The 72089-nt window shown below is 37.5% G+C and overlaps 1 protein-coding gene across 1 annotated transcript; it reads right to left on the bottom strand.

The window, feature by feature from the left end:
* Positions 1-12953: 12953 nt before the first annotated feature.
* On the bottom strand, positions 12954-56951 carry LOC149822406 (thylakoid lumen 15.0 kDa protein). Its single transcript, XM_089980826.1, has 6 exons — positions 56363-56951; positions 54505-54608; positions 30478-30568; positions 30321-30389; positions 13298-13407; positions 12954-13175 (listed from the first exon to the last, which is right to left on the bottom strand). Exons 1-6 carry the CDS (start codon positions 56562-56564, stop codon positions 13086-13088), a joined length of 666 nt encoding a protein of 221 aa, XP_089836952.1. The 5' UTR covers positions 56565-56951; the 3' UTR covers positions 12954-13085.
* Between the last annotated feature and the right edge of the window lie 15138 nt (positions 56952-72089).

Below are 72089 nucleotides of genomic sequence, written 5' to 3'. Positions count from 1 at the left end.
CTTGATTGTTAATTAGTTTTGCTATTTTGTCATTTAGTACTTTAGTTTTTCACATGTTAGTTATTAGTTTGTTAAAGTTTGTTAGAGTTAATTTCTTGATTTTGCTTAATTAAATTATTAGATTTTAGTAGTGTATCTTTTTGTGGTTTTGCTTGTTTTGTGTTTTGTGTTTTGCAGGGAAGCGTTGGAATGTGCGGTAGAGCCCTTTTTGTGCCCTCAAAGTAAAGGATACAAGCACTGAAGCTTTTCTTTTCTTTTTAGATTAGGGCTTTATTTTTTATATTTATTCATTTAATTGGGACTGTAATAAAATCATTTATTTATTTATTTTAAGCCCTCTACGTAGGGTTGTACTCCCTTAGTTATCTTATTTAATTCATTTTTTATTCTTCAAGGCAATAAAGAGTAGTGTAGATTATGTGTTTGAATACGAAGTTGTAACGCCCCGGATTTCCAAAACAAAGCTAAGTTAAAATTTTCATGAATTTCTTTTTTTTTTCATTGCAGCGGAACTTAGAAAAGCTTTTAGCAGCGGAATAAGACGATAATGAGTCGTCAGTTTTAGAAAACCCCGAGCACGTTGCAGGTATGTGGCCAAGCAACTCATTGACCACCAAAGTGTTCCATTTTATCGAAAACCACTTGTTTATTACAACATCACTGCTTGGAAAAGCAGTATAGGTTCAATAAAAGGAAGTAGTACAACTCTGTCTAGAGAAACCCTGGAACTCGATGCCGCCTTGCTCCGCATATCGCCACGCAGGTACAACACCTGAAATCCCCATGAAACGGGGTCAGAACCACTGATGGTCTGGTAAGCATGCAATCATGTAACCATTCAACTCAAGCACGATAATGACCACTCAGGGTCGCAATGCGCAATAACGACGCTCAAGCCTCCAAGACTTAGCGTATATCGCAAGAGCCTCCTCAGGGCTATGAGTTGAACATCCGCTCGAGTCTTCATGACTTAGAGCAAGCCTTTTCAGGGCTGTGATTTGAATAGCCGCTTAAGTCTCCATGACTTAGCCATGACCTCTTCCGGGTCTCAAAGTGATGTCTAGCTCAAGTCTTCATACTTGGCACATCTGTATCACACGCATCTAAGGACAACTCCTCGAGCTTCGCTTAGTCGTGCGGATACAACACGGGTCTTTGCCCAGTCGGTCCAGTAGTATACCGAACATGACACCTTCACAAAGGTTATGCAGGACTGACTCAACACGTCATCCACTCATACATTCAAAGCATCGCTGTACCTAGAACTAATGCATTGTTTGATAATTAACCGCTCCCGCCTTTGGTACGCAGGTAGAGCTATTGTCCGGGCATCAACGCGACGTTCTGGGGGTTGATTATTCTATGTATTTTAGATACCCCAGAGGCCTGTTGACCATATCCATAGTAGGGCAGTGTGTTTCAACTGGGAGAACCCTACTAGGCCCATATTCGGATGCATCCTCTACTCGCAGTAGTTGGGTTCAATCCTTAGATCTTAAGGATAACCACGACCCCAAAACCCATGAGTGACTGAGGCCATCGTGGACTCTATCAGGTCCAAAGTAAAATACATGTCACTCAAGGCTGTACCATCACTGTCATTCCACAGTGAGCATAATTCCTGAAGGGGTCTGCCAGTCTTACAATTACTTGGACAGAATCTGCATGCCATTTAGGCAGCCCGTGCTTTCAGCACTACGGGAGTATGTACCCGACCCCATTCAGTCTTCCCCAACACAGTCATTACTGAGGGGATACCCCTAACATGATCTTCAACCGCGGGGTATGTGCGACCTTAAGTCTTATTCATATGCATGCAGAACACCGCTCTTTGGCACTTCGGCCACCACGAGCATCACACCTCTTTGGGTGGAAACAACACACTCTGGCTCTTCGGCCCTTACGAGTCTGGTTGTGTAACCGTTCTCAATGAGCATGCATATGACTCGATCTAAATAGATCGGCTACTCGGCGTATTTTTACGCAACGAGTCCAAACCTAGCCAAGGCGCAACCTCTACTCCGGCTCAGCGGCCCTTACGAGCAAGGTGCCCTTGCAGGCACAAGGATACGAGCCGATCTGGCATCGTTCCATCAACGGACATCATTATGCCGTTCCATTGGTTCCGGCAGCTCTTCTGCCGACCATTTCGTCAGCACCTCCCCTGCTCTACCGGCAGTGGTGCGACGAACCCTTCTACGTTGTAGAGGGCAAACCATGAACTGGGTAGCACTCTGCTATATGTCAGAGTATCCTGCTACGTTCTTTCTGAGCTATTCTTAGCTTCTTCAGAAATTTCAGCAGCACCTCCTCTCTTTTACGGAGAAAGCGTGCGTTTCTTTTATCCATTTCAGCGGCATCTCCCCTCTTTGGTAGGAAATCGCCACGCTTAATTCGGGAAATGGATGCGCACCGTTGTGCGTACTTTGCATCCATCAAGGTTGCAGGAACCCTGGGCCATAGCCAGGCCATACGTAATTAACTTAGTCTTTACGTAAAGAGCATTTTGCCAAAAAGTGAAGCCTTTCCAATAGGGGCTTCATTCGTCAAGCAGAGTTTTGAACGAGGAGCGGTCAAGGAATCGCATGGGCGATTTGGAGTTGATCTCCATTTGAACGCTCATTTATGCGCTATATATGTAGTATAAGCAGAAGCCTGTGCTTTATACAGCGGCGGCGTAAAGAAATGCATATACTATTGTTCAGGGTGTGTAACTGAACGAAATATTCTACATATATAACAAAGCAGAAGCCTTGGCATCGTTCGACGCGATGACGTAAGTAAAGACATTGCAGAAAGCAGGAGCCTTGGCATCGTTCGACGCGACGGCGTAAGTAAATACATAATCGGAAGTGCAGAAAACAGGGAGCCTTGGCATCATACGACGCGACGGCAAAGGTAAATTACATAGCCTGTGCGATATAAGACGCGTCGGCAGGATCCGCAGATATACACCTAGATCTGTATCCAACGATAGTTACGAGGCGAGCGAGTGAACACCGAAGTGTCCTAGAGTGCTCAACCAAGAACTAGGGTGAGATACTATTTTTGAAGAACGCATATACTGTGCATTCGAACATATATATCCGACGATAGTTACGAGGCGAGCGCGTGAACACCGAAGCGTCCTAGAGGGCTCAACCAAGAACTAAAGCAAGATACTACTTCAGAAAGTATATTCTATATACAAACAACCAAATACTTGAGAGAGATGGATCAACGAAGCGAACTTACTTCAAATCGTGGAAGAAACGGCTCCGGGTTGCTTCTTTGGCTTCGAGCCTTCCTTCGAGAGGTTAGACTAAGTCAGATGAAGCTGACTTAGTTGAGAAAGAGGTAGAGCAGGTCAAGCTACTCAACCTAAGTGGTTTGAACCTAACAGGGTTCAATCCAAGTCAACTGGGTTCAGCAGGTTCGAACTCAGCTCAAGTAGGCTAAGTCTGGGTTCAGAAATCCAAACCGGAATCTGGACCAAAAAGGACTTTGACTTTGACTTTAAACCCAACTAGGTTCAAGTCAAGTCAACTGGGTTTGGACCAGGTCAAGTGGGTTCAGACCCAGGTCAGGTGGGTTAGGACCAGGTCAGGCAGGCTCAGGCTAAGTCAGGCAGGCTCAGACCAGGTCAGGTGGGCTCAGGTGGGCTAGGCTAGGTAGGGGAGGTTTAGGAGAGAGAGAGAAGGCAAGAGAGAGAGGGGGGGTCGATTTTTATGAGAAGAGAGAGAGTGGGGAGGGCTATTTATAGCCCAAGCCCACCTCCTCTTGGTTTTTTTCATCCCCCTTCTACCCCCTTGGCTTCTTTTTAATTCCAAGAGGTTCCTTGGTGTGGGGCCCACTTGGATATTCCATGGGATATTTTTGTGGGTCCCACCAGATATTTTCTGAGGAATATTTCTGTGGGTCCCACCAATATTTCCGTGGGTCCCGCAAGAATTTCGGGTTTCCGGCGATTTTTTCTGAAAAATTCTGAGTACGTCATTCCCTTCGTATTGACGTAACTAAGAAAGTTGGCTCGCAGGAATCCTTTGATTTCATTCAGGTAGAAAGTTATGGCTTCCAGAGTGTTTGAGGATATATTCATGATTCGACGAATATCCTAAGTATAATTGGCTCGCAGGAATTGATTCGTTTCGCATTCTGAGAAGAAATGCTATTTTTACCGGTAAATGCCTCATGAATTTTATTCAGATATTTTCTGAAAAATTGCGGGTCTTACAGAAGTATTTTCCGTTCCCTGAGATCGACACAGACTCCACCACTAGTGCGAGCCGGTTTTTATATTTTTGGTGACTGACTTTCACTTAGATTTTATCAAAAATATTGTTTTAAAAAGGGTTTTCATAAAACTCACGCCAGCATCCATATAGACTTCTTCATTAAGATCTTCATTTAAAAAGGCATTTTTGACGTCCAATTAAAAAATATTTATTTTCTAATTGAAGCAATGGTGATGAGACATCTGACAGTAACCATACATGTTATTGGAGCAAATGTCTCTTCATTGTCAATCTCATATTCTTGACTATACCTTTTAGCTACTAAGCGGGCTTTATACCTCTTCAAGAGATCTATAACTCCTGGTTTCAACTTTAAACACCCGTCGGCATCCTATAGTTTTCTTCTCATTGGGAAGCGTTTGAAATGTCCAAGTGTTAGCTTTTCTAAGCGCTTTGAGTTCACTCTCCATGGCTTCTCTCCACTCGACACATCTTTTGGCCTCTTCAAATTTTTTTGGTTTAAAATATGAGTGAATGGCACTTAAACAAGCTCGATATTTAGGAGAGAAAGAATCAAAATATACGAATCTAGAGAGAGTTTTTCTAGTTCTTTCGATTCTTCTTGGGTTTGTATCGTGTGTAGAGATAGATTCACTAGGTTCACTGTATTGTTCAATAGCACTTCTAAAGGTACTTCTATCTCTATGAGTATAGGTGATAGGATCTCTAGTTGTATTTTTTTCTTGAGAGGTAGGAGTATTTGAGTCATTGTTTTTCTCAATCAATCTATTGTCACTATCATATGTTAATTCATCATCACTAGAGATATCATCATCTTTAGATAATAAATCAAATAGAAATGAATAGTCGGCATTTTCTAAGTGTGATTCATTATTTTCAAAACCACTATCGTTTTCCAAAAATGTCACATTCCTTGAGGCATATAACTTATCATTCTTAATATCATAACATCGAAATCCTTTTTGGGTTTCAGAATAGACAAAAAAAGCACAAGGAATGGCTTTTGGTGAGAGTTTATCATTTTTATCTGTAAGGACAAAACACTTACAACCAAAAACTCTCAATCTATTATAGTCGCGTTCTTTTTCATATAGTCTTAAAAAAAATTATCTAAATTTTTGGATGAAAAATGATTAATAAGATAAACGAATGCAAGAGCCACCTCGGCCCAAAAAAAATTGAAATGCATTGGGATATAAGTAGAGTTCTAGTGGTTTCAATGATATGACTATGTTTCCTTTTGGCCAACTTATTTTATTGTGGGGTCTTAGGACACGATCTTTGATGGACAATATCATAGTCTTCAAGATATTTCTTAAATTCATTGGAGAGATATTCACCTCCGGAATCGATTCTAAATCTTTTTAAATTACTATTAAATTGATTCTTGATTATCATATGATATGATTTAAAACATGAAAAAACTTCATGCTTATGTTTAAGAAAATATATCCAACAATATCGAGAAAAATCATCCACAAAAAACACATAATAGGCAAAACCTTCCTTGGATATGACGTGTGTCGGTCCTTAAACATTTGAATGAATAATTTCAAAACGTTTTGTGGTAAACATAAATCTTTGTTCAAAAGGCATACTTCTCATTTTTCTAAGAATGCAATCATTACAAGAGAAAGTATTTTTACAGAGATTTTTAACCAAATACAAATAGGATACCTTGGTGATATTAGGATGACCAAGTCTTTTGTGCCAAATATTTATGTCTTTATGTTGGGCCACATTACAAAAAGAAGTTTTAGGAATTTGAAAAGAGTCCACATAGTACAAGTCTCAATTTCTAGAGCCTTCCTCAATCAACCTCCTGGACCAGTGATCCTGTATTAAACATTTATTAGATGAGAATTGAATGTTACATCCAAGGTCGGAGAGTTGAGAGATGAAAAGTAAGTTCAAATTTAATTTTGGTATAAATCTAATTTAGGGAATAAAGAAATTTTGGGTTTCAAAGTTTTCAATATCCTTAATTTCAAGAGAAGTACCATCCGCAGTTGAAACAAAAGATGGTGACAAATTTTTAGAATATTCAGGAAGAGAAGAAATGTTTGGAAACATATGAAATGAAGCATCTGAGTCTAAAAGCCAAGAGGTTTTTCCTAGAGGAAAAGAATTAGATACGGCAACACCGAAAATGACTCCCTTAAGAAAAGGTTGAAGAGCTTATATAAGTTGATTTAGAGAGAGAGCTTCATTTGAGAAAGTAGATATGCTTTCTTCTTTTTGTGATTGGGATGTGGTTGCCATAGCCAATAATTTCTTTCATTTGGGACAAACCAGTTTAATGTGTCCCGATTCCTTGCAAAAGTAGCACACAATTTTGCTATAGTCCCTTCTTCCGCCTTGACCACCATTGGATCCTTGATTTTGATTTTTAAAATGAGGAGGTTTATATATCCTCAAGTTGTTCTTGGGCCTAGAAATGGTATTCGCTCCATCACACTCTTCTTGATTTGTAGACATTGCAAGAACACTTGGATTTTGCTTGCTAATGCCCATACGAGTTTTCTCTTTACTTAATTTTGTAATCACATGTTCAAGAGAGTGAGAGGTGAAAGAAGATAGAAGAGAAGATCTAATTTGCTCCAACTCGGGCCTTGGCCCATTCAAAAAAATAAAAAAATGATCTTCTTCTAATTGTTTATGACGAAGCTCTATATCTTCTTCACTCCACTTTGGTTCAAGCTTAGCAAGCTCATCCCAAATGGACGAGAGTTAGGCAAAATATTCTCTTATAGTCATATCCCCTTGAAGAAAGGTTAATGCCCTCTTTTGAAGGTAATACTTATGGGATAAGTCCCTAAAAGTGTACATATTCTCAAGGTACTCCCATGCTTGAGATGCCTTTTTGAACTTTATAATATTGGTGTTGATTCTTGGCTCAACGGAGAAGAAGATCCATGACAAGATCTTGAAGTTCTTCATTTCTCACTCCTCATATTTTTTGCTATATTCCTCAAGAGCTTTAGTTCTTTTATCTCCCTCAAGAATTTTGATTTTCCCTCTTTCAACCAAAGTAATTTTATGCTCTGGTTCCGAAATCGAGCCTTGAATGTAACCCCAAAGCCCTTTTCTTTTAATATGAGCTTCCATATTTCTGACTCATACATGATAATTGGAGCCATTAAGCTTAAAGCCAAAAGAGAAATGGGAGTCTTTTCACCCATTAGAGAGGTAAGATGAGAAAAAATGATAGTACCACAATAAGATATTAAATCTTACTTGTTATAGTAATCTTCTAAAATATTGGATGGAAAGAAGTCTTCACGCCAATCACCAAAAAGTTGAAGGCATGCTTTTTGAGGTACTCAATATTGTAAAGAACCGCACAATTTTCTTTCTCCAAGCAACCTTGCTCTGATACCATGTAAAAATCTCTATACAAAGAGTATTTGTGTATGAACACAATGCTAGAAACACGAAGTGTGCACAAAGGCATAAGGAGAACTCTTACAAGTGCACAAAAGCACAAATACACATGCACAAAGGCATAAAAAATATAAACTTCAATATATTGAGTCTCAAATGGGCTTTACAAAAACTTAAGGAAGCTTGAGGGGAATCACCCCTATAAATACAAGTTGGAGAAGTGGGGTGGGGGGGGGGGGGGGGGGTCCAACGTTGGAGCCCCTCCAACGGTTATAAATATAACTGTTGGAGGGGGGCTCCAATGTATATGTTGAGGGGCCCCCCATGTTACAATAAAAAAAAAGACTAAAAGAAAAGAAAAAAAAAGAATTACAATCATATTCTCAAACGAGAATATGCGTAAAATATGGAAATGACCTAAATACCCTTATCAGGTTTTGAATATATATATATAAAGAACATTGCATTTTAACAAATAAGGTGCAGCGGCATGAGAGAGAGAGAGAGAGAGTCATATTGATCTTTTCCCACAATAATGACAGAATAGAATTGGAAATTCGAACTCTTGAATTTCATTCAACCAGTCAAAAGACCATGTTTGCAGGGACCTATGAAGATAGATTTTCTCAAGATCCTGTGTATACGAATTACAATTATAGCACTTTCTCAAGTTTGTACAAACATGAGAAAGTACAATTCGTGGTTGTGATTCTCACTTAAAAAAGTTCCTCCCTTGGAACTTGAGAAAGTTGGTTTGAAGACTTACTAGTGACCTTCTCAAAGTGTGATGGCTTATCCCACCTATAGCCATGGCAAACGTGCCCTGGTTTTTGGATTTTTTTAGCAAGGGAAAATGTCATAAAAGATTGAAGTTTTTTTTTGTTCTTCATGTGAAAACTCTAGTAAATTGTGAGGAAAATATAAAAAAAAATATTTGAAAATAATCAAAACTATAAAAATCAAGGTAATATCATGATATATTATGATGATATCACCAAAAAAGAAATCTCTATTATCACTTCTCTACTATGCTGCAAGGACTGTGACTTGGTTCGAGTTTGACATGCGAATCCATAGGTTGTTTTCAAAAAATAAGACACAATGATAGTTTTTCACTATTTAATTGATTAAAACTTTTTTGACATTTTAATATATAAAATATGTTTATTATAGAAATTATTACTAAAACCAACACATGAAGTTGGGATTTATTGCATTGCCAACTAGACAGGATGTTTGGGACCTCGTCATGAATTTCAAGTGGTTTTGACATTTCCATGAATTAGTGTTGGTTCTCAAACAGGTGTGCATTTTTTGAATTAAATATAGTCAACAATTTAACATATTTGTGGGTTATAAGAGTCAAAAACAGAATATAATTTGGACAAATTTAGTTATTTTTCTTGATGAGGTAGATGATTGGAACAAAAAATAGTCAAATTTTTCTTTGGGTTTTTGGTCTTTAAAAGCAAAAACAAGGTAAAGACTGAACGAAAAATGATCATATTGTACGAAAAAATGATGTGTTTTTTAAAAAACCATGTAATTGTAGAAAATATGCCCGATGTCCAAAATCGTAAATGTTTGGCATCAAAAAGACCAATTTAACATTCAGATAGCATACTTAAAGTTTATGTGATATATCAGCTTGCTCTTCAGGTATTGCACCCTCTCACTAAAAGGTAGATTCACACAATTTTTTTTGGAGACCTCAATAAGTTCACATAACCATATTGTAAACCTCCTATTAAACTAAAACTTGGGGAAGTTTAATCTTCTACCAAATTCGCATATATTGTACGAAGTTCACATAACCAAATATGTGTACTTTTAGTAATTGAAACCATAGAAACCTTGCAAACTAATATATATATATATATATATATATATATATATATATATATATATATATATATATATAGTATGAAGTTCGTATAGGAACGTGCAGATCTCAATTAAGCAACTCAAGGAGATCTGCAAATAAGGGGCAATCTGCGCAAATTTTTGTCTTGTGAATTTTCTTACATTCATATGATTATTGAATCATACATAAAGTTATTTTTTTATATTTTTTTTCTTGTTTGTTTTCAGAAGAACCCTAATACTTTTTCCTCTAGAACCCTCAACATTTTTTTTCTTTCCTTGAGGTGCGATTCTAGTAAAAAAATTTGTTGCATTCCGACTTGACTTCTCAGATTAGGTTGAAAGGTGAGCATTTAATAACTTCATATTTATTTGTGTTTGGTTGTTGTTGTAGATATTTTTAGTATATTTTCTTGAATTTTAATTAATATTTGCCACCAAATTTACCAATTAGGTTTTACTATTGCACAAGCATTGAATAAGGATTTTAGAGTGATTGTTGTAGGTAGTTATATTAATTAAATGTATAAAGTGTATATGGATGCTCTTTTCTCACATGCTATTTTTATTAGATAAAAGATATGTTGTGGTTGGTGTCGGCAATTATAGATAGCCTCTGAAATAGTTAGAGTGCACTACTATAGAACTTATCACCTAGTTGGAGATCTATAATTGTCTTCAAAAATAGTAGCTATAAAGAAATTATGTTTTTAATGTCTTGTAAAACTAGATATGTGAAAGAGTCGATAATCATCCGATACAGTTTTTTTCTGAACCTAAATAGCTAACATATGTGGATGGATGTGTTGAACGATAATGATGTAAAATCAATGTTATTTAATGGTAAAAAAAAAATTGCTTGTGAATGGAATGATAGAAATCATCTAAAGAATGTCAATCTATCACAAGCACCATCCATCAAGCTCAATCTTTTGGTGAACATCCAATTATCTTAAATAATGAACGATGCCAATGTCCCAAACATTGAGCTCAAACATGAAGAGGGCATGCAATTGGTCGAACTATATAATCAGAGGATCATTGTAAAAGATGTTGAACCACGTGGGCAAATCAGTGACAATAATCTTGGTCGCAGTAATATGGGTGACATCCAGCCTTTTAGGGCAGGTGACAAAGCTAGGTACAAGTTAGAGTTTATAATTTATGCTTGAGATATATGTATGATGATGGATGTTATATTTTTACGGTTAATCATGAAAGTTAGAAATATAAGAATATTGCATGTATGAAAGCAAAGAAAGTAATATATATGATAAATTTTGATTTAATTTGTGCAACAGAACAATCAATTAGTGGTGGCAATGATAACGTATAGAGTGAAGAATTAGATGATATCGATTATGATGATTGTACCATGTCTATTGAGACGTACTTATAAACGATAGGAGAGGACCAAGACATTGATGACATTGGACAAATAATGGCGAGTGAAAATATTGTGCAAATGATAATTGGGAAGCCTATTCCTTGGTGTGTTGTATAAGCTATATGAGTATCTGTATCTGTTGGGCAGTAAAACTGCTTTTTGTTTTTACACTAATAAAACATGGTTGAAGAGGTTCTAATTCAATGGATTCTCATCCAATGAAGATAACTTGAAAATCATTGAAGCAAAGGAATGTCAGTTGTATAATGATTTGCTTAACAAAAAACTTAATGATTGTAAATATTTTTAGTGGCTAACAACACGCTTAAATGATCTAAAAATTATTTTTGGTAAAAGATTTAATGATCTTCAATACTATCACGAGTTTCTGAATGATCGTGAGATCATAAATAATTATAAAGCAAAATTCGTGAAAAACTGAAATAGCAAGGTAACGATCGTATGCACGAGAAAGAACCAACAAAGTATGGTTGATTACCCCTGAAAGATCTATTACACAAAGGTGCACAAAGCAACGTTCTTTCAAGTAAAGAAGTATGAAAGCGAGCATACATGTGGTGTATTATTGGGCAACATTATAGTGAAAAGAATATCTTTTAAGTGGATTTTAGGTGTTATTCATTCGCAAATATGTGTATGATAACCTGAAGATTACTCCAAGAGAAATCATGAATGACATCAGTCGAGAGAAATGTGTGGATGGATGAGAGCAAACGAGAGAGACACTATATAGTTAATTTGAAGAGTCCTTTAAGATGCTTCCTACCTATTTGGTTTATTTGATAAAAATTATCTGATGATCGCTACGGTACATTTATACTGATCAAAAAGATTAACTTAAGTACATGTTCCTATTCTTCTATCTATGCATCAATAGATTTTAGAAATGATGCCCTCTAGTTCTTATAGTAGATGACACATTTTTAAAAGAAAGATATATGAGTATATTATTGTTAGTTCATAGTATTGATCTTTATAGTGAGATGTTTCTAGTAGTTTTTACAGTTGTGGATAAGAAGTCAAAGGATTCATGAACGTAGTTTTTTAAGCATGTGAAAGAAGAGTTTATCGTCTTTAATAATTATAAAGAAAAATTATAATTATAGTTATAGTTATTTCATATAGGCAGGAAAGTCTAAAGTATGTTGTCCTTCACATGTAGCCTACATATTGGATAATGCATAAAGCACTTTTTTTAAGAAATTTGGTTCACCACTAAGTATATTTTGGTGAAGTGCCGCCACTAGATAACAATGCAACTATTTTTTTCAAAAAATCTTGTATATCATTATATTACTACTAATGTGAATCACCTTCCATTGTCCCATTTGAAGAAAAAAAATAGAAAAAGAGAAAGAAAAGAGAATTATATCACCATTCTTATTCTCTAATCACCTATTACTAGCCAGTGCACACATAGTGATAATATCAGCAGAGGGTGAGAGAAAGAAGTTAAGCAATCAACCCCACCTTCGCCCTAAACCATAGCCAACAAAACCCTAGAATTTTAGAGAAAGAGGAAGAAGCCATATCGCTGAAGGTTGCTAGAATCACCAAGTGCATCAAAATGTTGTGATGACAACAATATCCTATTTAAAATGGCATCGAAATGTAGTGTTGAGGATGGAGTTGAATCAACATCCTCCTCAATGTAGTGTTTTGGCAACATCGCAGCTCTCAAATAACGGAGGGCATCAAAGAAACAGTGACACAACTCCGGCACTCTCCTACACCAGGCTCCCAAATAGAGACCAAAAAGCAAAAGAGCTTTTATGCCCACGAGGGCTCTACCTATTTAGTTAGGGTCATCCATGGTTTGTCACCTGATATGAAATAACCACTGTTCATAGCTCACACGGAGTGCCTCTTGCTGCGAGGTTCTCAATAAAGAGCGATCCTTACATCAAATTAATTAGATATAAAAACATGTTTTTACTAAATAAATAAGCCACGACGCATATATATATATATATATATATATATATATATATATATATATATATATATATATATATATATATATATAATGATAGAGAAACCGCAAGAGCTCATATGAAACTGAATTCAAACTTGAATCGTCTTTTCCTTCATCCCAGTGGTCAAAATGGTACAGCTTTTTCCCCTTTCCCACAAAAGCAAAACTTTAGGCAAATCCCCAGATGTACACAAAAAATGAACATACAACAGAGAACCTATTAGTTTATCTCAGAGCAGTTTGTTGCATTAGGATCCCTCAAACAGTTAGCTATTGCCGTCACAGCAGCTTCAACTGAGGCATCCTCCCCCTGCTCCGTTGATAGAGATAGCCAAATATAAGTTGAAAACTCTCCCATAAAAGGATGGAAGGTGAAATCCCATAGAGAAAAAGAGCCAAACAAAAGAACAAGTATTCACAAAATATACATACCTTTTCTTTCCAATAAAACATATTCCCATATTTTCCAGCTACTCGGCTCCAAAAATTACGAGGCACATTTGCATCAACAAGCTCTCCAACGTTGAAATGAAGGATATTTCCTGTAAATGAATTCAGAGGATAATAAAAATTGTCATTAATAATTGCTCCAAAAAAAATCTGCCCATGTGTCTCAAGTAAATGTAGCGCTAATACCCCATGTTCAAAAAAAGAAAGCACCCTCTGTTATGTAACCATCAACTTGCAGAAGTTCTGATCGCATTCTTGGTGCCAATTACAGAAACCTACTTCAGTAGATACTTTGTTTATCAGATACATCAGGGGAAAAAAAATGGAATGAAGTTGGTCTCCGAAGAGTAAATAACAAATGTACCAGCATGCTCATGCAAATAAGAAATTTACTAACTGGTAAATCTACTCATCCCCGTATTCTGAACCCCGGTGTCCTAAGAGTCATTGTTTCACATCACTAAACCTAAGATATCGGGTAATTAAAACAAGCTGATGCAAACTCGGAAAACACAAAAGAAACTTGGAGAACACAAGCTTTTATGTCTTCAATGTATTTCTAGGGAAAAAAAGAAAGTAGAAAGGTTCTTATTCCATTAAAAATGAAGAAATACAAAACAAGAATAATGGTTTTGTCTTGTCATGGTCTCATCATATTAGATTTTTAGGTCGGAGAGAGAGATGCTTCGAGGATTGCTGCGACATTGAATTTTCACCAAAATCTGTGGATGTGCCAACTTGGTATTCATGCGTGTAGAGGTGGAAAGTCGATGATGTAGACTGAGGGATGTAGGAGGTGGGGGTTGGGTGATGATGGGGGCTGGTTGCTGAAGGCCCGCAAGCTACCTCTGATCAACAGCAGCGTGTGGGGAATTAGTTGGCACCACAGCTGGGAGGCAAACTAATTCTCTGCCTGATGCTGCAGGACTAGGGAAGAGATGAAAACTCGAAAAACTATTGAAACATCAACAATTTTAAGTTAACACTAAGTGTATTTGTGTGCATTTATGTATTTATATATATAATATAGATAAAAATGGACTTGATTAGGGTTAACTGAATCTACTTTTGGATAGAAATGGACCTCGGTGTGGTTGACTTCACCTAACACAAAGGAAGTTGTATCCAAATCCACTAAGCTGGGTGCGGGTGCAGTGCCCTATTAGAAGAGTCTGTGTGACAAATGTAAAGCATTCCTTTTTTCACTTTTCAATAATACATATTTTTGTTAGCCTTTTGGCATTGTCCCTTAGTGGATTTGTGTGTGCACTTGAGTGCTTGTCCATTATTGGGCTTATAAGTGTTTATTTGTAATTTCGCTTAGTTCATTACATGCTATGTCACAGGGACTCGGCAAACCGGGTGCCACATCCGCATCGACGCGATGCGGGTGCGGGTGCGGCATTCGGTGCGGTCAACACGACCCTGGGTGCATTGACCGCACTCAGGGTCATTTGTGTCCAATTTTTTTATTAAAAAAAAAATCTTCTGGGGGGCACTGCCCCCCAAAGACCCCCGCCCGCTGACCGTGCAATGGGACCCGCGCCGGGGGGATCCCCCAGACCCCCCCCCCCCCCCCCCAACTCATCAACTTGACCCCTCCCCTGCACAAAGAGGGCGCAGGGAGGGGCTCGACCCCTCCCCTGCACAAATTATATATATATATATATATATATATATATATATATATATATATATATATATATAATTTTTTTTTTTTGCCGCACCCAAGTTTTTTGAAAGTGCCGCACTCCCACACCTGCACTCGCACCCACACCCGCACCCATACCCATGTGATATAGATTACATGGTATCAGATCCATTTGGGTTCTCTTGATCTTGGAAGCATTTCTTGTGGTATTTGAAGATCTAGACAAAGGTGCTATCACTTTCTTTGTCTCAATTTTTTTCTTGTCATCATGGATCATGAATCAAGGGTGGAGCTCTCTTTCAAACTTAATGGATTCAACTACTTGATGTGGGCATCGGCTATGGAAAATCATCTTAGAGGGAAGAAACTTTAGGGTTTTGTGATGAAAAACTCTCTTGAACCATCGTTAAAGCTCACCAAAGTTGAACGAGGTGTCGAAAAAGCTTTCATTGAGGATGATTGTCTTAACGCCATCAATGATCATCAAATAAAGGTAGAGGATTAGGAAAGTACCCATGCCAAAATTTTGGCATGGTTTATGAACAATGTTGACATAAAAATATGTGTCAACATTGTTAAATTTAGAAGAGTCAATGAAGCTTGATTCTTTCTTAAGGATATGTATACCCAAAAGGATCTTGCTAGACAATATTTTTATCAAGATAATATTAGATTCACTAAGCAAGGGGACGTGTGTGCAGGATTATTTTAGCATTTTGTCCCCTCTTTGGGATAAATTAGCTCTTCTTGAGCCTAAATGGGTGGCTCCCGAAGATATTGAAATGAGAAGAGAGCAAATTAAGAATGACCATTTTTTTCAATTCCTTCATGGCCTAAGACCAAAATTTGAACAAGTGAGGGCTTCTCTCCTTCATAAGACCAAAGCTATGCATATTGAAGATGCTCTTGCCGAGGTATGTCAAGGAGAAACCCGTCTTGGCATGACCCATAAGAATGATGATGTTTTGGCTGTTACTAGGTCGGGTTCCAATGTAAAAACCTATAATCCACCCCACTTTGTAAAACCAAATAACTATGCTAATGAGCCCCACTATAATAGCGGATATAGGAAGGGAGTCACTTTCCATCATTGTAATGAACCGAGACACATTAGACCGGTATGTCCTAAGCTTAAAAGCAAGATTACTTCCGTTGGAGAAATCACACCTAAGAAAAAGCAAGCAAAAATGGAGGAGATATTAAATACACGCTTAATCAAATATCGGAGGCACTTTAACAACTTCTCAAATCATCCTCCACTTCGGGTGGCACCATTGAATCTCCTCCAGGTATGTGGATTCTTGATTCGGGTGCTTTCTTTCATATGACACCTCATAAGAATGTTCTTTCCAAAGTTTACACTAATCCTACTTCATCTTATGTTTCAACTGCAGATGAAACTTCTTTAAAAATAAAAAGTATTGGAACACTTTATTCAAAACATTCTAAAAAAAAAATTGTTCCAAAAATAAGCTTGGTTCCAAAATTAAATTTAAATATTTTTTTCGGCATTCAAATTTTCGATCATGGTTGCAAAGTTTCTTTTTCATCTAAAGATTGCACCGCACAGAATCTTCAGTCAAGGAAGTTGATTGGGCAAAGTCATAGGAGAGGCGATCTTTATTTTATGAATTTTTTGTCTCTTCCACTCAAGTCATTTTGTAATTTTGTACATGTCAAAAGTATTGATATTTGGTATAAAAGACTTGGCCACCCTAGCTTTTCAAAGATGTCTCTCTTTTCTTTTTTGGGAAATACATGTAATGAAAAATATATATCTTGTAAACAATGCATTTTTTGAAAATTGAAAGCAATTCCTTTCCTCAAAGAACTTTTGTTTCTACACGGCCTTTTGAATTAGTACATTCAGACGTACGGGGTCTCTCACCTATCATATAAAAAGGAGGTTACTCATATTATGTTATTTTTGTTGATGATTTTACTAGATATACATGGATTTATTTTCTAAATCATAAATCTGATGTGTTCTCTTTTTTAAAAGAATTTTATATAATGATTAAAAATCAATTCCTAAGCAACCTTTCTATTCTTAGATCGGATTCGAGAGGAGAATACATGTCTAATGATTTTCAAAATTACTTAAAACAAAATAGAATTTGTCATCAAAGGTCTTGTCCTAGAACTCCGCAACAAAATGAGCTAGCGAAAAGAAAGCATAGACATGTAATAAAAACCACTCGGACTCTTTTAATTTCCAAGGATATTCCAAAAAAGTTTTGGGCCGAAGTTGTTCTAACCTCAACTTAATTAATAGAACTCCTTCGTCCTCATTAAACAATGTTTCTCCATTTAAAAAGCTTTTTAAAATGACTCCCGATTTTAAAAGACCAAGAATCTTTGGTTGTAGGTATTATGTTCTTACTCATGAAAATGATAAACTATCTCCAAAAGCCATTGAGTGTGTTTTCTTAGGTCATGGAGAAAATAAAAAATGATATCAATGTTTTGATCCAATAAATAACAAACTTTATGTTTCAAAAGATGTTACTTTTTTTTTTAAAATGAAAATGGATTTGATAGCAAAGAACTAAGAGAAAACATTGATTATTCATTTCTATTTGATTTATTACCAAGAAATTATGAGCCTAACTCTATTGAGGTATTTGAATCTTTTGACAATGGCTCTAGTAGTAAGCATCCACTTGATGATAAGGATAGTGATCAACATGAGAACTTGAATAAACATCTATCAAATGATACACGTGTATACTAGACGAGATGAAGGTAATCATCGATGTGCCCTTGACAAGTTCTCTCAAAATATATCTTTAGAAGAATCCCAACCTAGAAAATCAAATTGTATCTCTAGTGCTCCAAGTAAATTTGTATCATGACTCTTTCTCTCCAAACTTTGGAGCATGTTTAATTATGAATCATCTCATTATAATGATGTCACACAATACCCTCATTGGAATGAAGCAATGGAATTTGAACTTAATGATCTTAAGAAAGCCTATTTGATCCACCCTTGGGAAAGAAACCTATAGGATCTATATGGGTGTTTAAAGTTAAAACCAAAAACTGATGGATCATTAAAAAGATATAAAGTAAGGTTAGTTGCCAAAGGGTATGCTTAAGAATATGGAATAGATTATGATGAAACATTTGCCCAGTAGCACGAATGACAAGTGTTTGAGCTCTCATTGTCATTGCATCAGTTAAAAAATAGCCTATTTTTCAATTAGATGTTAAAAATACTTTTTTGAATGAAGAACTTGGTGAGGAAGTCTACATGGAACCTCCTCAAGAAGTGAATTTAAATAGAAAAGTTTTAAAACTTAAAAAGGCCTTGTATGATCTTAAACAAGCTCCTAAGGCTTGGTATGACAAATTTAGTAATGTTTTGATTAATTTAGGATTTATCTCTTGTTATGCTGACACTACCCTCTTTATCAAGAAAAAAGGTACTACAATTGTGATTCTTCTTCTATATGTTGGTGATATGATCATCACAGGAAACGACAAAAGAGATTGAAATTAAATCAATCTTTAAGAAAACTTTTGATATTTATGACTTGGGTTTCTTGAGATATTTTTTAGAAATTGAAGTTGCCTACTCCCTTAGAAGATATATTATCTCTCAAATGAAATTAGCTGATGACATATGTGCTAAGTCAGGAGTTTCAGATGAAAAGAAGGTGGACAACCCAGAAGTCATAAATGTTAAATTAAGACTCGAAGATGGTGTATTGCTTGAAGATCCTACTCCATATCATCAATTAATTGAATCTCTCACTTACCTCTCCATCACCCGACCTGATATTGCTCATGTTGTTCATGCGGCCAATCAGTTTCATCATGCCCCTACCAGTGTGCACATGGCATCAGTAATAAGGATTGTGTGATACATTAAAAACACCATTTCGAAAGGGCTTTTCTTATCCTCTTCCTCATCTTTTGATTTAACTGTTTATACTGATGCTGACTGGGGTGGGGTGGGGTGGGGTGGTAATCCAAATGATAGAATCTCAACTACTGGTTTTTATATTTTTTTAGAGGATTCGTTAATTTCTTGGAGGTGTAAGAAACAACAAAAGGTATCTTTATCTTCAACCGAAGTCGAATATCGTGTTATGGCTATAACGACAATGGAATTAGTGTGGCTTAAAAGTCTTCAAAATGATATGGGCATCATCATCTCATCACCATCGAAGATGTGCTGTGACAATAAGAGTGTAATTTATATTGCAAGCAATCACACTTTCCATGAGCGCACCAAGCATATTGAGATGGATTGTCATTATGTTTGTGATGAATATTTGAAGGGAACTCTCACATTGCCATATGTCACCTTGGAATATCAGTTGGCTGATTTCTTCACCAAAGCTCTTCCTACTCGTTTTTTCTTTCTCCTTAGCAAACTTTTAGTTTTTTCCCGTAAAGATTGAGGGAGAGTGTTTATATATATATATATATATATATATATATATATAATCTGTTTTATTATGTATTGCCCGATAGGGGCAGTTTTGTCTTTTTATATGTATTAAATAGTTGTTTCTTAAAAACAACTATTTTTTCTTTTTATTTTTTCCTTTTTGCACATTGGGGCCTCCCCTTTTGATAGAGTCGTTGGGGCCCCAACGGTCATAATTATGACCATTGGGAGCTCCCCAACGTCTCTATGAAAGAGGGAGCTCCCAATGACTCCTCTCTTTTTGTGTATATAAATAGGGGTGCATCTAGGGGTGGCAATTTCTGACACGACCCGCCAACCCGCTTCTTAGCCGGGTTCGGGTTTGGCTTAAACGGGTTTGTGTCGTAAACGGGTCGACCCGCCTAACCTGTTTATTAAACAGGTCGGGTTCGTGTTAGGGGTATGCCAACCCGCCAACCCGTTTAATAAGCGCGTTAGGCGAGCGGGTTAACCCTTTTACCCGAACCCGACCCGCCAACCCGCCAACCCATAAACTTTTCAATGTAAAACCCTGAACCCGACCCGCCAACCCGTTTACCCGACCCGACCCGTTTATTAAACGGGTTAACCGTGTCGTGTTGGGTTACCCGTTTAATAAATGGGTCGGGTTCGTGTTTGCCACAGCCGACCCGTTTAATAAACGGGTCGGGTTCGTGTTGAGGTATGTTGACCCGCTGACACAACCCGCCAACCCGACCCGATTGCCACCCCTAGGTGCATCCCCTACATCTAAAGCATTCCTTTTCCCTCACTTTTCAAGAATACATTTTTGTTAGCCTTTTGGCATTGTCCCTTAGTGGATTTGTGTGTGCACTTGAGTGTTTGTCTATTCTCTTTGTAATTGTCCATTATTGGACTTGTAAGTTGTAATGAAGTATGCGAAAAAACAAAGAATGCTAACAAGCATTCACAATGACCAACAATGGTCCAATACACAAGAGAGATAATAACCAAGTCCACCATGGGACAACATAAACAAGCCTTGAGAAAGGCACAAACTAAAATAAGCACTCTTTATTGAAAGAGAGAGAGCTCTCAAGAATCAATAATACAAAGGGGTTCACCCCTATTTATACACCACAAAAGGGGTCTCAAAAGGAGAGCCAAAGGGGGCTCCCATAGAGTCGTTGGGAGCTCCCAACGGTCACAAATGTGACCGTTGGGGGGCCCAACGACTCTATGTGGGGCCCCTTTTGGGTTGGAATTTGAGACAAGAAATAAAAAGAAAAAAAGAAAAGGAAAAAGAAAAAGAAAAAGAAAAGAAATAGTTGTTTGCTAAAACAACTATGTAAAAAGACGATAATACCCCTATCAGGTATTATATACATATTTATGGACAAATATATATATATATATATATATATAGAGAGAGAGAGAGAGAGAGATACATATATTTTAACACCCCCCTCAAACTTTACAAAGAGATGACTGAAAGTTTGCCAAGTAGAAACGTGAAGCGGGGAGCAGGAAGAGCTTTAGTGAAAAAATCCGCTAAATGATACTCTAATGTGACATATGGCATAATAATTGTTCCTCGTAGGTACTCATCATGAACATAGTGGCAGTCCATCTCTATATGTTTGGTGCGCTCATGGAAGGTGTGATTAGTGGCAATGTAAATGGAACTTTTGTTGTCACAACATAGCTTTGAAGCCCCTGTAATGTCAACTCCCATATCTTTGAGAAGACTTCGAAGCCAAACAAGTTCCATCATGATAGTTGTCATAGCCCGGTATTTAGCTTCAGTAGAGGATAGCGAGACTTTTATTGCTTCTTGCATCTCCAAGCAATTAAGGAATCTCCTAAAAAAACACAGAAGTCGGTCGTTGAGATTCTATCATTAGGGTTGCCTCCCCAATCTGTATCAGTATAAGCAAGTAAATCCAAAGAAGAAGATGAGGATAGAAATAGCCCTTTAGTTATGGTGTTTTTGATGTATCGAACGACCCGGAGCACAGCACTCATGTGCACAGTTGTAGGAGCATACTGAAATTGGCTAGCAGAGTGAACAGCATGAGCGATGTCTGGTCTGGTGATACTCAGATATTTGAGAGATCCAATGAGTTGTCTGTAGGGTGTAGGATCTTCTAGAAGAACTCCATCCTCCAACCTTAATTTTGCGTTAATTACTTCTGGAGTCTCCACCTTTTTATCATCTGAAATTCCAGATTTATTACATATATTTGTAGCAAACTTCATCTGTGATAGTATATATCCCCGAGAAGAATATGCAACTTCAATGCTGAGAAAATATCTAAGGAAACCTAAATCAGACATGTCAAAACTATCTTTTAACATACTTTTAACATTAATAATACTAATTTGATCATTTCCTGTGATAATCATGTCATCAACATAAAGTAATAAGATAACAATACTATCACCTACATTTTTGACAAACAAAGCAGTGTCTGTATAACATGAACGAAATCCTAATTTAATCATGATTTCACTAAAACGATCATACCAAGCCTTGAGAGCTTGTATAAGACCATATAAGGCTTTTAAGAGTTTGACCTTGTCCAATATTAACTCCAGGTGGTGGGTCCATGTATACTTCTTCATTTAGATTTCCATTTAGGAATGGATTTTTTACATCGAGTTGATATATTGGCCATTTTTTGGTTAATGCGACAACTATTAAGGTTCTAACACTTGTCATTCTAGCTATAGGGGCAAATGTTTCCTCGTAGTCAATACCATATTCTTGCGAATATCCCTTAGCTACTAATCTGGCTTTATATCTCTCTAAGGATCTATCGCTTTTGGTTTTAACCTTAAAGACCCAGCGATATCCAATAGGTTTTTATGTGAAGGAAGCTTGACTATTTTCCAAGTATTAGCCTTTTTTAGAGCATCTAATTCTACCTTCATTGCTTCAATCCAATGGGGTAGAGTTTTGGCTTGATTATAATGAGTGGGTTCATAATATGAGTGTAAGGCTATTAGGCATGCCCGATAATGTGGTGCAAGAGACTCATATGACACAAACCTATTGGGTGGAACGGATTCTCTAGAAGATCGCCTAACGGGGGTTTTTTCCAAAGATTCGGTAAGTTGAGAAAATTTCTCCAAGGCACTAATAGGCCTTTCTTGTGCTCTTCGAGTATAAACATGAATATTTTCATTATTAGTATCATCATTATGTGATGATATCTCAATATTGGATACTTCACAAGTATCATCTATACTTTCAAGATGATTCATAGAATCATTACATATATCATCTATAAGATCATGTAAGAACATATAGTCAATTTCATTTGGTTTATCTAGCTTTTCAAATCCATTTTCATCTTCCAAAAAGGTCACATATTTTGAAACATATAGTTTGTTATTCTTGAAATCAAAACACCTATAGCATTTTTTATTTTCCCCGTGACCTAGAAAAACACATTCAATTGCCTTTGGAGACAACTTATCTCTCTTATGTGAGAGAACAAAGCATTTACAACCAAAGATGTGAAGGCGATTGAAGTCAGGGGGAAATTTAAAAAGTTTTTCATAAGGAGAAACATTATTTAATTTAGAAGGCATTTGATTGATTAAGTTTGTTGAAGTTAAGACGGCTTCGGCTAAAAAAAAATAGAATATTTTTAGAAATAAGCAATGTTCTAGCATTTCTATAATATGTCTATATTTTCTTTCCGCTAGTCCATTTTGTTGTGGAGTTCTAGGGCATGATCTTTGATGGCAAATTCTATTATGTTTTAAATAATTTTAAAATTCATTAGAAAAGTATTCTCCATCGGAATCGGATCTAAGAATGAATATATTACTTTGAAATTGATTTTGAATTTTCATATGAAAGTCTTTAAAAAAGGAAAATACTTCTGATTTATGATTAAGGAAATAAATCCAAATATAACAAGTAAAGTCATCAATAAAAGTGACATAGTATGAGTAACTACCTTTAGACATGACCGGAGATAGACCACAAACATCCAAGTGCACCAATTTAAAAGGTCTTGTGAAAAGAAATGTTCTAGTTGAAAATGGAATAGACTTCATTTTTTCAAAAATGCAATCTTTGCAATTAATGTCATTTTCTTTACAAAATTTGTTTCCAAATGAAAACAGATACATTTTTTAATAACTTGGATGTCCAAGTCTTTTATGCCAAGTTTTCATGCTTTTATCTTGAACATAAGTACAAAAAGAGTTTGTAGGAAGGTTTAGATGATCCATATAATAGAAGTCCCCCTTCCTATGGCCTTGCCCAATCCGCTTCCCGGACTGGAGATCCTGCACAAAGCAACCATTAGATGAGAAAGATATTTCACATCCATGGTCGGCAATTTGGGAAACCGAAAAAAGATTCAAATTTAACTTTGGAAAACTCTTTCTTTTGGAACAAAAAGGTTTTGAGAATTTTTAGAATCAAGTGTTCCAATACTTGTGATTTTTAAAAAAGTTTCATTGGTCGTAGAAACACATGAGCTTTTTGGATTGGTGCATACATCGGTCAATGCATTTGCATGTGGGGTCATATGAAAGGATGCTCCGGAGTCAAAAATCCAAGAATATGTACCGAGTGATAATGTAGACGCAATGGCCGCACCCGATGTGGAGGAAGTTGCTTTGCGAATTTGTTGTAGAGCCATAGATATTTGACCAAGTGTTTCTTTAAGGTCGTCACTCTTGCCCTCATCTTCTTTGGTGGTAGAGGATTCTTCAAGGGATGCCACCTTAGGCTTGAATGTTTCATTTAGCTTTCGACAAGCGGGTTTAATGTGACCCGACTCATAGCAATGATGACATATAATCATCTTTCTTCCTCCACTATTGTTTTCATGTTTTCCAAAATGGGGTGGTTTATAGGTTTTAACATTATTGTCGGGTTTGGATACGGCAAACACTTCATCAATGTTCTTACTCATGCCAAGCCTAGTTTTCGCTTGTGTTATTTCGGCAATGGCGTCTTCTATTGGTGGAAAAGTAGATCTATGGGGGAGTGATGACCTCACTTGCTCAAATTTGGGACGTAGCCCAAACAAAAATTGGAACAATCGATCTTGTTCCATTTGTTTTTGCCTTGGTTCAATATCCTTCATAGCTACCAATTTTGGCTCTAAAAGAGCCAACTTATCCCATAGTGGATTTAAAGCACTATAGTAATCTTGTATACTTGAATCACCTTGTTTGGTGGTTCTAATTTTTTCTTGCAAGAAATATGCTCTTGCAAGGTCTTTTTGGGTATACATACCCTTCATAAAGAACCAAGCCTCATTGGCTCGGCGAAATTTAGCTATATTAGCACATACCTTAAGTTCGACATTGTTCATGAACCAAGCAAGGATTTTGGAATGGTTGCTTTCCCAATCTTCAACTTTCTTTTGGTGGTCTTCAATGACTTTGAGGCAAGCATCTCCCTCAAGAGCTTTTTCATAACCTCCTTTCATCTTGGTGAGCTCTAATTGGGGTTCCAAAATAGAACCCATAACATAACCCCAAAGTTTCTTACCTTTGAGGTTGTTCTCCATTGCCGATGCCCACATCATGTAGTTATTTCCATTGAACTTGAAGGATAGGTCGATTTTGGATTTCATGATGTCACCAAAGAAAGTGAAGGATAAAGATAATATATGTGAAAAAGAATATCATGCTTCTTCCTCTAGGAACCGAATGGCTCTGATACCATGTAATAAAGTATGCGAAAAAATAAAGAATGCTAATAAACATTCACAATAACCAACAATGGTCCAATACACAAGAGAGATAATAACCAAGTCCACTATGGGACAACATAAACAAGCCTTGAGAAAGGCACAAACTAAAATAAACACTCTTTATTGAAAGAGAGAGAGCTCTCAAGAATGAATAATACAAAGGGGTTCACCCCTATTTATACACCCCAAAAAGGGTCTCAAAAGGAGAGCCAAAGGGGGCTCCCATAGAGTCGTTGGGAGCCCCCAACGGTCACAAATGTGACCGTTGAGGGCCCCAACAACTCTATGTGGGGCCCCTTTTGGGTTGGAATTTGAGACAAGAAATAAAAAGAAAAAAAGAAAAAGAAAAGGAAAAATGAAAAAGAAAAGAAATAGTTGTTTGCTAAAACAACTATGTGAAAAGACGATAATACCCCAATCAAGTATTTTATATATATATATATATAGAGAGAGAGAGAGATACATATATTTTAACAGTAAGTGTTCTACACTTTGTTATTTGTAATTCTGCTTTTTACAGTCCAGACGATTCCCTGGTCTATTCTATCAAAGATGTTGGGATATTGTGGGAAAGGATGTAACTTTTGCAGTGAAAGATTTTTTTCTGAAAGGAAAAATAGTCAAGAACGTGAACTCCACCCTTGTTGCTTTCATTCCAAAGCATCAGGAGTTGATCGGCTGAAGGATTTTCATCCCATTTCTTTATGTAATTTCTTATATAAAATCATCTAAGGTAATGGTGAATTGTATGCGGGGTATCCTTACCAGAATTATTTCTCAAAATCGGAGAGTGTTTCTTAAGGGCAAGGATATACGGGAAAGTATTTTGTTGGCTCATGAGATTGTGGATTGTATTGTAAACTTAAAATTCATGCATTATGTCTCAAGCTTGACCTATCTAAAGCCTATGATAGGGTATCTTGGAGTTTTTTAGAGAGCTCCCTTATTCAGTTGGGATTCCACCCTACTTGAGTGAATCATGTTATGTTGTGTGTTTCAACTGCCTCCTTTCGTGTGGTAGTAAACGGGATTCTTGAAAAGAACTTTTTGAGTTCTCAGGGTATAAGGCAAGGGGACCCTACTTCTCCCTATCTCTTCTTGGTTATTATAGAGAGGTTGTCAAGGAGATTGAATATGGCTGTTGTTCATAACCAGCTTGATGTCATTGATTTTCCACGTTATGAGAAGCATGTTTTGCACTTATTTTTCACCGATGATGTCCCTTTTTTGTAAGCCAAGGAAAGAGCAAGCTGGCTCCCTAAAGGTTATCTTAAAAGAGTTTGGATATGCAGCAGGTATGAAGGTTAATTATTTGAAATCAGTTATTATTCCTTTGAATGTTGATCAATCGCATGCCATGCGGTTATCAATATTAGTTGATTAGAGACTGCATGAGCTGCCTATTAAATATCTGGGCCTCCCCCTTTGTGTTGGTAAGTTGAATGTGGTGCTATGTCAACAAGTTATTTCTAAGGTGCAGCAACGCATTGAAAGTTGGAAAGCAAAGCTTTTGTCCTAAACAGGAAGGATCTTGCTTATACAGAATACACTCTAGTATTCCAGTATTTTGGCTACTCTCTTTTATGGTGCCAAAGAAAGTCGTTATCCAGCTCGAAGGCCTCTTCAGAAATTTGTTATGGCAGGACTCGGATTCAGGTAAACAACGTCATCTTGTTTCTTGGGATGTGCTCTGTAAGCCGAAATAGAAGGGCGGTGTTGGCTTTAGGAGAGTTGAGGAGCTCAACATGGCTTATTTAGTAAAGGTTGCTTTTGAAATTTATTTTAGCAATTCTTTATGGGTTGAATTCATGAGGGCCAAGTATCTATGGAATAAGAGTTTTTGGGGTGCAAAATTTTTATGTAGTTTTGGTGCTTGGAAGGGTATTCTATGGGGCTGGTCCAAAATTAAAGTGTTTATGTCTTGTAAGGTTAAGGATGGGACCCTGAAAAAATTTGAAACGGATCCATGGAATGGTCTGCCACTTGTCTCTCTTATCTCAGAAAGAGACAAAATGTGTATCTAATATCAAACGGACTTCAGTGAGTGATGGGCTATCAATGTTTGGGATCTGTGTGTATGCTCCCTTTCCCTGCTTGGACAGTAGTTGACAGCGTTTTTATTCTTTTAATGTCTCAAGGAAGGGACCAGCTATAGTGGAAGGGCAATTGCAGTGCTGAAATTGTAGCCAGGAAAATTATTTGGGATTATATTTGGAAGGAGGCCTCATCTCATCAATGGCACAATTTGGTTTGGGCCAAGAAAATCTCTCCAAGAACATCATGGGTTGTTTATTATTTAGCCTGTTATAAAAGACTTGACACAAGATAGGTTTTGGAGTTGCTTTTCCTAATAGGTGTCCCTTGTGCTGTAAATAAGAGAATCATACTCATCTACAGTTCATGTGTCGAATCTCCCAACACATTTGGAAGTTTGTATGCAACAAATTTGGTAGAAGGGTCCCTCATCTGGAGCCTGTGCAGGAACTAGTTTGGTGGAGATCTAGGAATTCATGATATCATGAAGGGGAATCCCCTGGAGGAGAGAGTGATTGTGAATGTTTGGGCAGCGTGCATGGATCAGTTTTGTGCATTGGATTGGCCTGATGATACGCGCCAATCAGTTCAGATTTTTGCTAGGATCGGCATTGTTAGTGATCCGTTTTGGGTGGGGAAGAAAATGTTCTTACTTTCAGACTTGGTTCAGTTCCTGTTAGAGGCTTTGACATGGTATCATATGTAGCGTACTGTCAGGAAAAATATTATTTATTGGGTGTTTTAAGCAACAGCATGAGAATCAGCCGATTGAAGGTGGGTGCGGTCATTTGTTCAGCGATTTTGAATAGTCGAGGGTGGTGCAGCCTGCTGCCAGCAGCATGTGAAGGACGTGGTGCTTCCTCTTCAGCCTTATTTTTCTGTCTTTACTCAGAATGTTTCTTTCAAGGAGCTGTTGTTGGCTATGGGTTTTATTCTTTCATCTCTTTGTTCTTGTAATTCTTTGTATTGGAAGGATAAGCCACCGGATTGGCTATCCTCTTGGGATGATTATATGTAACTGAAGTCATTCATTATTAATAGAATTCGGGTTAACTCCCCAGTGTTTACTCTCAAAAAGGGTTGCATCTTTTCAATCAGACCTTGTAGATGTATTCAACATAGTTTATAATCATGTTTGGATCATGTTTTTGGACATAAAAATAGGATTTTTAAGTCATGAAATTTTGATATATTGTAAGCCGTTGATTTTTAAAGGTCTTAAAAAACCTACATGTACGCTATAATCACGTGATCCAAAACTTGTTTTCTACTAAATAATGTTTGTAGATCATATCTATAGGGTGTGATCAACAAAAGAAGTTCAAGAAATTTGAAAATCTAAAGCTTCTATTAGGTGGGAGTAGGTGCTCTGGGAGCACTGTATCATTACTAATATATATATACGTATACATATACATATCTGCAAAAAAGGAATATAAACTATGTCTTAATATATATATACGTATACATATACATATCTGCAAAAAAGGAATATAAACTATGTCACATGGGTGCGGGCGCGGGTGCGGGTGCGGGTGCGGGGATTCGGCACTTCCAAAAAACCCGGGTGCGGGGGTGCGGCAGGGGCAAAAATGTCAATATATATATATATAGGGGGTCGGGGTTCCCCTCGATTTTTTTTTTAAAAAAGCAGCTGTCTGCTGCTTTTTTTAAAAAAAAATAGAGCAGCTGTCAGCAGCTGTCTGTCAGCTGCTGACAGACAGCTGCTGACAGACAGCTGCTGTCAGCCAGCTGACAGAGTTGCTTTTTAAAAAAAAGAATCCAGCTGCTGTCAGCCAGCTGACAGAGCTGCTTTTTAAAAAAAAGAATAGCAGCTGACAGCTGCTGTCACAGCTGACAGACAGCTGCTGTCAACAGTTTCTTTTTAAAAAAAAAAAAATCGCAGCATAGGTGATAGGGCAAATTTTTAAAAAAAAAAAAATCCAAAAAAAAAATGGACTTAAATGATCCTGGTTGCGGTCAACGCACCCAGGATCATTTGACCGCACCCGGTACCGCACCCGCACTTGCACCCGCGTCGAGTCGCGTCGACGCGGGTGCGGCACCCTGCTAGCCGAATGCCTGTGACATAGAATATAAACTGTGTACAAACTCTTTTATATATATATATATATATATATATATATATATATATATATATATATATATGTGTGTGTGTGTGTGTGTGTGTGTGTGTGTGTGTGTTCTTTTTTAGATATATTAAAAACACAGTATATACATTGTTTACACACCTTTTTTGTCAGATATATAAAGCTTTACCTTTTTTGTTTTGGTCCCAACTATGCTAACTGGTTCTGCCTAGGCTCCAACCAGGTCTTTTGAGGATCTACCGCTTATGCAATAACTAGTGCTCTTAACTACTAGCTTCTAACAAGGTCAAGAATCAACCTCAGCATGAAGTGATAGTTGCTGCAACTGTATCCTTTATCAATACTGCAACTCAAGAAAGAGAAATAAACAAACCAAATTTCATGATTGAAACAGGTCCAGATCTAAAGTCATCGACTGGCCAAAACCATTCAATGTACTTGAAAAATCTATCACTTGCAGTAATTGGAACCACATGAAAAATCCACTTGCATTTCATGATTGAAATAGTGAAATCAGTAGTGATTTAATTCTTCAGGTCATTTCGTCCTAATTCCAGGGTCTGATATGTAGACCATGCTTCAAAAAAATACCCTTTAAAATCTTGGCTCAAATGCAAGATGAAAGGGAGAAAAAAGCAGGATATAAGCAGCTACTGTTTCATTATTCACAAACTTCATGTCTTCAAGTACACATTCATCAAGGTGTTGAATGTGATAGCTATCTTAACCGAATCTCAGATTCGGATTCCAGCCATGCTACAGCTCTGCTGTCAAGTATAGATTCAGAAAATCAATGAAAAATAGGAGAATTGAAATATGCCTCAACAGTATGCATACAAGCATGCCAACATTCAACATTCTATTTGCTGTTGTCACAAGGGAATAGTGACAACAGCAAATAGAATGCACAAAAAGAAAGCAAGTTTACACATAAAATGAAAATTCATTAAGGCATATAAAAGCATTTGGCATGACTAGGTTATATATGCCATGGCTCTTCTTCCATTCTTTAAGTGTAATGATCACATGAAGGGAGAGAATTTTGAAATCCTCACAGTGAAAAAAGATGCAGTCATTGAATAAGAAAGATAAAGAACCTTACCAAATGTAGGATCGGCAACAAACACTATAGTTCTTTCATCGACTTGCCAAAAATCTTTTATTGCTAATCCTGATGAAATTGAGACAGCAAAAGAACTGAAGTCAAAAGAAGTTATTGAAGCTAAGAAAACTCCAGTAGACTATACAATAAAAACTACCAGGTGTATCCGGGTAATTTTGCGCCAAAATTCGAAGTTTGTATCCTGTATTTCTCTCGATATCATTAATCTTTTGGATAAGCCTGCTCTCCTAATGCAAATTATTTCGTCAAGGGAAAGGAGATATCAATGAAAGAGAAGCAACCATATGATCAAAGAAAAAAAGAGATGCCAAAGGAGGCAAACTGTAAAAAATGGTAAAAAAAAAATTGATGAGATTATGCAGAAAAGGAAAGCACAAGTAAACCTGAAAATCTTAAATGAATACTGAATGCATTTACAAAGCTGAAGGAAGACCAAATATCACTCATTTGGCACCTGAAAGGACCAAATTTAGTCCCATTGTTTCATGGGTAGTTACAAAATCAATGAATAGCCTCTTTGATGGCATATAATCAGACAGAGGATGAACCTATTTCATCCAATTTACTGTAAGGATGAACATATTTCATCCTATTTACATACAATTAATGGTCAAATAGCAAGAGACAAATCCATTGTGCATAAAAGATCAGAATTATGAAAGGTGTCAGAAGCTGCTAGGGCTCTCAGGATTGACAGTAATATATATATATATATATATATATATATATATATATATATATATATATATATATATATATATATATATATATATATATATATATATATATATATATATATATATATATATATATATATATATAAACTTAGTTATTCTAACAATGTTTCTTGTCAAGAGAATGGCCCTAAGGGTACATTTGGAAGTGAGAAAATGTAGGAAAAGTGAAGGTAGGAAAGAAAAACGTATGGATTTTTCGACAGTTCCAAACCAGATAGAATTTTTCTTCGAGAGAGATTTTCTAAAAAGTACAGATGGAATGTTTCCTACCAAGAGAAAATGTTGATTTCACACACTCCCCACCGAGAGCCTCGTCACCGGCGGAGGATGAGACGGCCACGAGCGGCTAACGACAGGGCTCTCAGTGATCCAGCTCCCCGATTTCAACCCGCCGAGACCCCAAAGGGCAACCAAAAACAATAAAAAACAACACAACACACAAAAAGAGACGCAAAATCGAATAAAGAGAAGGAATTCAAAGATGGGTATCACAATTTTCGACCGCTGATGCACAAAAATGGTACCACCAATGTAATATCGTGTGTTTTTTCATGGTTTTTAAATTAGAAAACTATGAAATTTTGACCAAGTATTTTACTAAGTATGATAAATCATGGAAAATAACTTTAAATATAGGTGACGTCAGTTGGGTTTGGGCGTGGCCCAGGACCCACTGACAAGACCAAGATGAGATGATTAATATTTGTAAAACTTTTTGTTTTTAACTTTTAAATTCAAGCAAACATTGAGCGAAATTCAGGTTAAATTCGAGCGAAATTCAGGTTAAATTCGAGCGAAATTCAAAGGTGAAAATCAGGTAAGTATACCGTTAGATACGTCTCGTAATTCTGAGAACATTGGTAGTTCGTTTTTCTGAAATCAGGTTATGGTTGGACCGAAAATCACATTTTTCAAAAATGACCCGCCTCTATTTTTACCTTTTTCTGGATTGGATCGGATCAGATCTGTTTGATCCAAGTTGATATGGATCTGGACTCGGCCCAGGACCCATATTAACTAGGATATGGTCCAGGTTGGATCCATATGAATTTTGGATATGAATGTGGATCTTGGTTCCAAATTCGGATTCGAAATCCAAGTACAACCAATTTAAAACTTTAAATTCAATTTAAAGGTTAATTTGAGTAAGAATTCTGCTATGAGAGGACTTTCAGAGGGGGGCGACACCCTCTGAAATATTTTTAAATTTTATTATTTAATAATTAAATATTAAATAATTAATAAAATATAATAATTAATAAATTTTCAAAATTTTATTTATTGGATAAGGTGGAGTTCTACATGAAGTAGAACTCTACCTAGATAGGTTCTCTAGAGGGGGTGTTACCCTCTAGATAAGCCTCTAATTAAAATAATATAAAAAAATAAGAAGAGATAATAAGGAGAGGTTAGAGAGACAGAGTTCTACCTTTGGTAGAACTCTACCCTTTATGGGATAGAGAACTCTAGAGAGGGTGTCATCCTCTAGAGGAGTTTTTTGAGATAAAACAAAAAAATATAGAATAAGAAAAAATAAAATTCTAGAAACTAGATATAAGAGGGGCTGGATTTCTACCTCTCTAGAATCGTCATTCTAGAGAGAGTGGGAGAGAGTGAATTCGTGGGAGAGAGAGAGAGAGGAAAAGAAAGAAAGAAAGAAAGAAAAAAAAGAGAGGAAGGAGGAATCCATCCTTCTCATAAAAAATCCAACGATTTTTCTGGTCTATTTTCTTTTCTAAACTAAGGTCCGGGTTTCTCTCTAACTCTTACAGGAAGAAAAGGGTATAAATCGGGCTTGATGTATACATATTAAAGGAAAAAGGAAAATCTAGAAACAAATACATATATCAACAACAACAACAACTACTACGCCTTCATCCCAAAACAATTGGGGTCGGCGATATGAACCAACAAAGAAAATCATTATGGGTATTCCACATAAATCTTTCTCCTCCATTCATTTCTATCCAATGCCATGTCCTCGGTGAGGTTCAAAGCATTCATATCCTTTCTTATCACCTTCATCCATGTCTTCCTAGGCCTACCCCGACCTCCTATGTCACAGGGACTCGGCAAAACAGATGCCGCACCCGCGTCGACGCGACGCGACGCGGGATCGCGTGCGGGTGCGGCACCGGGTGCGGTCAACACGACCCTGGGTGCGGTCAACGCACCCAGGGTCATTTTTGTCCATAATTTTGGGCGAAAAAAAAATTCCCCCCGATGAAAAGGAGGAGGATTAGGGCAAAAAAATTTTTTTGCCCTAATCTCTCCTCTCTCTCTCCCCCTGAGCTCGAGCTCTCCCATCGCCGCCCCAGCTCCGCCGCCCCCAGCTCCGCCTCCCAGACTCCTCCTCTCGGCTCCTCCTCTCCTTTCGCAGGTATGTCTCTCACTCTCTTCTTGGGTCGGCTGGGGAGGGGCCGAGCACCCCCCCCCCCCCCCCTCTCTCGGTCTCTTGTTGGGTCGGCAGGGGAGGGGCTGAGCCTGCCCTGCTCCCTCGTTTTTCGGCACAGAAGGGGGCCGAGCCCCTCCCCCATCTAGCTCTTTTTTTGGGTCGACAGGGGAGGGGCCGAGCCTGTTGCTTTAGCCATGCGGCAAACTTGAAGTTTTTTTTTTTTACTTTTTTTTTATTTGTTATACTTATCATTTTGTGTTTGTTTGTGTTTTGTAGAGGTGGTGGCAGGACCAGAAGAGAGAGAGAGGGAAAAAAGAGGAGATAAAAAGATGTTGACGTGCATAGCATGCTCAAAGCAACTTGAAGTGGACGGGGATGAGCGTGCCACCCCTAGAGTTAAAAGCTTCGCTGCTCAAGTTAGTATGGTTTGATTTTTTAATGCACCAACTTATCTAGAAAAAGTGGGAGAAGTTAAGAACTTTCATCTTTAAGAGTAAAGATTCTTCTTGAGTTACTTCACTTTTCTGGATAACAAACGACCCATTTCTCGTCTCTTCTCGTTTCATCTTAAATGTTTGTTCCTTTTCTTAGTGTACCAAGAGCGCATCCTCACAATGTGTTCTTCTTGGAGGGAACAGGATCAGGACCTTCCGTTGTGGGATAGGATGGGATCCCGTTCGATGCCAGTGGGACCCACACTGAGCCTTTCTGGACCGGGTCGGTCTTCTCTTTTTTTCTTTGGCAAGGACCCGTGTCTCCTTGTCTCGGGTTGTTCTCTGGCTGGCTTTGGACTTGTGTCTGTGTGTGGTTGTGTTGCATGCATCAAGATTGCAGACTCCATGCGGGGGCTATCAATGGATCGGGTTACGGGATCAGATCCGTGGTTCTATAGATGGGTCAAATGGGTCTGTTTCGGATCGGATCCGGATTAGGTCCTCATTGATCTTTTGTTGTGTCCCAAGTCCAAACAGGACAGGAGTGCTATTCGTGGTATGACATGTCTGCTCTGAATATCCGACAGGAATCTCAATGTACCACAAAAGTATCTGAAGTCCAAAACCGCCTGGGGATTTTCCACTATATTAGTCAGACTTGGGGAACCTATGGGGGTAGTCCCTGGGTCTGGGTACGGATCTGGTCTGTCGTGTCGTGACCCTGTATCCAACTGGGTCCGACCAGGAACGACCCGATCACCTAACCATGTTTAGCCGGACTAGAGGTCCAGAGATTTCAGATCCACAGATCCCTAGGATCTGTAATTGCGTGGAAACGCACAGTAAGAGAATGTGCATCATCCATTTCTTACATCAAGGTGAGGGTGGTTCATGACATTTGAGGATAAATTCCATTACCCCACTTTGTGCACCAACGATTTAGTGAATGGGAGAATGACCAAGAAATTGGCAGGTCCCGAGTTGAATTCCAAAGGAATCAAGGATCAACCATTTTTTTTTCTTTTCGATTGCCTGGACAAAAGAGAAAACATCTTGTTGTTTATTCAATAATTTCTGATCTCTAATGAACCTCTTGGTATGAAAAGGTGTATATCATATGCTGGAGAGTCTATTCTGATTGATATTTAGGTCGATTTATGTAATTGCTTTACTTATTTGATTGATAATTTGATATTTAGGTTGATATATTGCATGCATGATGAATCATATTATGAGTTTATGACAATGTTTACTGTTAAATGTTAAATTGTTAAAACTTCAAAATTATATATATATATATATATATATATAATTTTTTTTTTACATTTTTGCCCCTACCGCACCCCCGCACCCGGGTTTTTTGGAAGTGCCGAATCCCCGCACCTGCACCCGCACCCGCTCCCGCACCCGCACCCGCACCCATGTGACATAGCCGACCTCTTTTAACTAATATATTTTCCCATTTCTCCACCCTTCTAACTGGAGCATCATTAGGCCTTCGTCGAATATGTCCAAACCACCGTAAACGATTCTCTCTCATCTTATTTTCAATGGGTGCAACGCCTACCTTCTTACGTATCTCCTCGTTCTGAATCTTATCTTTTATTGTATTTCCACACATCCATCTCAACAAATACATATATATATATATATATATATATTGGTCAAATCCTTAGTGATAATCGATTTTCCTATGTGCGCAAATCTTACATATATTTCCAGATTTGTTGATACCTATGATTTTAATTTTTTTTACATGAAAAAAAATAAAATAAAGGAAGCACGTAGATGTGTTTTTCAATATTTTGTTAATGTTCATAAGAATATACATGTAATCGGTAGTTACCGAGTGTATTTTATGTTGAATATATATATATATATATATATATATATATATATATATATATATATATATGTTAGCCCTGTCGATTTTGACATAAGCCTATTTTTATTCATGTTCAACGAGAATATCGACATATGAACATGCTCTTTATTTCTTCATGAGCTTGTTCCCTTGTTGAATATATTTTTGCTCTGACGATTTATCCAAAAATATTTTGGTGGATTGAATGAATCTGATTACTTGGTTTTCATAGTTGTTTTCTAGTTTATAGTTATGCTATTTTGTAGACTGTTATTGAATTCATTTTGTTGGATTGAAAAAGAAAATTTAAACATGCTTAATTGTGAACTGTTATTAGACTCAATTTTTTACCAAAAATCAGACTTGGTAGACTATATTATGGATCAGTGTTATTAAAAACATGCCTCAAGGCACAAAAAGCGCGCCTCGCCTCAAGGCGAGGGGCTTTAAGCCTTGAGGCGCACGTACAAAGCGCAAAAGCCCCGAGGCGTGCGCCTCATACGCCTTGAGGTGCACGCCTCAGCGCGAGGCTCGCCTCGCGCTGAGGCGTACACGCCTTAAGTTTTTGTGGTCAAATGAGGGTCAAAGCCCTCATTTGACCACAAAATAGGGTTTCGACTAGGTTCAAAAGCAATTTTAACCTAGTTCCTCCTTCACGCACGCTCTCCCTCTCCTCTCCCACTCACTTTCTCTCTCCTCTCCCTCTCTTCACGCTCCTTCGCCACCGTCGCCCACGTCGCCACCGCTGCGCCCGCTCGCTCTCCCTCTCCCGGAGGTCAGGTATGCTCTTTTCCACCGCTGGGATGAATTGATATCTGAATTATTTTGCTTATGATTCCTGTGATTATTAATGTATCTATGAAAGTTGAATTGAAAACGATAGCTAACCATATTGTTAAGTATGTGTTAGTCATCTTTTCTACTTGCTGAGTTTAAACTCTATAGAGATACTTTATTTTCTTAAATTTTTGTAACTGCTAAGCTGGAGGATACCCTTGGATGAGATTCAACTGTGAGAACCTGGGTTAAAGATAATGTGACTGCTGGAAGCTATCACATGAAGCCCTAAAAATTATGTAGTTACTCATATGCTTATTTCGGTAGAGTTATTATTTTATTTTTTTTCTTTGTGAAATTTCTGACGTAAGTTTTTCTGTTTATGATTTCAATTCAAGAAGTTATCTGTCAATGTGTGATTTCACTGACTGTGCACTCCAGGATGTTCAATAAGAACCTTCAAAATTTGACACAGTCCTTATTGAACACTGATTTATATCCATAAATCACCTTTCCGTTTCCATTAATATATGAGTAAAACATGATACGGTCCAAAATATATATATATATATATATATATATATATATATATATATATATATATATATATATTAGTCTTGTTTAAAGTGGGGATGTCAATAGTTCGAATATGGGGTCAGATGCCAATCGTATCTGTAATGGGTATGATTATATGTTTTATAATAGGAGACAGTCATTAATTTTCTGTTATCAGGAAAGTAGAATTGGTTGCCCACCAAAAAGTACACCCGGCTCGTTGGGACAAGAAATCAGGTGCAATCACATTCATTGTATGATAGGCACCAGAAAGTACACCAAGTTATTTAATTAGTTTTAAATTTATATATGTTAGATTCTTATTGAATATGAATATAATCTTTTGTGTTAATATATATTTTCTTATATGTATTTTTTTAGTTGAACAATGGGAAAAGATGTAGGATGAAATCATGGAGTTAAAGTTTCAAATCCCACTAAAGATCCCAAACTCATAGGACATGTAATTTGCAATTACTGTCATAAACAGACTACAGGAGGATCTATAGGTTAAAGCATCACTTAGCTGACACAAAACATGGTGTAAACATGTGCGAAGCGGTTCCACCTAATGTGAAAAGATTTTTTCAGAATCATCTAAAAGTTCTGAAGCAAAAGAAACAAGAAGAAGAACAAAACAAGTTGGATATTGGGAAGAGTGTTTATTTTGGAACAGGCGATAATGTGAGCAAAGAAACCAGTGGATCATGCAGTGATGCAAAAACAAGCACAGGTGGTCCTATGGACCTCATTGTAAACAAAGAAGCACGACAAACCACAATAAATACTGCTTTTAAAAGGGATGAAAGAAAAAATGTATGTCGTGCCATTGGTAGATTTTTTTATGCAAATGTCTTATCATTTAATCTTTGCAACCGTCCATATTTTGATGCAATGGTAGAAGCTATTGCAAATTATGAGCGAGGGTTCAAACCGTCTTCTTATCACGAGATCAGAACCTGGATTTTGAAGGACGAGGTAGATTGTACTCACAAAATTTTAAAAGAGTTCAAAAAGAAATGGCCAAAGGTTGGTTGCAACATTACGGCAGATGGTTGGACAGATGAAAAATAAAGAAACTTAATTAATTTTCTTGTGAACAACTCATCTGGGACAGTATTTTTTAAGTCCGTTGACATCTGGTGCAAATTTGTGTAAGTTGTTTGAAGAAATTATTAAAAAAGTTGGTGAAAGTAATGTGGTACAATTCATTACAGAGAATGCACCAAATTATGTGGCAATTGGGAATATGTTAACAACAGGAAAAACATGTTTTTGGACACCATATACGGCGCATTGCTTGGATCTTATGTTAGAAGATATTGGAAAGATATCAATTTTTAAAGATACAATGAAAAAGGCAAAAAAAATTACAAGATATATTTATAGTCATGCATGGGTATTAAATTTGATGAGAAAATTCACAAAGAAGAAAGAACTTCTACGTCCAACCGTCACTCGTTTTGCTATAACATATCTCACGCTTCATAGTATTTGAGGTTATAAGAAAGAGTTGAAGTCGATGTTCTTGCCTTCAAATTTTAGATCATCTAATTACTATAAGAAATCGGATGTTAAAAACATTTCTTATATTGTTCTTAATGATCATAAGTTTTGGGTCGCTATATCATATGCAATTAAAGTTACATTATCGCTCGTGAAAGTGTTGTGATTAGTGAATGCAGATGAACCTGTTATGGGATTTTTGTACGAGGCAATGGATAGAGCAAAGGAGAAAATTGTTTCAAACCTTGACAAGGTTGAAAAAAAATATAAACCTATTTGGGATATCATTGACAGACGATGGGACTTGCAACTTCATAAGCCTTTACATGTAGCTGCCTATTATTTAAATCATCATTTTCATTATGCTGACAACTTCAACCCGGATGGAGAAGTTATGAGTGACTTTTATGATTGTGTTGAAAAATTGGTTTATGATGCAAATGTTCGGTTGAAAATTACAACACAAATGGATGCATTTAAAAAGGCAAAGGGGTTGTTTGGTAGAGAGGCAACTGTTACAACAAGAAATTAAAAAGTCATGGTAAGTTTGCAATTATATTGTTATTTGTTAATATTTTTTTATGTTTTTGTTAATTATGACATTATTAATGTTTTTATCAAATTTTTATTGTTTTATTTGAATGCAGCTGACTGGTGGAGTTCATTTGGGCATGAAAATCCTGAGTTGATGAATTTTGCAATTCGAATTCTAAGTTTGACGTGTAGTGCATCGGGTTGTGAGAGGAATTGGAGTACTTTCTCATTGGTTTATGACTTTGTATTTTATTTTTGAAATACATTTTTATAAGTGTAATTATCTTATAATTGATTATCAATGATTTAAAATTATAGGTGCATATAAAACGAAGGAATAGACTTGAACAAGAGAAGATGAATGCATTGGTTTTTGTAATGTACAATATGAAATTAACAGAGAGAAATATGAGGAGGGCTACCAAAGACCCTATATGTCTAGATCATATAGACTCATACGATGAGTGAATTGTGGAGAAGAAAGATTCAGTGTTGCCTAGTGATCCCAATTGGTTGGAGGATTCATGGTTGGATCCGAACTTCGACATAAATGTCATTGAGCATGTGCCTATTAAAAAAGTCACTTCACCTCATGATTCACAAAGTGGTTCTAGGCAAGACAGGTCTTCAAGAGATCGAGGTGAAGCTATATTCCATTTACCTTGCTATGAATATAAATAAATTTTTTAATTACATAAAATAAGTATTTAATACATGATTTTTTATTGAAAGAAAAAGAAAAACAAAAGAAGTGATCAAGGATGTGGAGGAAGCAAGTGCAGACGATGAAGAGTCAGAGAATGAAGATGAAGGAGAACCTATTTATATGGATTCCTTAGATGATAACATTGAAGACTTAAATATTGATGATGACGAGACACAAGAAGAGCCTAAGCCCTAATTCATATCATAGAAATATGTTGCTTCATCAATAAAGCATTTTTTATTTATTTATAATTTTGGATATTTTTTGTAGTTTTTTTAAGTTAAAACAAATAATTTTTGAAGCTTACGCTTTACGCCTCGCCTCAGATTTTGGTGGAGCGCCTCGCTACGCCTCAACGCTTTTCACAACACTGTCATGGATTGTTATTAAACTCATCACTGTTGGACTGATAACCAGATTTTTTTGTATGCCTTACTGTGGATTGTGTCGAGCATATTTTTTTTTGTCATATTATTGGTTGACTGTTGGTCGACAGTTTGAAATCATGTTATATCACACTGTTTTTGTTGTTATGCGTATAAAAATATGTTTTGTTGTTAAGTATATCAAAAATGTTTTGTTGTTAAGTATATAAAAAGGTTTTGTTGTTATGTATAGCAATCTATGCCGCATGGGTGCGGGTGCGGGTGCGGGTGCGGGTGCGGGTGCGGGTGCGGGTGCGACACGGGTGCGGTGCAATTTCAAAAATTTTGGACACGGGGACTCGGCTATATATATATATATATATATATATATATATATATATATATATATATATATATACTCGATCAAAGTTGTACCCATTAGGAGACAGGTGATGAGTTGTGAAGCCTGATTCAGGGTTTTTTTCCTTACAGCTGTAGCCCAGAATTTTTTTTTTTTAAAAAAAAAAATCAAAAAATGGACCAAAATGACCCTAGGTGCATTGATCGCACCCAGGGTCGGGTTGACCGAGTCCGAGCCGCACCCGTGTCCACACCCGTGTCGGTGCGTGTCGGTGCGTGTCGACGCGGGTGCGTCGACCTTGGAGCCGAGTCCGTGTGACATAGATAGCAATTTGTTTTGATGTCAAAAATGTTTATTTTATGTTGTAGGTTGTCCACCATCAGAATTGTATATATGCTGCTATGGAGAATGTTATTACATTAGTATGTGCAGGTCTTGATGACACTTTTCATAACTGAATATTTTGCTCAAGTGTTGGCTGTCATCGAACCTGTAAGTTGTGGACTGTTAGCAAACTTGATTCTTTTCAGATATATGTGACTGTCATCAGCATTGACTCACCTTACAAAAATCTGTTTTATGCTGTTATATTGGACTACCTATGACTCTAATGGATGCGGCATGTTTTCAGCTGCATTTGGCAAGCTGTTAGGGGCAGCAGTGTTGCACCCTTTGTGCTGCCACATAGTGCTGTTCACAGCACATTATTGTGCACTTTTGGCAGCACATGCTGCGGGCAGCATGTTCTTGCTTGCTTTAGCACGGCTCATGGTGCCGGATAACACAAAATTTATATATTCATGTACACGGTTTGCACATGAACCAAATTTCATTGTGCACAGCCTTGCACATGAACCAGATGGGCAGTATTTTGTAACACCTCAAAATTCCAAACTTGTGAATCTTTCAGAAAACAGGCAAGAGACTAGAAAAAAATCTTTCCTTTCAGAGTTTGTTTATGAAATCAGCGGAAGATAATTCTTTTGTTGAATTCAAAAAGGCAAGTTGACAACTTTGGGCACGTTAGCTAAAAGAACTAAAACTCACAATCCATGTTACTTGCAAAACACTTAGAAAAAACCACTTTCATTTAAGAAGTTCCCCAAATAGTACAAAATTCGGATATCCCAAGAAAAATCCGTTACAAAACCCAAAAACGTCCAGGACGCGAGCTAAGAGCAGGAAAAATGAAATCTTTAAGTCATCGCCCGTGGTGTACCTAATCATCACCTGTACCCATAGAATGAGTTAGTTTCGCGAAAAACTAGTAGGTGCACAAGAGAGACTACATGAAACTGAATTGAGAGCATTTAATTAAGCATGTTAAGTAGTTTAAAGCAGATCAGCAGTTAAACAGGTAAGTCGTTCAAAACAGGTAAGCAGTTCAAGTAGGTAAGCAGTTCAAAGCAAGTAAGCAGTGCAACTGTCAAACGCAGCATGACGATTCATTTGATCGTAAGTTGTGAACTACTACGCAACAAGCAAGTCTCATGACCCATCAACCAGTGTGAACAAACTTTATGTTTCGATATTAATGGTCTGCGAGTACGCGCAGACAAATCGTAGAAACAACTGACTGGTTCGGGCATCTGTTATTCTATGTATTTTCAATAACCCGAATAGCTAGTTGAGTCTGCTCCTAAGGGGATGGCTTTAGCCGAAAGAGGATTCCCCAAAGGCAGGTACTTGGCAATGGATGCATCCAACTTCTGCAGAAGTCCATGGGATCTACCACCTATGATAATGTCTGGTAGTCCCTTCCCCTAACTCCAATGACTGAGGAGGCTGGATCTTTGCCCGTGGGGTGGTTGTTAACAACCTATCCATTGGAGTTTTATACCGATCCATCCTCTCCCTTGACAGAAACACAAGAGCGAATGAGTGTGTCAGGGGTAAATTAACTGACGACTCATTCTATATGCTCTGGTCTTTTGACCAAATGAGCATCTTACCTGTGAAGGTGATCCCATTTTTATGTGTTTACAACATTGTGCATTTAGCACTGTTCGAGGTCGCACGACCGTCTCATCCGATCATCGTAGTACTAGCATGTAGTGCACGACTACAAGTACTCTAGGATGAAAGGGGTATAGTTCCTCAATAGGAACGTCAACAAAAGTGTTTCACAAAGATGTAATGTTTCTCAAACTTTACTTTTGACATTTTTTATCTTTTGAAACAACCAACAGCTTGTGCAAACATTTGGCATGCGGTTTTTTAGAATCTCATCTGCTATCGAGTTATCTACATGCCTCGCATGACTCGATACCGACCTCGATAGACGGGATACGGGTTTCTCAACAGAACCCCCGCTAAGAAGTTTGGTCAAGCCCCAATTCGAGGTTACACGAGATATGTCAAATAGACGAACAAAACCAGTCAATCACATCTTTCCAAATACTTCGATTTGGGCAGTCTTTGATGCTTTTACGCAGCTCCCTAAATTCTCAAGTCTAATTTACAGGACTGTTCACTCGAAAAGCCAGGATCTCTGCTAGGGATCCCTCTCCTTAGACAAGGATGTATCATTAAGCTTCCAACTCAACTTTTGTCGCAAGAGGGAGAGCGGTAAATGCCCCTTACATCCTTCATGAGGATGCCTTTATAGCACATGCAATGAGCGAAAAGCTGAGCGTCATCTGCAATAGCAAAGCAGTAACGAAACATTTGCAAACGCAAGAGCCTGAGCGCAAAGCGCGATGGCAAAGTAAAGACATGACAGAAAGTAAAGGACAAGGATCGTGAAACCGCGTCCTTGAGTTAAATGTGTACTCGTATAAACATATATGATATATTTATGCATATATATTTATTTAATTGTCCTTTTTAGTTAATTGAACTCAATTCAATTGTCCAAGTCCTCTGTGCAATCTTCCCCTACCTTGGGGAGTTGCGAGCTTGCTGGCGTCTGCGGGTGTAGGCGATTGACAGCTCGGGCCGCGGAGCACGAGCGGGATCCGTTGTACGAGCTGCAAAAGTGACGATCTTAGCAAGCTAATACCAAAAATAGAAGGTCAGAGGCACTGTCGCTGTCCTGACGTGAAGGAAGCAAATGCAGGGGCATCGTGCCCTTGTGCACCTGCTATAAGCGCAAGAAGCAGGGGCAGCGAGCCCCTACTGACCTGCTATCAGCAAACTACGAGGAGGCAGGGGGTTGCACCCCTGGCCTCAGAAAGCGAGGGCAGGCAGGGTTGCGCCCCTGCCTGACAAAGTAGAAGAGAGGCAGGGGGCTTCGCCCCTGTCTGTCGAGCATGCAAGGAGGCAGGGACTTGTCCCCTACCTGGCGATTATGCGAACAGGCAGGAGACAAAGCCCCTGTCTGATGCCGGGAGAGAGGAAGGGGGCTCTGCCCCTGCCAACAGAAAAGCAAAGAGGCAGGGGCTAGGCCCCTGCCCGTTAGCTACAAAGGGGGAGGCAAGGGGCTTCGCCCCTGTCTGTCGAATACGCAAAGAGGCAGGGGCCTGACCCATGCCTGACGAACACGCGAACAGGTATATGGCGAAGCCCCTGCCTGACGCCAGAGAAGAGGGAGCAGGGAGGAGGGAGAGGCTCGACCCGCTCCCCTGCCGATACAGGGAGCAGGGAGGGTCTCGGCCCCTCCCCTGCTAAAAGTGGGCACAGGGAGGGGGTTCGACTCCTCCCGTGGCCACACGGAGAGTAAGGAGCAGGGAGGGGGGCTCGACCCCTCCCCTCCCAATAGTGGCACAGGGAGGGGGGCTCGACCCCTCCCTTAGCCACTGGGAGTGCAGGGAAGGGCTTTGCCCCTTCCCTGCAACAAGAGAATGTAAGGAGGGGGCTCAACCCCTCCCTGGCATGAAGAAAACACAAAGAGGGAGGGGGAAAGCATGACAGGGGGCCGTCAGCCTCTTGTCGGCTCTCCGAGGAAAAAGGGGGAAAAAATGGAAGAGAAAGAAAAGAAAAGGAGAAGAGGAAGGTGCGTACCTGGGGGTCGCAGGTGGCCTGGTAGTCGGGAGGTCTCCGACGAGCAAAAGAGAGAGAGAGCAGAGACTGAGAGGGAAAATAAGAGAGTGACGGAGGGGGAGAGAAGCGGTCGGGGGAGAGAGAGCGAGAGGGGAAAGGGGGGTTTCACTTTGAAACCCCTCCCCTGTCTCGCTGTCTTTAGAAGACACGAGAGGCGGTGGCCTCAGGTTGGGTCTGGATCCAGATCTGACCCGAATCCAAGTCTTTTTTTTTTTGTTTTTATAGTTGACTTATTATTTTCTGAGCAATGTAGCTATGTTCGGATTTGAATCGTATGGAATGCATGGTGTCATATACATGTATTGAATATTAATTGTGCATCTTATACGTTCAATTATTATGTTACAAATGTTCATGTCATACGCATAAAAATTCTGAAATTTATTTTGATGTTTGCATAAATATAATCATATGTATGTTTGAGAGTTTATACATGACTTGGATCATGTTAATGTGTGTTGCAAGCATCTGTTCGAATGTGTATGCAAATTGATTTTTATGTGCATTCTCATTGTGTGATTTAATGTGTATTGTGAACATGTTTTGAATAAGTGTATTGCATGAGATTTTGCAAAAAAGATGCATAAATTACTTTGAGATACTTTTGTGGTCAGATGTGAACCACCGCAGGCCGTGTAGGTCAGGAGCATATGTTACTCCAAAATTGTTTTTATGTATTTGGCCAAGGCCCGAGTTGGGTTTTGCATGTGGATTTGCAAAACGGTTCTTGTGTAAAGAACTTGAATTTGTTTAAAAATGTAAAAGAGACAAAGAACTTGAATTTGTTTAAAAATATAAAAGAAACAAACAGTATAATTAATCTCATTATGCATATTCCTTCCACAATGTGAAAATCTTGGATGTCGGTTTTGGGAAAACTGCGAACATATTAAAACTCCGTGTGCGATTGTGCCTCTAAACCCGATGTGGTGGTTCACCTCTCGACCATGATTTTATGGAGATTTCAGCCACTTTGCCTTAGGGTGTTGTTGTTGACACAACTGTAGTTATTGGTATACCAAGAAAGTGGTGTCAGTAGATGTTGATTTCTCTGATATCCCGACATTATATGTTAATTTCTAATATTTTGATAGATGGTGCTAATTCCTGATATCGGTCGAGGATCAAATGTGGAACCTAGTAATAAAATACAAATTATGTCTTAAGCTACTGTAACGCCCCAAATTTCAAACTTGCGAACATTTTCAGAAAAACAGGCAAGAGACTAGAAATATCTCTTTCCTTCAGAGTTTGTTTATGAAATCAGCGGAAGATTTTTCTTTTGATAAATCATAAGGCAAGCTGACAACTTTGGGCATGTTAGCTAAAAGAACCAAAACTCACAAGATTCGGATATCCTAAGGGAAATCTGATACAAACCCAAGCGTCTAGGACGCGAGCTAAGAGCAGGAAGAAGAAGTCTTGAAGTCATCTTGCAATCGCGTCATCGCCCGTAGTGTACTGATCATCACTTGTACCCATAGAATGGGTTAGTTTCGCGAAAAATTAGTAGGTGCACAAGAGAGACTGCAAGAAACTGAATTAAGTACATTTAATTCAGTAGGTTACGCAGTTTAAAGCATATATGCAGTTAAACAGGTAAGCAATGCAAGCAGGTAAATAGTGCAAACGCGTAAGTAGTACAAGCGAATAAATAGTGCGAGCGAGTAAGCAGTGCAAAAGCGTAAGCAATGCAAATGCGTAAGTAGTGCAAAAAGTAAGCAGTTCAAAGCAAATAAGCAGTGCAACTGACAAACGCAGCATACGATTCAATTGATCGTAGGCTATGAACCACCACGCAACTAGCTTGTTCTCGTTCCTAGAACGAGATCTCTGCATCTAATCACCATCAGGACATCATTTGTCGCCCACTACTTCTAGCAAACGCTTTGTCCTGAACAACCTTAATCTATTCTCATCTCTCAAAGTCTTACGCGGCTAATTGTCACCGGTTATGACTCACTAAGGCGCCATACTCTCTCAGAAAAGCTCACCCTTCCGTAGAAGGTCCAAAACATGATCACTAACTCAAATCGCTAACGATCTGATTCTCACACCTGAGTCATGCATGTAATTATGCTAAAACAGAAAGTCGAAACTATGAATTCATAGTTGGCTAACACAAACAATCTCAGAAGATCGTCACAACTCACCATAACTTTTTATGGTAAGCAAAAACACAAGATCCACGTCGGATCGTTCGGTCCGAGAGATATACGACTGGACAAGGAATTACCGTCTTAGAGGGTATACCTGATCTTAGACCCTACACTTCCTCACAGGAGTTCACCGTCTTCGCGGTTACCCGTTCGTGGATAGTGTACGTCCTCACAGAGAAACTCCCACTCTATCTGGGTCACTTGATCTGGGAAATGTATAACCTCACAGCGAAACCTTTGGGAACTCGATCCCCAACAAATGTCATATCCAATGAAAATCATTGCGATACACGCATCAACACAAATGACCGCTCTTAGGGTCGATATCCACTAATACAAACAACAAGATCAACGTCGAATCACCTGGTCTGGGAAATGTATAACCTCACAAGGAATTTCCGCCCTAGAAGGTATACCTGGTCTTGGACCATACACTTCCTCACAGGAGTTCACCGCCTTTGCGGCCACCCGTTCGTGGACAGTGTACATCCTCACAGAGAATCTACCACTCTAGTCGGGTACCTGGTCATGATCATACACGCCCTCGCAGATAATCCTTTGGAGATCAGGTGCTCGACAGACACCCCACTCAGTGATACATGCATTAATAATTGACTGTTCTGAACCATTGACCGCCTCGGGGTCAGTAGCCACAATATGGGCACAAGCATGTATATCATGCGTATACATCGTATCACTTCACATAGAAGCATATAATCCTACGCATCGTATTGTTGCCACAAGGAATATTGCAATCCTCAAATAGGCCCTCAAAGCATGCATAAACGACACATGAGAACGCGCAGATATGGCAATCCAGTTGATCCTATGGGCGAAGAGTAACTAACTCTATCCGTCAGCCAAACAAAACAACTGAATAAGGCAAGCACTCATAACAATGCTCGTAAAACATACAATTACCATAAAATGGCTCAGTCCATCAACAAGTAATTAAATTAATCGTAAGGCATAAACCATTGCATCACAAGCCATTCATAAGCAATCATACGGCAGCAGTTATATCACAAGCCACGCTTCCCCCTCGCTTCCCCATTTTTTTATTTTTTCGCTTCCACCTCGCTTCCGGTTCGCTTCCTAGGTCGCTTCCGAGACGGTTCGGAATTTTCTTCTAAGTGGTCCCACGCTTCCCCGCTTCCTAAATTTTTGAAAGTGCCTCGCTTCCCGCTCCCGCTTCCCGTATAGCTTCCCGCTCCCGCTTCCTCGACTGGTAACTCTGGATCTGACTACAATATGATCGTCACTTCACTATTGTGTATGTCTGCCCTTCCTACCTTTAATGAGTTACGAGCAAAATTAATTCAGTATGAAATGACTCTAAAAGGTTTTTCTGAAGAAACTCATGTTCATACAAATTCCCAAGAAGTTTTTGCCACAGGAGTGACTTATGGTCGAGGACGAGGGGGGCAATGGCGAAGTGGACACAGAGGACGTGGTTTGCTTCCCACTCCAAATATGTTGACTCATGCACAGGGACAAAGACCCATCCCCACTTGCTTCCTTTGTAACAAAAGGGGAAATATCAAGGCGAATTGTTGGCACAATCCAGAAAATAAAGGAAAGGCTCCATAGACAGAAACCAAAAGCAAGTCCACCAATATCAGAGATAGTGGAAAGATTAAAGATCTGCTAATATCCGCCTTGTCAGAATTCAAGTTGAAGCAGAATAATCAAGGCACCTGGTTTGTCGACTCAGGGGCAGCAACTCACGTGACAGGTTATGCAGGTAAACTTTCTAATCATATTCTTTATTTTGGCAAAAGCAAGATTGTCACTGGGGATGGATCCCACCATCTTGTTTCTCATGTTGGAAAAATTGTCATTCCCATGTCACATTCTACTCTTGAACTCTCTGATATCCTTCATACTCCCAACATCAAGAAAAATATTGTCTCTGTTTCCAAACTTATTGATGATAATCATGCCTCAGTTGAATTCACTCTCTTCTCTGTGCAGGTCAAGGACCTACGCACGAGGGAAACATTCCCTGAAGGAAAGAGACGAGGCAATATGTATGTCTTTGAAGAAGCTCCATGTCAGTCTGTCCGCCCTACTCATCTGGATTCAAAGCCTTCATTAGAGTCGTGTTCCTTCTCTTCTGCAAATGTTTTTAGTATTTCTAAATGTAATAAGCCTTTCTTATGGCATAGTCGATTAGGTCATTGTGAGAGTCATTTTATTGAGAAACTTGTCTCTAATAATCTCATTCTAAAAGAAAGTCTCAATGGGGATGAGAAACGTCAGAAGTGTTTCAGTTGTCTTTTATGCAAAAGTCATGTATTACCTTTTCATTCCATTAATAAGAGAGCTTCGAAACCTTTTAAAATAATTTGTTCTGATATATGGGGGCCTGCCCCAGTTATCTCTGGATCTGGGAGCAGATATTATCTAATCTTTGTTGATAGCTATTCTCGATACACCTGGATATATTTCATAAAAAATAAGTCGGAAGTTTTCTCTTTGTTTCAAAATTTTTTTTTCCTTAGTAAGAAATCAATTCTCTGAGTCCATCCAATTTTTTTAATGTGACGGAGGTGGGGAGTTCTCATCTAGTGACTTCATTTCTTTTCTTCAAAATAACGGAATAGGAAGAAGGGTGTCATGTCCACACACCCCTCAACAAAATGGGATTGCTGAGCGAAAACATAGGCATATTGTTGAAAGTGCCATGAGTATGCTTCATGACAGTAACCTTCCCATCAATCTATGGACAAAAGCCTTCCATTTTGCCGTACATGTGATAAATAGATTGCCTATGGTTGTTCTAGAAAATAAGTCTTCTTATTATTGTCTTTTTGGAGCTCACCCCAGTTATCATGATTTGCGTGTCTTCGGATGTGTTTGTTATGTGCACATTGACCGGTCCCTGAGAAACAAATTTCAGGACAAGGCTCAAAAGTGTAGATTTGTGGAATACGCAGACGACTATAAAGGATATAGGTGTTATGATCCAACCAACAGGCGCATCAGAATCTCAAGGAATGTAGTCTTTGATAAGCAAAATTTTGATCACAAAGTCAGCACAACGGATATGTCCTCTAACACAACTGAAGTTTACTATCCTTGGCTGAATTCATAACTTTTTGCTAGTTCTAATAAAGTTTGTCCTCTAGATTGTATGCAGCAAGAAGAAGAAATGTTTGAGAACATTGGGACATCGGGATCACAGAATGAAGAAGAAGTACCATCGTCAGTACCGGGCAGATACAAGGGCATTTTCTATTCTAGACAGAGAACAACAGCATCAAACCCTCTAAATCATGTCTTAGCAGCCGATCCTACTCCCTCCCATGCTCTTGAGGTCAGAAAATCAAATCGCATATGACATCCTATTGATAAGTGGGTCAGCTATAATAACTTCTCTTTGGATTTTCAGCTCTTTTTAACTGCCCTCAATAAGGAAGATGAACCCATTATGTATTATCAGGCAGTCACTTCTACCAAATGGGTAAAAGTCATGAATGATGAAATGCAGGCCTTACATGAATGTGGAACCTGGGAAGTTGTTTCAAGACCACCTGACAAAAATGTTGTCAAATGCAAATGGGTCTACAAAATAAAGTATAAACCAGATGGAATCATTGAACGATACAAGGCAAGACTGGTGGCAAAAGGGTTCACCCAAGAAGCAAGACAAGACTATGATGAGACCTTCAGTCCGGTGGTGAGAATGGGAACAATTTAAATTATTCTTTTCTTGGCTGTTGAACATGGATGGAAGCTGAGTCAGCTCGATGTGAAAAAATGCATTCCTGCGTGGAGATTTGAAGGAGGAAGTCTATATGGAACAACCCCCTGGATATCAAGAACAAAATTGTAAAACCCATGTGTGCAGGCTAAAGAGAGTTATCTATGGTCTAAAACAAGCATTTCGTTCTTGGTTTGACAGCTTCTCTGTAAAACCCAGTGTTTAATAAAAAAAAATCGAACCCGACCCGGATCCATACCCGAGCCAGCCCCAGCCCGTCGAACGGGCTTTCAGGGGCTGGCAAGAGGCGACATACAGGGGGCCGCCCACCCCCTACGCCCTCTACAAAAGGAGCGAGAGAGGGGGAGGAGAGGCGTTCGAGCCTCTCCCCCGACACTCTCTCGTCTCTCGTCTCTCTCCCCTCTGTCTCTGCTCTCCCTCTCTCTCTCGTCGCTGAACCGACGTCAGCGAGCCCCTCTCCGTCGAGGCAGCCCGACGACCTCTCTCCCTCCGGCAGCCCAGGTAATCCCCTTCTCCTCCCATTTCCCCCCCTTTTCTTCCTCTTTGCCGTCAGGCAAGGGGCTCCGCCCCCTTGCCTTCATCTCTTTTAGCAAGCAGAGGGCTCCGCCCCCCTGCCCTTTTTATTGTTCCAGCAAGGGCCGATGGCCCCTACCCCTCTCTAGACCCCCTGTCCTGTGTTCTGTCGAGCAAAACTCGACAAGGGCCATTTGGCCCCTGCCTCCTCATTTGGAAAGTCGCAGGGGGCCTTTGGCCCCTACGTTCTCTCTCTCTGCTCATTTTTCCGGCAGGGGCCATCGGCCCCTGCCCTTTCTCTTTCTAGTAGGGGCCGATGGCCCCTGCCCTTCCTTTAAAACTAAGCAGGAGCCTTCGGCTCCTGCCTCCCTTTTTGAAAACCCAGCAGGGGCTTCGGCCCCTGCCCCTCTTTTTATAAACCCGGCAGGGGCCGATGGCCCCTGCACCTGTTTCCTTTTTCGGCATGGGTCATTGGACCCTACCTCGTTCTGTTTCAAGTCAGCAGGGACCGTTGATCCCTGCCTTGTTTTGCAGAAAAGTCGAGACCCCTTTGTTGTTGTTTTCCTCATTCACTTAAATGCATACTTATAACGTACTTTTGCAGCTTACGCAACGGAGCCCGTTCGTGCCCCGCGAACTGAACCGGCGATTACCTACGCTCGTAGACGACCTCTTTCTTGCAATACCCCGAGGTAGGGGAAATTGCACAAGGACTTAAATAACTGAAGCTAGCTTAAATAATTAAAGGCTGAAAGAACAAAAATAGAAGACTTTCTATTTTAGGGAAAAAAAGGGATCCTTAGAGGAGACTCCCTTTTATAAAAATGTGAAACCCTCTCCCTCTCAAGTCACGACCGAGAGAGAGAGAGAGAGAAACAAGTGAGCGGGCTGCGTGGAAGGCTGCAGCATGTTCACCCTCAATGTCTCCTTCTTCTCCTTTCTTCATTGTTCGAATCGAAAAGGTACGGGTCGCTCTCTCCCTTAACGCAGGAGGTTAGCATGGGTCGAACCACACATGGGGTTAAGGAGGTGAAAACAAAAGTCAAAACCGATCTTGATAGGGTTTGTTTTAGCAGATTAAGAAGAATCACAGCATGTATGTGTTTAGGTTTCACGATGGGTTTTTGAACCTACCAAAATCTGGTTTTTGAAATAAAACTATTTTGGAATTTGATCGATGATCAAAATGGGGGTTTGGGTTCGTGCAACCATCAAATTTCTCGGCTCACATGTATGTTGTTAGTTTTAGACTGCTGATATTTTATTATTGTTGCAGGCTGCTGATAAATTTACTTTTGTGATTTGCATTGTCTAGTTTTGGCCTGAATCAGTAACCCTTATGGATGATGTCAGGCCCCAAGAACAAATATATATTTCTTTGTTCATGTTTGTCTCTATTGGATCGTGTATTTCTGTGTGGATTTTTGTTGTCACACTTTAACAATCTTATTAAGCATGGTCAGATTATCTTTTTAATTGCATAATCTTGTGGATAATGAAAAGTCCAGAAATTTGTCGGCATTTCTTGGTTTTGATTAGCATAAACTAGTTTTGTCTAAGTCTAATATTGTTCAGAGCTTGAACAGACCAGTTTTCGCATCCTTAGATTTTTGTATATTTCGATTTTTCGCATGCTCAGAATTTCGCATACTCTGATTATTTTTCCAATGCCTTGATGATTTTTTTAATCCATGATTCTTGTACAGATTTTAATGCATAGTATTAGTTTAAAATCTGATTTTCCTTGATTGTTATTTTTAACAACATATAGAGTTATATCATACCCAAATTTGTGGTATGATCAGTGTTAATGGGCATGATTTAATTGATTGCTTATTTCAGATTTCTGACGTGGTTGGGCTTTTGGGTTGATCCCAAGAATCTGTCCCAATCCAAATTGATGTTTGGATTTGGACCAACCCAAATCAAAGAAGGGACGGCCTTATGAGTTCGCAATGGATTATTCTCTAAACCAGTGTTGGTTGTGGGTCACCGGCTGAACAAAAGAATTACATATATGTTTCATCCTAAAGAATTTGTTTTCAGCCGTGTGGTTTGGAGATGCTTTATTATAGTAAAGATTTAAATAAACCTGTTTTTTTATTTACTCATCTTAAAACTAAATTACGATTTTTGGGAATAAGACCTTAAATCAATAATGGGTTTTAAACCTTGAAATCTGGATGTGTAAATCTGAGTTCCTTTCTTTTCTTGCCAAATATGGCTTGAGACTTGAAGTAACAGCTTTGATCTATTTAATCAACTAAGCTGTGAATCACATGTTAAAAATCTGGTTTTTCGGAAATTGATTAGAATATGAGTTTATTAATTCGACCAAATCTGAGTTTCATTTGAAGTCGATAAAACTGATTTGTTTTGGTTAAATCTGATTTTTTTTAAAGAACAAAGTTTATTCTAGTCGATTATAAAAGTTATGTGCATGCAATTTTAGCTATGTATATGCATCAGGGTTATGTCTCATGTGAATGTACCATGAATACGAATTGACGTTTCCCTATTTATGTATGATTGTTGTTCACCGAAATTTGCAATGTCATTTAATTATATTAAATTGTGTAGTGGTTATGTATGAACCACTAATGGGCCTTTGGAGGCGGATGCTTGTGTTGTTCGTAAAATGACAAGTTTTGAATGCATTGCAATATGGTCTCATTATGCTTCTAAGTTAATTGTAGCATATGCATTACACTATTGAAATTGACAAGGCAAAGGCCCAAATTTGATAATGCATGTTGATTTGCATAATTATTCTTGTGAGAAGAACCCTTAATTAATTAAAATCACCTAACATATAAAGGACTTGCTTGAGAACTTTACTATAAAGCCACTCTTTAAACCAAGGTTGCCAAACTAGGAAGCGGAAGAAGGAAACGATACGGGAAGCGGAAGCGAGAAGCGAAGTATTTTAAAATTTATAGGAAGCGGGAAGCGAAGTATCAATTTAAAAGAAAAATATTAAAAAAATGAAGCAATATGGTAATTGAATAATTACGAACAAGAAACAAATAAAAACTAAAATAAAATTGATCATTCTTATATTTTGTGATTTTTCAGTAAAAGAGTTAATTTTTTGTTAAAATCTAACAAAGGTGATTACTAATTTAAAGAAAGTACATGAAAAGTGAGTTAAAGCGTGAGAGAAAATACATGAAAAACATGAAAAGAAATGTGAGAAAAGCATATAGGAAGCATAGACCATGTGTGTGAGAAGCATGGGGGAATCGAGATTCCCATGAAGTTTCGGAAGTGAGGAGTATCGCGCTTACGAAGCGAGCTTCCCACCTACCTAAGAAGCTTCCGGTAACTCTGCTTTAAACCCTAATTTCTCCACTGGAACATCTTTCTATGTTTGTCTAATTCTTATTTTCATTACCATCTGCACTTTGTTTTCATTAATCAGATTAAAGAAATGTTATTTATATTTAACTTATTCTGCTAGATAGTAAAAGACCTGCTGCAAAGCTATGCATCCAGAAGTTCATAGTACATGGTCAAATCAGAATTGAAACAGAAGCAATAAAATCTTACCTGTCCTGTAGATAGGAACCCAGCTACATCAATGACTGGAGTAAACTCATTAGGAAGTAAACCCGGCTTATTAACTGCAATTTTAGCATCAGCAAATCCAGGACCTACAGGAACACAAGTGTATATGTATATTAGTTTCTTCCCGACCTGAATAAACCTGGACACATTCTTTTCTGTTTGAAGAAGAAATACTTATCAGTTAGAGAAAAAACTGCGAAGGAGAAAAAGGAGACCAATGACACATGAGCAACTTCTGTTTTTTTTTCAGCTTCAAGGGATTCGCCAATTAATAATCCCAAGAATCTTAATGTCGTCAGAGTTTGAATTTGGAAAATTTAAAATGCTTAGCATATGTGGTTGCCTTATGCCATACAATCCCTTAGAAGAATCTTCCCTCACAAGCAAGCAGAGGCCTCAACTGTCACACGCAGCTTCATATTTTCACTGGGATTTTCAATACATAAGAACATAATATATTCTTTCCTTACCATCTTTACACCACTAACTATAGGAAGTATCCCACATGCGTACATAATATGAGCATACACATGTAGATACAATACATATACATATTGACTTTATTTCGTAAAAAGTATGTCTTGCATCAAATGATTATGATTTGTAAACAAGCTTTTCAAGAACTTTAGAGTCTTAGACATTAACGGCCTCCAATAGACCAAAATTAAATGAATAAGAAAAACAAGTTTTACTTCGAAATAGCTCGATCATAAGTGTGTTTCCTAATATACAAGTCATGCTAAACATATCCATCGGGTGAGAATTATTTGAAAAAATTTCCACCTGCGGTTTTCTACTAGACGCTATGGTACCATCGAAGGTAGCCAACATATGCAAGATATCACCATGTTTAAAACTTTCTTTTAATTCTCAGTACGGATCTTTTTCTATTAGCCTTGCTTTTATCCATATTTTCCACTTGTAATCTAGACACGTAACAGATCCCTATATGTGTGTTGGAGTATAAGACTGCTGTATGCGCTGAGGCTTCCAATGTATTCATGCCCTTTTATATTGAGGTGTTATAATACTTAAAATGCAAGAAAAGAGATAGTACGGATCTTTTTTCTATTCGCCTTGCTTTTATCCATATTTTCCATTTGTAATCTACACACGTAACAGATCTCTATATGTGCGTCGGAGTATAAGGCTGCTGTATGCGCTGAGGCTTCCAATGTATTCATGCCCTTTTATATTGAGGTGTTATAATACTTAAAATGCAGGAAATTAGATAGAAGTAAAATCAAGTAGATAGTGCATAAAGCATGAAGTATGTACAAAGCATAAGGGAAAGCCATAGTAAGAAGTGAAAATGGTGCCGAGTAGGATGTGATAAAAGAAGAACCCAAAAAAAAAAATAGATAAAACATGTGCTTTTACTTAAATAAGCCTTTTTTAAGATTTTTTTACTAAAAATACCTATACTTTATAACGAAAACCGTAACTTTTTTAAGATAAAAGTAATATTCTTTCAACACAAAAAGTCCACTGTTAACATGAAATAAAAAAAAAAGTCTTCTGTTAACAGGAAGCGAGCTTCTCATAAAGTTTTAGGGTTTCGTGCCCCCAAAGTAAGCTTTCTTAAATTTTCAAAAGCTTCTGATAACTATATTACAAACATTGCCATAACCCAAATTTCCCATTGCAACACAATTTTGGGAATTAAGCTCCGGAAATTCAGAAACTGAGGCTGTTTTCATATGCACACTTTGTCTGGATGATATATTCGATACATTGGGTGCATCGAATCGCCTCCTCACCAAAAAATAAAATAAAATAAATCGCAGAACAAAAATGAAGCCGTTATTTCGGATGAATTGTGGAAGATGATGGTACCAACCAGCGAGAGACAAGCCAAGAGCAAGAGCGCCAGCAAGGGACCACCCGATCAGCTTCGACCGGTTCTCCTCCGAGAACCATCCGGGTTTGGTGAGACTGGTTGGGGAGGCTCGCGATTGCTTCTGTTGGACGACGGTGGGTGCGCGATGCCGACCGAGTTGGCAGACAGGGAGGGCTTGCGGTGCTAACGCTTTCGCCATCATTTACCTGTTCGTTGCAGAATGAATCCCCACCACGCTCTTTGCTTGCTTATAAACATGTACATCACCCAGCCCGTGTTTCATGCGCCAAAGGAGACACTTCCATATGTTGTGGACGGGGGGCTGTGACGCCATTTTTTGTGGTGGTGGTGCAAGCCGCAGTACTGCGTGGACAGGGAGGTCTCCAAGTCCACTCTCCAGCCCACATTGCCTGTTGTGGGCGCATCGTGTGGCAGTGCTGCCCACTCGGTTCGATGGTTGTTTTTGTTTTTTCTGGGAGATAGTCGAGGAGAAAAACCCCTCATCACCGACCGCACATTGATTGGCCTCGGATTGAAACCCTTGAGGTCGCCTCGATCGATTGATAAAACCTTCATGTCCTGCTTGCCCAAAAGTATACCTAGCTTCGCCCTTTTATGGGTTAACATTCCGTCAACATGGTGACATTCATAGGCAGCTCCTACCAAATGAGCAAAGCCCTTGTGGGCTTTGATGGTATTATTATAAAGAAACCGGATGCACTTTGCACACAGATCAGGTCCCCTGTTTCGGAAGATGAAATCTGTATCACAAATATCAGCCAACATTTTGAAAATACTGCAATTTCCACAGGCAGGTATAGTTTTGTAAAACACAACGCCACAAATATCGGAAGATTTTTCAAATTATAGTGATTTTCAAAGGCTAAATGAACTAAATAAAAATTAGATATCGTTCATTTAAAAGTTGTGTTCTTATGTACACTGATTTTTTTCAAGAGATTTTATCGAGAAAGTCCAATTTTTTAAAAACATGGAAAGATTCTTCCTTTTTTGATAGTTTTCCCAGAATGAGATTTGTAGACATTGCATGAAACCAATGTTATAAATCTCACTCTTAGTAAAATCTCGATGAGGAAATTCTTGTAATAACTTAAAAACCTTGCTTTTTAGAAATTCTTGAGAAAATAACAATATATAATATATCTCATAAAATATATAATTTTAGAAAAAAAATTGTCAAAAATTTATTTTTATCATATTAATATCATGTTAAATTTTATTGATTTTTTAAAGACTGTTATGCAAATAATAGTTTTCTTTGAGATTGTTTCAGCCTTCCAAAATATCATTATAAATTTATATATTTTTAAAATGTGATCAATATTATGAAATAAAAATGAAATACTATATTGAATTTTTACATTTTTTATATTTACACAAAGAAACCATCCCCAAGATGAGAGACCTAGCCAGCTGACTTTTCTCGGCATACTTACTGTCGTTGTCCTGACAGCGTAAAACTTTGTGAGCTTACCCTGTGCCCCCATAAAGTTGTCGCGCTTTGGCTTGTGCAAGGAGTCACGCCCATGAAATTTCAACCTAGACCACCTTCTTAGTGGCCAGCTAGGTCCCATCCCACTAGGCGAAAAACCTTTAGGGCTTAGACACCAAATTTGATATTTTGAAATGCTGAAAATAATTTATCCTTTACAACCTCAAGAGTTTTACGAAGAAATGGTCAAACAAAGAACACACAATTTTGCTTCATCAGTGTTGGAGTAATTGATAGGGAGAGCAATTCATCGAGAGGGACATGGATAGATCAGTGTCATCAGAATGACAATTGGGATATAGTACAAAATTTGAGTTCATCATCATCTTTTTTTTAGAGAAATTGTAATAGCATTAATAAGTGATCACAGTAACAGTAGGTTGGAATCGATGACGAGCAGTCACCTAAGTTCAGAAACAGAAAAACAACATAACATAAAATGCATAAAGCAGAGGCAAACAACATAAAAATAGAAAACAGAGAACGGAGATTCAGTCCTCCTCGCCAGCCCACCAATCGTCTCACTGATGACAACCTGCCCAGGCACTACAAAGATGAGGATCAATAGCGGCGACTATTTTTCAATAAAAAAAATTTTGCCGCTACTGATAAAGCAATAACAATGAGATTTTTGTACCTGCTAATTGATAGGTAATAGCGGAGACATAAATATTTAGTCATTATTACTCTACTACGGTCATGAATCTCGCCACTATTAGCTTCATCAATAATGTCAAGCTGGATACCCCCCGTAATGCCTTGCCCCTGCACACATCTTGTCGTTAAAGACATATGCATAACGGTAAGATTCTCTGGTTGTTAGATATTGTCGTTAAAACACTTTAACGGCTATATTTAATGACAGGAATATCTCGCTATTATAGATCAATAACGGTGACATCTATCTCTCACCGCCATAAGACTTTACTCTATAACGGCGATAGTTATGTCATCGTTTTAGAGTAACGTCTATAAAAAGAGCCTGATGGAACCCTTTATATTTTTCTCTTTGTCTTTGTGATCTCTCTCTCTCTAAGAGCTCAGAAACATCGCATGAATCTTTGAGCGTTCTTCCAGTGAGCCCCTGAGAATTCTCATTCTCTTTGTTTCCTTCTGAGGTTTTACTTCTCGCATCCTCTCCTAGATGCAGCTCTGACGAGTTCCCTTGTTGGCTTGTTTGGTCTTTTCATCGACTGCTTTGATGTAGTGATTGCTTTGTTTTGATTCTTCATCATTGGTATATGAATAAGAACTTCAATCTTGATGGGTAGACGAGTTTTGGAGCCCTCATGTCAGATTTAGGGTTTTTCTCTTTTGGTGGTTTGACTTGTTTTGGTACATGGGATGGGGAGTTAAGATTTTAGACTTTGTGTATTTTTTTGTTAATTGATTTGGGTCTTTTTCGATTTGGTTGTTTATGGGTTTGGTTTTTTTATTGTGTGGGTTTGCTCAAAAATAGAGGATGTTGGACGTTAGTGTGTAGTTTTTGAGGGATTTCTTGTAAAAATCATTTCAATTGCCCATTTTTGTTTTTTGAGCAAGAGTATCAGGTGTGTTGGTTATAAACCTTTTGGTTGAATTTGGTGAGTATTTCTTGGTTGTTGGGTTGGTGTCTTCTTTGAGTTCGTTCTGATAATGATTGTGATTGCTCTTGCATGTCCCATATCACTGTTTGTATTTGGTGGTTGTATGAATTCGAAGATGGGATGATTTGTAGCTAGTTTTCTTCAATTGAAGTTATGGAGTTAAAAACTATGTTATGTCTGTAGCTAGTGATGGTTGTATAAGATTTATTGTTTTGGGGGGTTCATTTCGATAGTCCTATAAAATGTTTGTTAATTTCTAAAAGACTTCCATAGAGGGAAAGCTTGCTGTGTCTTTTGGTTTCTCCCCCTAACATTAAGAATATGTTTTGGTTTTATTGTGGATGTTATTAGGACATAAAACTTTATGTTGAATACAGGAAATTTTTAAATACAAACAAACATGTCTATAGTCAAGTTGATGAATCCCATTTTTTAACGAACATGACCTAGTTCTTGAGCTCCCAACTTTATCTTGGTAAAAACGTGAAGCCTAACTTAGTACATGGACTATGGCCGGCAAATGTACCTATTAGTGTATGGCATAGGCTTCTTGAGGATCAGTAATTTGAAGTGGTCTAATTTGGATTGTCTACAGGAAAATATGTGAAAAAAATATAGCTTTTCCTTGAGTATTTGCCATTGCATTGCCCATGCTATGCATTCACAAAAACGTTGGGATCAAGCATTGTATCATGTATGTGCATGCATTCACAAAAATGCTGAATATACATGCATTTACAAAAAAACATAGCATTTTCTTGAGTATTTGCCACTGATTTGCCCATACGATGCATTCACAAAAATGTTGGGATCAAGCATTGTATCATTGTATCTTGAGTAAATTTTAGGGTTTTAATAATACATGTTTATTTGTGGTTTGATTTTAGGATTTTTTTTTGTACAAACATTGTATCATTTATATGCATGCAAAATATGTTTGTTTTCTTTTGTTTCATTTCGGATTCTGAAGTAATATGATGCACCTGTTTCTTGCATAGTCGGTTTAAATTATATGCATGTTTGTATATATAGTCTCCTTCTAGTTATCTCTTGAGTTTTTCTTTTCTTTACTTCAAAATGATTTTTATATATAATGATTATATATATAAATTGATTATATATATAATGATTTTATATATATTGGACTACTAATTATATATATATATATATATCAAATTAATTGTATGCATGTTTGTATCTATGGTCTTCTTCTAGTAGATTTTTGTCTACTAATTAATCTTTTGATTAATAGTGGGCATCAAAGAAAAAATCGATGAATAGAGCAAAACAACTGTTCTATATACGTATGGATCATCTTCGTACCTCCAGAGGTATCATACGAAAGTAAGTTTCTTATTTCCTAAAGATAGTATAGTGCTAAATATATTTGATATAATAAATTATTAATTTGTTATTTGCATACTGAAATAGATGGTGAGAAACCGACATTGAGTGTATTCTACAAAGAGACGTACACCCATTTAGATCGTAAGACATTAATCTGTATCGAAGAAGAAAACATCTTTGTAAGTAACTCACACTGTGTATTGCCACATTCATTGATTCTATTTTTTACATTATCATTAGTTATTGATAACCAATTGTTAACGATGTGCAAATGAAGCTGCAATATGTGGAGATTAAAATTTCAACATGTTGTTCACAAGGAGGCTCATCGATGATACATTGAGACATCTTTGCCAAGGTCCTCGAAGAGCAATACAGACATGTGAGGAGGATGGGTGCATTTGTCATTCCATCCAAACCATCTTTCTACAACTAGGTATGAGTTTTGAAGTTATCTTCTTAGCTGAAGGCAACGAAGACGAAGCTCCAACAATTAAGAAAAGAATAAAAGATGGATTGAGAAGAACAGAAGCGAGAAAGAGAGAGAGAATGTAATATCCATAAATTTTGGTAAATACTTAATTGAAACATAAAAGAATTTTTGAAGGATATTCTTATGATTTTCGAGTTTAGGATGTGTTCACATCAATTTTTTGAGAAAAATAAACTTTGTTTTGTCAAAATTGGAGTTAAAACGGATCCAAAGCATGCCCCACAAAATGTAAGGGAAAATTGGTTATTTTGAGGATGTTTCAAGGACATTTATGACCCGAGGGTCAAAGTTGTTCAAGCTCTTGTTGACCGTCTCAGTCAACTGGATATGAATATTTATGTCAATTCTTACTTTATAAAATATCATTTTTTTTAATTCTGTAAATTTTGGGAGTTAATTGGAAATCGAATAAAGTATAGGGATCTAGTAGTGAAACTAGACCCCCAACTAAATATAAAGCAAACCAAGAACCAGACTAGATCTGGATCTCACCCCAAGACCTAGATCTTGAGAAACTCGGTTTTGATGTCACATAATATGATACACTGTCTCATTTGATTTTATATGATATGATAATATGTCCTCTTGAAATAATGTTATATTATGACTGAATATGTTTTGCCATAAATCTAACGAGTATTTGATGCAAGGATATCTCACCCAATAAGGATGGAGACTTCCTGTTCAAGTACAACTATGGTGCAATCATACTCCTTGAAGAAAAAGCTTGATGAGCCATGCATTCCTAAAGTTCAAATGAAGAGATCGGCTACCTCATGATGAAGATTTTTTTCTTCTTTAGAGTCATATGTAACAGAACCTTCAGGAACTTGCATATTGCATATTACATACTCATTCATAAACACTATATCATAAAAGTATACGATAGTTTCAAAAAGCTCCTTTTTGAAAACTAATAATTGTACCTTCTTACAACCTTTCATGAAAAAGATATTTTGTCATATAATAATTGTACCTTGTACTATATACAAGACAACATGAAAAAAGGAATGTAGGAAAAAGACAAAAACATAACATCGACTACATGGAGAAAACAAATATAATATGTTTTTGAAAAGACTTTAGTTACCTTCTTTAATGAAATGTTTCTTAATACAAGAAGAAGACAAAAACATAAATCGGCTACACATAAGAAAAACAAATAAAATATGTTTTTGAAATGTCGACTTACTTGAAGTCATCATTCTCTCTACAAAGCATTAAATGCCTTCTGTAATAAATCCCTGTTAATATCCTTCTCAAAGAATGTCGACCTTCTTTTGGTCCTTATTCTCTCTGGAGACTTTGAAAAACACAACATAAAGAAAACACTTGACATGACTATGTACAAATAAATATCTCAAAGCACTCATAGTACTTACACTCATTTAAAGTAAAGAAGTACTAATGTACCTCAAATCATTAATTAGAATAAAGACAAAACTACAACCCAACGTTCAATGTACTATTGTAAGAAATAGACTTTTTACATAAAATATGTATTACCTAAAATATTACAACGACTAGTGTACCCTCTATTTCACCTTTATGGAAAAAGGCATTCTCGAACTTCTCTAAAAGATGTTTTTGAAATGACATAACATTTCACATTTCAAAAAGTTACAATTCCAAAATGTAACGACTACTTTTTATAAGCTATATAAACACACTCAAATAAACTATTCAAACTATGGAATGGAATAGACGTGTGAGCTTACAAAGAGAAAAATTTCTATTCGTGATTTGAAAAGAGAGCCTTGAAAAAGAAAGAGAAAAAGAAAAAGAAAGAAAAGAGAAAAAGTCAAGTCCAGCTCTTTAACAAAGAGTATCCTCTGAGTGACAAACAGATCATTCTGAGAATCCTTCATTCGTGCATTCATATCATTCTGAAGGTTCTATAGGAAGTATTGTAACTCTGTTATTCACTGTATTCCTTCTTTGTTTAAAGAAGTAGACCTCTGTGAAAGAGGGTGTTGCCCTTCTCTGTTGAGAGAAGAAGACCTCTTGGGAAGAGGGTGTGCCCCTTCTCTGTTGAGAGAAGAAGACCTCTTGGGAAGAGGGTGTTGTACTATTTATCCGGTGACTCGGATGTTATAGTGGAAATCTCAAGTGGTTTGCTTGGGGACTAGATGTAGGTCTGGATACTGACCGAACCAGTATAACTTCTGTGTTTTATGTGTTGTGCCTTATTGCTTAATTATTTTTATTTTATCGATCATTATCAAATTTCACTATGTATCAGAGCAGGTTTGTTGGTTTCGACGTAACAAGTCTTCCAGCACAAATGGCATCTACCTCTTATGCTCGTGATATTGAAGGTCAACACGCATCTCGTCCTCCTTTCTTCAATGGCTCCAACTATGGATATTGGAAGTGCAGAATGTCTATCTTTCTCAAATCCATAGACTTTGCTGTATGGAAAATTGTTGAGCATCCATACACATCTCCATCCGCATCACCAAGGAAGAAAAGAAATGAAAAGATATGTAAGAAAAGACAAGAAGGAATGCTTGAAATTCAAGCAAGGCTCCAAGCTCCAATGGAGGTGGCGTTGAATGGATGGGGAGAAAGGTGGCTGGAGCAAGATTCGTGCCCCTAGGGCATGAAAACCTAAGCAAAGACAGCCCCCATGTGTGGCGGCAACTTCTATTTAAACGATATGGTTTATTTTCTGGATTTTCCAGAAAAGGGATTAAAAAGAAAATATTCACTTAGCGCCTCATGTGAGAGGGGGTTTTTGGAAAAAAAATTATAAAAAACGTGAATGGGTTGGGCTGGAGTGGATCTACAACTGTTTTGGCCCAGATCCAAGGTCCAGATGAGTGGTTTGGATCCGAAATGTGACCCACTACACTGTAAATGCAATAACTTCTTCATTTTAAGTCCGATTTTGATGAAATTTGAGCCATAGCTTCAAAACATCAAAATACATATAAGTTTGCACCCTAAACATGTAAATGATGCATTTATGCAGTGAAAATATATTAATATTATGTATATTTAATGCATCATCACCTACCTTGTTTGATGATTGTCCCTCTTGTTTCGCCGTGAAACTGGGTGCAGCCGAACTCCTGCTCACCAATGAGTATGAGAATGAAAGGGACGAGAGGAGAGTCATCGTCGGGTGGTGCTGCTGAAAAAAGGGGAAGCGAAGGTGGCGACGACAGGGTCAGTGGGGGATTCAAGGAAAAGGGGTCATCGGCATCCTGCCGAAGGTCACAGGGAGAGTGGGAGGAAGCGAGGGGAATAGGAGGGCCTTTGTAGAAAGGTGCCCGAAAAGGGAGGGTCGTTACCCTCACATGTGGTGGCTGCGCACCCCCCTCCTTTTCCCTTTGCAATATCCCCTCACGAGGGTTAGGGTTCACTCTGAACCTTAACCAAATTTTGTTTTATCAGGCAACTCGTATCGGGTTGCCTTATATTACACACATTTTTTTTCTACCATATGTACGCAGGGCGCAGTTCAGGTCCGGGTCCAAGACTGAGACCCGGGATCCAGACTCAGCCTGGATCCGTGATGGCTTATCGACATGGGTCCACAGGTCAGATCCAAATGGATCCAACCGTGGATCCACACATTAAATTTCATTTATGTGATTATATATATATATATATATATATATATATATATATGATATTCTATATGAATCCCTTTATGAATTCAATTACATTGTTATAAATCTCTACTAACTTACTATGGATCCAGGGTCCATTGTGCTTCATACACACCTTAAATAAATCTAGATCCAAGGATCCGAAGTTTTGATTATATGATTTGTAACCATGGATCCAAAAGAATTATTATGGATCCAACTAAATATACATTGATCCTTACGATTTTGATACAAGGATCCTGATTAATATTGAAGTTCTGATGTCGAAGATCCAAATGCAATATTGTGGATCCGAACATCGCCTAGGCTATACCAATCTCACTAAAGTATGGTAGACCCCATATTGAAATTTTCTCATTATAATTTTGATTAAAACTTCGAGGATCCAATTAAATATTCAATTTTAGGTTTGTAGTCTGATACCTAAGGTCTGAATGGAATATTGGAGTTTTGAACAGGATATTAGGGATCCAACATTGAAGATCCAAACAAAATATCTAATATCTAAATACAAAGAACACATACAATACTAAAAATATCCTTGTACCTGTTCAAGGGCATAGATTTCAAGTTTATTTATCAGATAAAATTCATGGGTATTACAACGAGGGCTATACGACTGCTTGACAACTTTGCTTAGAGAGACTTTATACTTTTAATTAATAAAGTTGGTTTGGTTTGGATGATGGTAGTGTAAGATCCATTGTAGTTGTGGATTGATTATGATTGTAAATTCCTCGGGTCTTTGGAAATGTTTCACAATTATTTAAAAAAAATCTCTTTTTAATCGGTATGATTCGGGGTCATTACACTTTTTGCCAAAACCGTGCATGGTTTTAGAATTCTTGGGTTTTGGGTCTAGTGAAATTCCACTAGAGGGGGGGTGAATAGTGAAATTTGATAATGATCGATAAAATAAAAATAATTAAGCAATAAGGCACAACACATAAAACACAGAAGTTATACTGGTTCGGTCAGTATCCAGACCTACATCTAGTCCCCAAGCAAACCACTTGAGATTTCCACTATAACATCCGAGTCACCGGATAAATAGTACAACACCCTCTTCCCAAGAGGTCTTCTTCTCTCAACAGAGAAGGGGCACACCCTCTTCCCAAGAGGTCTTCTTCTCTCAACAGAGAAGGGCAACACCCTCTTTCACAGAGGTCTACTTCTTTAAACAAAGAAGGAATACAGTGAATAACAGAGTTACAATACTTCCTATAGAACCTTCAGAATGATATGAATGCACGAATGAAGGATTCTCAGAATGATCTGTTTGTCACTCAGAGGATACTCTTTGTTAAAGAGCTGGACTTGACTTTTTCTCTTTTCTTTCTTTTTCTTTTTCTCTTTCTTTTTCAAGGCTCTCTTTTCAAATCACGAATAGAAATTTTTCTCTTTGTAAGCTCACACGTCTATTCCATTCCATAGTTTGAATAGTTTATTTGAGTGTGTTTATATAGCTTATAAAAAGTAGTCGTTACATTTTGGAATTGTAACTTTTTGAAATGTGAAATGTTATGTCATTTCAAAAACATCTTTTAGAGAAGTTCGAGAATGCCTTTTTCCATAAAGGTGAAATAGAGGGTACACTAGTCGTTGTAATATTTTAGGTAATACATATTTTATGTAAAAAGTCTATTTCTTACAATAGTACATTGAACGTTGGGTTGTAGTTGTGTCTTTATTCTAATTAATGATTTGAGGTACATTAGTACTTCTTTACTTTAAATGAGTGTAAGTACTATGAGTGCTTTGAGATATTTATTTGTACATAGTCATGTCAAGTGTTTTCTTTATGTTGTGTTTTTCAAAGTCTCCAGAGAGAATAAGGACCAAAAGAAGGTCGACATTCTTTGAGAAGGATATTAACAGGGATTTGTTACAGAAGGCATTTAATGCTTTGTAGAGAGAATGATGACTTCAAGTAAGTCGACATTTCAAACACATATTTTATTTGTTTTTCTTATGTGTAGCCGATTTATGTTTTTGTCTTCTTCTTGTATTAAGAAACATTTCATTAAAGAAGGTAACTAAAGTCTTTTCAAAAACATATTATATTTGTTTTCTCCATGTAGTCGATGTTATGTTTTTGTCTTTTTCCTACATTCCTTTTTTCATGTTGTCTTGTATATAGTACAAGGTACAATTATTATATGACAAAATATCTTTTTTATGAAAGGTTGTAAGAAGGTACAATTATTAGTTTTCAAAAAAGAGCTTTTTGAAACTATCGTATACTTTTATGATATAGTGTTTATGAATGAGTATGTAATATGCAATATGCAAGTTCCTGAAGGTTCTGTTACATATGACTCTAAAGAAGAAAAAAATCTTCATCATGAGGTAGCCGATCTCTTCATTTGAACTTTAGGAATGCATGGCTCATCAAGCTTTTTCTTCAAGGAGTATGATTGCACCATAGTTGTACTTGAACAGGAAGTCTCCATCCTTATTGGGTGAGATATCCTTGCATCAAATACTCGTTAGTTTTATGGCAAAACATATTCAGTCATAATATAACATTATTTCAAGAGGACATATTATCATATCATATAAAATCAAATGAGACAGTGTATCATATTATGTGACATCAAAACCGAGTTTCTCAACATTCTCTCCCTTTTTGATGATGACAAAATATGCTCCCCCTGTCAAAAAGACATTATGCATAGAAATAATAATATGATAAAAAAGTGAAATAATGTTTAAAGAGATTTCTCCAATAATGGAGACAGGTTTTCTCCCCCTTTGTCATGGACAAAAAGGAAGGGATCAGAGTAAAAGAGTTATTACAGACCAAATATTACAGTCCAAAAGTATGTAAAAGTTATTACAGATAAAAAAAATGAGTTTATCTCGAAGGTGGAGGAGGTGAATGTGTTCGGTCGGCACGATTCCGCTTGCGAGTCTGCTGCAACAGGGCTTGATTATGAAGGATTCGATCCTGAGTTTGCTCGATATCCATCATAGCAGAAAAGTAATTGAAGGAGGATGTTGGATCTGCTTCATCAGAGCCGGGCATGTGCAGGGACCTTAGATTGAAGGTGGTTCCATCGAGGACTTGCGAGGGACGGAGGATGACTTCGTTGTGAAGTGGTACTTGGAAGTATTTGAGAATGGGAGTTATGAAACACCCAAAAAGAAGAGGCTCGAATTTCTGATAACGAATAAAAAGGTCAAAAAGAATGGATGACCAGTTTATTGGAAGAGAAGAGAAGATTGCGTAGATAAGAAGAGAGATTTTTCGAGGAACTAATCCCTGACGGGGACGCTTGGGATAGATGTTGTGGAGAAGAATCTGGGCAAGTAGCTGAGCATGAGGTTGGAGATTCCTCATGTGCCACGGAAGTTGGTAGCAGTTGGTGCAGAGAAGTATTTTTCGAAGTACCGATCGGTCGATTGGTACTATGGTGTTAAGGTCGGTACCGGTGGTAGGTAGGTTTAGAATTCTACCTAGGTCGGAAGCATCGAAAATCATCAGCTGTCCTCGAACTTTGCTGGTGATTGAGGTTTGTTCATGATCAGTAGAGAAATTGGTATAAAACAATCGGACTAGTTCGGGATAATAGGCAGCTGGGGATGAAGATCCTATGAGAGGTTTGAGTTCAGGGAGATTGGTGTCTAAGTCAAAGAGCATGAAGTCGTCAAAGTTGATCAATTTACCTTCATGAATGGGGCGAGAGCAGAGTAAGTTGTAGTTGTGAAAAAAATCAGGATACCTTAGATCTGCGGAGGTGATCACATTGGTAGAGGAGGAAGCCATTATCGAATGTCTTGAAAATAAAGCACTAGGAGAAAAAGGAGCTTGAACCGAGAGAAAGTTTGTATAGGGATAGAAAAGTTCGAATGGAATGGTAAGAGATGAACCAATTGATTAAATAGAAAGAAGAAAATAATTGTTGATATGAAATGAATGACATTGGAAGTGAGTAATTTTTAGATTTTAGTCAAATAAGGAAATCCGTAAGTAGTAAGTTAAGAGACTTGTGAATGACAAATCAAATCAATGTTTGAGGATAGTGTATTATATTAGATTGAGGAGGACATAGATATTGAAATATATAAATTTTACTATGGGTGAGTTTATCGATTAGTGAGAGAAGCCATTAATAGAGTATGGGGTGTCATGTTGACCCAAAAAAAAAGAGTGATTGATCTTGAAAATAATGGCCTAATAAAACAAGCAATTTTTTACTCTATGTGGAGGGATTCTAAATTCGTGAATGGAGAGTTAAGGACATAAAAAGATGATATAGATATGTAGAGAAGAGAGAAAGGTGATAAAGGACAACATTTACTTGATTTAGATATGACATAAAGTAGAGTTAGAATAAATAAAGGTTTGCTTGGAGACAAGACTTTAATGATTCTCGATTTTAGTGAGATATACAATAAGAGAGAGGCAAGGTCACGGATGGAAAGAAAAGTCATGATTGCTTATTTAATATAGAAATAGTTTTTATGGAAATAGGTCATAGGGTGATCATGTGATGTGTACTTTGAAAGATATGATATTTTAAAGAAAAGAGTGCCTTAAAAAAATGTTTCATGATTAATGTGTTTTCATATTTGTAATTTTTATGAGTATACGTAGATATGAGAAGGACACATTTTGACTTTGACTAGTGGTAAGAGAGATGATGAGACAAAAAGGAGAAAGAGTCAAAAGTATATAAGAATTGATAAGAATGGAGGCTCAATTTGTATATGAGAGAGATGATAATAGATAGTTTGTCGGGCTATGATATAACAAATGATATAGTAAAGTTTTACGTGAGATATAATAGAATGTACGTAATCTATGATATATCAAATGATATAGTAAAAACAATTTACGTGAGAATATAGCAACTAGATCTTTTAGAAAAAGATAAAAGGACCAAAAAGAGTCATTCGATTCTAACTAATGAAAAGTATGAGTTCTCATAAACTAAGTAGAGAGGTGAAACAATTTATCGTAAGAAAAGTTTTCATAAAAGGACAAAAATAATAAAGGAGTTGAGTGATGTGAACATTGTTATGATAGCTTTTAATATAATTAGTTTTTTATGGATATGAGAGAAAGGAGATAGGACAAGGAGTCATAATGGATGTGTACTTTAAAGATGACAAGTTGAAAGATATAAAGAATGTGTCTTAAAAGAATATGAAGAGCACGTGAATATGGAAACTTAGTTTGACTAACAAAAATCGATAAGAAGAAAAGCTATTTAAGATTTAAACAAAACTTATAAGAGGTATTATAATAAGTGTGATTAATTTATAAGTCACTTAGTTTGCATATTCCTAGTTCTCTTCTAATTCGTGTGAAGTCTTCATGTTTTAATGGTTTAGTGAATATGTCTGCTAACTGTTGATTAGTGGGTATGAATTCTAGTTTAATTATGTTGTTTAAGACTTGTTCTCTTAAGAAGTGGTGTCTTATTTGAATGTGCTTAGTTCGTGAGTGTAAAATAGGATTTTTAGATAGGTTTATAGCACTCGTATTATCACAGAAAATAGTTGTATTTTCAAAATTTAAACCAAAATCTTTTAAAGTTTGTTTCATCCAGATGACTTGTGTACAGGCTAGGCTAGCAGCAATGTATTCGGCTTCAGTAGTTGATAAGGATACACAGTTTTGTTTCTTACTGAACCATGATACTAGTGAGTGCCCTAGCATGTGACATGTTCCACTTGTGCTTTTTCTATCAGATTTACTTCCAGCAAAGTCAGCATCACTGTATGAGATTAGATCAAATGTAGAGGATTTTGAATAGAATAATCCAAAATTAACTGTGTCTTTTAAATATCTCATTATTCTTTTTACAGCTTTAAGATGTGATTCTTTTGGATTTGACTGAAATCTAGCACACAAGCAAACACTAAACATTATATCTGGACAGCTAGCAGTTAAATAAAGAAGTGATCCTATCATACCTCAGTATACCTTTGTATTAACAGGCTTACCATCTTCATCTTTGTCCAACACAGTAGTAGTGCTCATAGGAGTAGATTTTGAAGCAGTTGAGTTCATGTTGAACCTCTTCAGAAGTTCATGAGCATACTTAGATTGATTGATGAAAACTCCATCCTTGGTTTGCTTAATATGCAGTCCAAGAAAGTAGGTGAGTTCTCCCATCATACTCATTTCGAATTCCTTCTGCATGGACTTAGAAAAATCTTCACAGAGAGTGCTGTTAGAAGATCCAAAGATGATGTCGTCGACATAAATTTGAACAATTAGGGTATGATTATTCACTACTTTGACAAATAGTGTAGAATCTGCTTTGCCAACAGAAAAACCAGTTTTTAATAAAAAGGTTTTAAGTCTTTCGTACCAAGCACGAGGTGCTTGTTTTAAACCATATAAAGCACGTTTGAGTTTAAAAACATGATCTGAGTATTGTTCATTTTCAAATCCTGGAGGTTGTTTTACATAAACTTCTTCATTTATAAAACCATTTAAGAAAGCACTTTTAACATCCATTTGATATAATTTGAAATCCATATAGCTTGCATATGCTAAAAGCATTCTAATAGATTCAAGTCTAGCAACAGGAGCAAATGTTTCATCAAAATCAATACCTTCCTCCTAGTTGTATCCTTGAGCTACTAGTCTGGCCTTGTTTCTTATAACATTACTTGTTTCATCTAGCTTGTTTCTGAAGATCCATCTTGTCCCAATGATTGGATGATCCTTTGGTCTAGGTACAAGATCCCAAACGTCATTTCTTTGGAATTGATTCAGTTCTTCAGTCATGGCTAGCATCCAGAACTCATCAATGATGGCTTCATCAATCTTATTTGGTTCAAGTTGAGAAATGAATGCCATGTTTGCAATCCGTTCTAGCTGAGCTCTAGTTTGAACCCCCTTTGTTAGTTCTCCCAAAATCTGCTTTTGAGGATGATCTTTGATATCGACAAAGGTTCTTTGATGATCATCTTCATTAGACTTAGCTGTGTTATCTAAAAATAAATCTGTACTTTCAACATCATCATCATTAGTTTGTATATGAACAGATTGATCAATAGATTCACAAAAACTAACATGCATAGATTCTTCAATAGTATTATGACTCTTATTGAAAACTCTGTATGCTTTACTATGACTTGAATATCCTAAGAATATGCCTTCAACAGATTTAGCATCAAACTTATCCAGGCTATCTTTTGTGTTTAGGAT

This window comes from Nuphar pumila, chromosome 11, assembly GCF_984573655.1.
Source record: "Nuphar pumila chromosome 11, dmNupPumi1.hap1.1, whole genome shotgun sequence".
Lineage (NCBI taxonomy): Eukaryota > Viridiplantae > Streptophyta > Magnoliopsida > Nymphaeales > Nymphaeaceae > Nuphar > Nuphar pumila.
The sequence above is the reverse complement of the archived record's forward strand: the minus strand, read 5'-3'. Positions and strand labels throughout refer to the sequence as shown.

Excerpts from the sequence above, each read along its gene's own strand:
- LOC149822406 (XM_089980826.1), bottom strand. The coding sequence starts at position 56,564 with ATGATGGCGAAAGCGTTAGCACCGCAAGCCCTCCCTGTCTGCCAACTC. Across the intron at positions 54,609-56,362 it reads TCTTGGCTTGTCTCTCGCTG|GTCCTGGATTTGCTGATGCT; the intron begins GTTGGTACCATC and ends GTGTTCCTGTAG. Across the intron at positions 13,408-30,320 it reads TGTTGCCGATCCTACATTTG|GAAATATCCTTCATTTCAAC; the intron begins GTAAGGTTCTTT and ends ATTCATTTACAG.